We start from the raw sequence: 72,089 nt of genomic DNA on the forward strand, positions 1-72,089 counted from the left end.
AGCACACTGGTGGGCCTCAAAAGGCATCTCTTACATAAGACAAGCAAAAAGAGAAAGGTATGACACATTTAAAGTGCTAAAAAGAAAAAACATACATCCAAGAATACTCTATCCATCAAGGTAGTAATTCAGAATGGAAGGAGAGATAAACAACATACATCCAAGAATACTCTATCCATCAAGGTAGTAATTCAGAATGGAAGGAGAGATAAAGAGCTCCCCAGAAATCAAAAATTAAAGGAGTCTATCACCAAGAAACCAGTTGTACAAGAAATGCTAAAGGGACTTATTTAAACTGGAAAGTGATGAACACAAATAGGGATAAAACAATTATCAAAAAAAATTCTCCCAAAAAACTAAGCACTAAAATCACTGGTAAAAGTAAAAATATAGTAAAGGTAGCAGATAAACCACCTGTGAAGATAATATGAAGGTTGAAAGACAAAAGTACTAAAATTACCTATTTCAATGATAAGAGGGTAATGGATAGACACACACTAAACAAGAGACTATATATGATTTGAAAAATACAAAATGTGGGAGAAGGGGAGTGAAAAAGTAGAGCTTTTAGAAAGAGGTCAAGCTAAAGAGTCTATCAACACAATATAGACTGCTATGTACATAGAATATTATATAAGATCCCCATGGAAATCACAAATCAGAAACCTATAATAAGTAAGCAAATAAATAAGACAAAAGAAATCAAACATATTACTAAAGAAAGCCATCAAAACACAAGAGAAGAGAGCAAGAGGAAAAGAAAGGAAAAGGGAAGAACTACTAAAACGCCCAGAAAAAAAAGTAACAAAATGGCAATAAATACATATTTATCAATAACTACTTTAAATGTCAATGGACTAAATGCTCCAATCAAAAGGTGTAGGGTAGCCAATTGGATAAAGAAACAAAAGCTATATATATATGCTGCATACAAGAGACACACTTCAGACCTAGAGACACTTATAAACTGAAAATGAAAGGATGGGAAAAGATATTCCATGCAAATGGCAAAGAAAAAAAAAGCAAGGGTAGCAATAGTTATATCAGACAAAGTACACTTTAAAACAAAAACTGTAACAAGACACAAAGACAGGGACTACATAACGATAAAGGGAACAATCCAAAAGGAGATATAACACTTGTAAATATCTATGCATCCAACATAGGAGCACCTAAATATATAAAGAAATTATTAACATAAAAGGAGAAATAGACAGTAGCACAATAACAGTAGAGGACTTTAACACTACACTTACACCAATGGATAGATTGTTCAAACAGAAGACCAAAAAGGAAACACTGGCCTTAAATGACACATTTGACCAGATGGACTTAGAGGATATGTATAGAATATTCCATCCAAAAACCACAGATACACATTCTTTTCAAATTCACATAGAACATTCTCCAGGATTGATCACATATTAGGCCACAAAACAAGTCTCAAGAAATTTAAGAAGATTGAAATAATACCATGCATCTTTTCTGACCACAAAGATAAGTAACTAGGAATCAACTACATGAAGAAAATCAGAAAAAGCACAAAAACGTGCAGATTAAACAAAATGCTACTGAACAATGATTGGGTCAATGAGGAAATCAAAGGAGAAATAAAAAAATTCTTAGAGACAAATGAAAATTAAAATAACACAGGCCAAAATCTATGAGATGCAGTGAAAACAGTTCTAAGAGGGAAGTTTATAGCAATTCAGGTCTACCTGAATAAAGAAGAAAAACCCCAAATAAAGTCTAACAGCGCATCTAAAAGTACTGGAAAAAGATGAACAAACAAAGCCCCAAATCAGCAGAAGGAAGGAAATAATAAAAATCAGAGCAGAAATAAATGAAACAGAGACTTAAAAAAGTATAGAAAAAATTAATGAAACCAAGAGCTTGTTCTTTCAAAGTAAACAAAATTGGCAAATGCTTAGCTAGATTCACCAAGAAAAAAAAGAGAAAAGGCTCAAATAAATAAAACCAGAAATTAAAGAGGAGAAATTGTAACAGACACCTCAGAAATACAAAAGTTAATGAGAGAATACTATGAAAAGCTATACACCAACACACTGGATAAGCTAGAAGAAATGAATAAATTCTTAGAAACATACAACCTTCTAAAGTTGGACCAAGAAGAAGTATAGAATTTGAATAGACCAATAATCAGTAAGGAGATCAAAACAGCAATCAAAAATCTCCCAAAAAATAACAGTCCAGGACCAGATGGCTTCCCTGGTGAATTCTACCAAACATTCAAAGAAGACTTAATACCTATCCTTCTCAAACTCTTCCAAAAAATTGAAGAGGATGGGAGGCTTCCTAACTCATTCTATGAAGCCAAGATTACCCCGATACCAAAACCAGACAAGGACAACACAAAAAAAGAAAATTACACGTCGATATCACTGATGAACATCAATGTCAAAATCCTCAACAAAATAAGAGCAAATCGAATAAAACAATACATTAAAAACATTATACTTCCTGATCAAGTGGGTTTCATTCCAGAGATGTAGGGATGGTTCAACATCCAGAAATCCATCAACGTGATACACCACATTAAGAAAACAAAGAATAAAATTTCTTGATCATCTCAATAGATGCTGAGACAGGATCTGACAAGATACAGCATCCATTTATGAAAAAAATCTAAACAAAATGGGTATAGAAGGAAAATACCTTGCCATAATAAAGGCCATATATGAGAAATCCACAGAAAATATCACTCTCAATGGAGAAAAACTGAAAGCTATCCCTCTAAAACAGGAACCAGACAAGGATGCCCACTGTCACCACTCTTATTTAACATAGTATTGGAAGTCCTAGCCAAAGCAATCAGACAATAAAAAAAATAAAATGGATCCATGTTGAAAAAGAAGAAGTGAAACAGTCACTATTTGCTGATGACATGATTTTATATATAGAAAACCATAAAGAATCCGCTAAAAATCTTTTAGAAATAATAAATGAATACAGTCAAGTCACAGGATACAAAATCAACATACAAAAATTGGTTGTGTTTCCATACACTAAGAACGAAGTGGCAGCAAGAGAAATTAAGAATACAATACCATTTACAATTGCAACAAAAAGGATAAAATATCTAGGAATAAACTTAACCAAAGAAGTGAAAGATCTGTATGCCAAAAAATATAAAACATTGTTGAAACAAAACGAAGAAGCCACAAAGAAATGGAAAGATATTCTGCGCCCTTGGATTGGAAGAATTAACATAGTTAAAGTGTCCATACTTCCTACAGCAATCTACAGATTCAATGCAATCCCTATCAAAGTTCCAACAACATTTTTCACAGAAATAGAACAAATAATCCTAAAATTTATGTGGAACTACAAAAGACCCCAAATAGCCAAAGGATTCCTGAGAAAAAAGAACAAAGCTGGACGTGTCACTCTCCCTGATTTCAAAATATACTACAAAGCCATAGAAACCAAAACAGCATGGTACTGGCACAAAAACAGACACATAGATCAATGGAACAGAATCGATAGTCCAGAGACAAACCCACACATTTATGGACAGCTAATATTTGACAAGGGAGCCAAGAGCATTCAAGGGAGAAAGGAGAGTCTCTTCAATAAATAGTGTGGGAAAACTGGACAACCACAAGCCAAAGAATGAAAGTAGATTATCATCTTATACCATGCACAAAAATCAACTCAAAATGGATTAAATACTTGAATGTAACACCCGAAACCATGAAACCACTAGAAGAGAAGATAGGCAGTACGCATTTTGCCATTGGTCTTATCAGCATATTTTCAAGTACCATGTGTGACCAGGCAAGGGAAAAAAAGAAAAAATGAACAAATGGGACTACATCAAACTAAAAAACTTCTGCACAGCAAAGGAAACCATCAATAAAACTAAAAGACAACCTAACAATTGAGAGAAGATATTTGTAAACCATATATCAGATAAGGGATTAATATCCAAAATATATAAAGAACTCATACATTTCAACAACAAAAAACCAACAACCCAATTAAAAAATGGGCGAAAGATCTGAACAGAGATTTCTCCAAAGAAGATACACAGATGCCCAACAGACATATGAAAAGATATTCAACCTCATTAACTACCAGAGAAATGCAAATCAAAACTACAATGAGATATCACCTCACTCCCGTCAGAATGGCTTTAATTAACAAGACAGGAAACAACAAATGTTGGAGAGGATGTGGAGAGAAGGGAACACTTGTACACTGCTGGTGGGAGTGCAAACTGGTGCAGCCACTATGGAAAGCAGTATGGAGTATCCTCACAAAATTAAGAATAGATCTGCCATATAATCCAGCTATCGCACTGCTGGGTATTTATCCAAAGAACTTGAAAACACAAAGGCATAAAGATACTTGCACCCCTATGTTCATCGCAGTATTATTCACAATACCCAAGACTTGGAAGCAACCTAGGTGCCCATCAAGGGATGAATGGATAAAGAAGATGTGGTGGTGTATATACATAATAGAATACTAAACCTTAAGAAATAATGAAATCCGGCTATTTGTGACAACATGGATGGACCTTGAGGGTATTATGCTAAGTGAAATAAGTAAGAGGGAGACAGTCAAATACCGTATGATCTCACTCATAGGTGGAAGACAAAAACGACGACAAACACATAGCAACAGAGATTGGATTGGTGGTTACCATAGGGGAAGTGGGGAGAGGGGAGGGCAAAAAGTGTGATTAGGCTCACATGTGTGGTGATGGAGTTTTTTGGGTGGTGAATATGATGTAATCTACACAGAATTCAAAATATACTATGATGTACCTCTGAAAGCTATATAATGTTATAATCCAATGTTACTGCAATAAAAAATCAGTCAATAAATAATTAAAATAAAATAAATTATCAAATTGTATTGAATGTAAATTGGACTCAAAACTCCAATGAAAAGACAATCAGACTGAGTAAAAGTAAAACAAAAGAAAACAAATTTTTATACTCTTAGTGACACATGCCTAAATCATGAGGATGCAGAAATCTTGAAAGTCGAAGAATGATAAAAGATATAGATCATTTAAACTCCCGCCACAAGAAAGTACCCATATTAATATCAGAAAAGAATTTTAAAAATTAATCAGAAAGCATACCAGAGATTAAGAGTAAAAAAGATTTTCATATACCAGAATGGATTCAGCAGAAACATTTGCAATTCTAAATTAGTATGTACCTAAAAATATGGCTTCAAAACATATAAGGCATAAAATTAGCCAAATATAAGCATATAAAGACAAATCCACAATCTTAATGAGAAATTTATTTTCTCTTTTTTAGTACCTAATAAAAGAAACAATCAAAAATATTGCTGAAATATATGATTTAAGCAATACAGTCAATTTCACCTAATAAATGTACATAGATGTTTATGAACACACAAATATAAAATACACATTCTATTCAAGCACATGTGTAATATTTTAATTATGACTAGATCATAAAACTAGCTTCAAAAAATTGAAAAGATTGAAACCATAAATAGTACTTTCATTGATGAAAATTTAACTAAATTAGAAATAAATACAACATAAAGAAATATAGATGTTTCAAAATTAAAATGTATAGCTCTAAACCCTTAGGTCAAAGAAAATTAAACTTGGGCCAGGCTGGTGGCATAGTGGTTAATTTTGCGTGCTCTGCTTTAGTGGCCTGGGGTTCATGGGTTTGGATCCCAGGCACGGACCCAGAACTACTAGTCAAGCTGTGCTGTGGTGGCATCCCACATAAAATAAAGGAAGATTGTCACAGATGTTAGCTTAGTGACAATCTTCCTCACACAATACACACATACACACAAACACACAAAAGAAAATTAAACTGAATAATAAGAGAAATACCACACATGAAAAAGTGTGATACAACTAAACAGAATTTAGAGGGAAATTTATAACCTTATATGAATATATTACAACAGAAAAGAGGCTGAAAATCTCCAAAAGTTAAGGGAAAAACATAACAAAATTAAACACAAGAGTAGAATGAGGTACAAATAACCAATGTCTGAAATGAATAAGTGTGCATCACTTCAGGTCATGCAACCATTATAAAATAATATGGACAAATTTATGCCATTATTCAATGAATTAAAATATATATGAAATATAAAAATCCTTTGAAAATTGTAATCTATCAAGACTGACTTGTGAAAACTTCCAAACTTGAATTTGCTTATAATTATTCATTTGAATTAGTGATCAACAACATTTGCACACACACATCTACACATGCACACACTCATGCACACACAACACACACAATCTCTACTTTTCAGTGGCTTCCCTGACAAGTTCACCAAACATTCAAGGACAAAATATTTTCCACTTGCACACTCACCTCCAATTATAGGGGAGTAAATGAACACTCCCCAATTCATATTAGCTTCACCTTGCTTCACAATCTTAATACAAAAAATTTTTAAAGAAAAGTATATAAAAAGAAAACGAAAGTCCACTCTTACTTATAAACCTAAATGCAAAAATTCTAAAGAAATATTAGCAAAAGAAATTTAATTTTATAGAAAAAAGACAACATAGTATAAACAAATTCTGCTTATACCTGGTATTAACAGATTGGATTAAAAGTAGTAAATCAAAAAAAGGAAAGAAAGAAAGGAAGGAAAGAAGGATAGAAGAAAGAAAAGAAAAAGAAAGAAAGAAAAGATTCAGCAGCAATAAGCAGGCCTGCTAACAAGCCTGGGTACAGGTCATGTACTTTAAGAGGTGAAGCTGAGCTGATACGCAACTGTTGTGCTCTTATAAGGCTTTACTTGTTTAGAGAATTTGTGCATTTTGATTTATAAGTGCCGTTGCTGTATCAGTTGTTTATCATTTTGATGATTACCTCTGAGGGAGGAGGGATCCAATAAGGGGGATATCCAACTTAAAAAAGTAGTGAATCAAATAGTGTGATTCTCTACACAAACAAAATAAAAAGAACAATCTTAGGATCACCTGATAGATGCAGAAAATTTATGTTATAAAAACAAATATCCATTCATAATAAAACAACTTAACAATTTTGGAATAGAAAAATAACTTTTTTAATGTGATAAATCATATCGCAAAACATAAAACAGTTATATTATTTAATGGTGAAATGTTGAAAGCTTTCCATTTGAGACGCAGAGCAAGACAAGCATGTTTGACTGCAATACTTCAGCTTCACGTTGTGTCTTAGGATTGTGCCAGTGCAATAAAACAAGAAAGAACAATTGACCAAATGAGTGGATGAATAAATGAATGAATATTGAAAGGGAAGAAATTAGGCAATCATCTCTCTGATTGCTACTACAGAAAAAATTGTGAAATTCCTAAGGAGACACATTGGGTGCACTAACAACATCACCTACAGATAAGCTAATAGAATTAGTAAGTTTAACAAAACTATTTGATATTGGGACAATTCATAAATCATATTTACAGTCATGCATCGCTTAACGATGGTTATATGTTCTGAGAAATGCACCATTAGGTGATTATATTTTTATGCAATCATCATAGAGCATACGTATACAAACCTAGATGGTATAGCCAATCACATATCTAGACTATATGGTATAGCCTATTGCTCCTAGACTACAAAGCTGCACAGCGTGTTACTGTACTGAATACTATAGGCAATTGTAATACAATGGTAAGTATATTTCTATAGAACCAGATCTAAACATGGAAAAGGTACAGTAAAAATGTGGTATACAAGATAAAAAATGGCACACTTGTATAGGGCATTTACCACGAACAGAGCTTACAGGACTGGTACTTGCTCTGGGTGAGTCAGTGAGTGAATGTGAAGGCCTAGCACTTCACTGTACACTACTGTAGGCTTTATAAACACTGTACACTTAGGCTACACTAAATTTATAAAAAGAAATATTTCTTTCTTCAATGATAAATTAACCTTACCTTACTGTAACATTTTTACTTTATAAATTTTTTAAACTTTTTAACTCTTTTGTAATAAGCTTAAAACACAAACACATGTTATAGCTGTACAAAAACATTTTCTTTCTTTATATCCTCATTCTATAAGCTTTTTTCTATTCTCAATTTTTTTTTTACTTTGAACTATTTTGTTAAAAACTGAGACATGAGCATACACATTAACCTCGGCCTACACAGGGTCAGGATGATCAATGTCATTGTTTTCCACTTCTATACCTTGTCTCACTGTAAGCTCTTCAGGGGCAGTAATACGCGTGGAGCCGTCATCTCCTATGACAACGCATTCTTCTGGAATACTTCTGGGGACCTATGTGAGATTCTTCCTTAGGGGGTGCCATTCTTTTCAGAAATATGTCCATAATGTTTTGCTTGGCTTGTTTCTGTTTTTCATCATAGATTTGCCTGTAAGCTAATAATGCATCATGAACATTCCTCTCTATTAATGAAAACTTTTTGGTGTTGGGGTTCACATTTTCATATATTTTAAGGAGCTGGTTGTCTGTAAAAACTTCTGCTAAACTCTTCACTGTGAATTTTGCCTAGGATTCTTCTTCCTTTTCTTCTCTTGCAGTTTCCTTTTCTCTTGCCTCTTCTTCCTCTGCGCACACTTGCTCCAGTTCCAACGACTCCTGATTAGTCACTTCCTCAGGAATCAATTCTAGGATCCACACCCAGGTTAAAGTTCTTTGACATCTTGATTACAACCATGTTGATTTTTACAACCTTCTCATCCTTAGCAAATGCTCTGAAGTCATAGATGAACCTCTTGAGTCTTTTCTTCTGGATGCCATTTATACCTTCCTTTGCGACATCACCCAGAGATCAAGCAAGGTTCTTGATGCAGTCATAGATGTTGCAATTCTTCTAGAAGTGCATCAATAATTTCTCAATGTCTCAATTGCAGCAATAGCCTGGGCAAAGGTCCTTCTCAAGTAGCAGGCCATAAAAGCTGCTATTACTCCTTGATCCATTGGCTGGATCAAAGAGGTCATGTTTGATGGAAGAAACACTGCTTTGATATTGGGATGAATATTGCCAATAAAACAAGGATATCACAGAGCATTATCAGACAAATCTTGAAAGGTAAGTTATTCCCCAAACAGTACTTCTTCATTTTGCTGGCATAGCACTTTAGGAGGGCATCTTGGAAGAGAAGCTGGGTCATTCATAATTTCTTATTGCTACTCTACTACACTGGCAGTGTGTGCTTATTGATATGCTTGAAGGTCTTGGGGCTCTCACTCTGCCAGATCACAAAGGGTTTTGATTTGTAGCCTGCAGCATTGGCCCCAGGCAAGACTGTTATCTTGTCCTTGAAAGCATTGAAACCTGGCATTGACTTGGCCTCCTTAGGGCTGAAAGTCCTTTCAGGCATCTGTTTCCAGAATAGGAAGTTTTCATCCATATTGAGTATTTCTTCTGGCAACTAATTTTTCTCCACAATCAACTTATCTAGAGTTTCCAAAAATTCTTCAGCTGCCTTCACATCAGCACTCACAAACTCACCACTAACTTTCACATTATGTAATGAATAACAATTCTTGAATCATTTAAACCACCCAGAGCTAGCAGTAAATTCAATATCATAATCAGGTCCAGCTTTTTCTTTTGACATTGCAAACAAACTTTTTGCTTTGGCTGTGATTGTCATGGTGCTAAGAAGGATATGCTTCTGTGTCTGGTCTTCAGTTAAGATCATTAGAAGTTTCTCCATGTCTGACAGAGGACCTTCTCTAATTTTTGTTAGTCTCATTGCTTTTGATGAAGCAGGACCTTTAACAACTCTGTCACTTTGTTCTTGTTCTCCAAGAGTGTAGCTATGGTGGAATGGGACATGCCTGACTGATGAGCAATAACCCTCACTAATTTTCCATCTTCATAGTCCTTAATCATTTCATTTTTGTTTCCAGGTCAATCACTTGATGTGACCTCTTACTGACAACATCAGCAGTGGATTTTGTATGCTTAGGGGCCATAATGAACAAAACAAAATGAGACTAAATCGAGCACAAAAGAAAATGATGCAATCAAGAGATGTGGTAAACAGGAGATGTACGAGGCTGCTGCAAACATAATATGGCATACTGTTATACTGTAAACAGTTTTTTATATTAGCAGAAAGAGTACATTCTAAAATAATGAAGAACAGTAGTACAGTAACTACATAAACCAGTAACATAGTTGTTTATTACCATTATGAAAGATAATGTACTGTACATAATTGTATGTGGTATACTTTTATATGACTGGCAGCACAGTAGGTTTGTTTACACAGCATCACCCTAAATTCATGAGTAAGGCATTACACTATGTTATGGGAACTACGACGTCAGTAGGCGGTAGAAATTTTTCATCTCCATTATTATTTTATGGGACTACCACTGCATATGCAGACCATTGTTGACTGAAAAGTTATGTGGCATGTGCCTGTGTATACTTACAACAAAATTTAAAAATGAGAATATCAGAAATACAATTTTCGATAACTTGAAAATATCAAAAACATAATAATAAATTTTTTAAATGTGTATAAAATATGCAGAAAACTACTAAATGTTATTGAAAGAATTAAAGAAGACATAAGCAAAAGGAAAAATAGATGACATTCATGCATTGGAAGTTTGAGTATAGTCATGCATCACTTAATGACAAGGATACGTTTTGAGAAATGCATCAGTAGGTGATTTCATCATTGTGCAAACAGAGTGCACTTACACAAACAGATAATACAGCCTTCTGCACACCTAGGTTATATGATATTAATCTTATGGGATCACCACTGTATATGTGGTCCTTCATTGACACCTTGACATCATTATGTGGTGCATCACTGTATTATAATGAAGATAATTTTCTCCATATTGACCTAAAGATTCAATGTATTCTCACCTATTAGAAGTTTTGTGTTTGAATCTGATGAGCTGATTCCAAAACATATGTGAAAATAGTGAGGACCAAGAACAGCTAAGGTAATTTTAATGAAAAACTACGTGAGATAACTCAGTTTTTCCAATATCAAATCTCAATATAAAACTACAATAATTAAAATGGTTAGCTGATAAAGCAAGAAGAAACAAACCAACAAAACAGAATTTAGAATCCCCCAAAATATCCACAAATACATGAATATAGATTTATGAAAAACTGGCACTGTAGAGCATTGGAGAAAGGAGATGTTATTGAGCTGTAACTGACATATAACATTGTATAAGGTTAAGGTGTACAATACAATGATTTGATATATGTATATATTGCAAAATGATTACAGTAAGGTTAGCTAATATCCATCATCTCAAGTTACAAAAATTTTTTTTTCTTGTGACGAGAATTTTTAAGATGTAGTCTCTTAGCAACTTTCAAATATATAATACAGTATTATTAACTATAGTCACCATGCTGTGCATTAAATTTCCAGAACTTATTTCTCTTATAAGTGAAAGTTTGTACCCTTTGACCACCTTCACCCATTCCCTACTCCATCCTCTCTGGTAACCACCAATCTGTTCTCTGTTCCTGTGAGTTCTTCTTTGTATATACCCTCATGCATGGCATAATGACATTTCAGTCAACAACGGGCCACATATATAATGGTAGTCCCATAAGATTAGTATCATGTAGCCTAGGTATGTAGTAGGCTATAATGTATAGGTTTGTGTAAGTACTCTCTATGATATTCGTACAACAATGAAATCACGTAACGATACATTTCTCAGAATGTGTACCCATTGTTCAGAGACACATTGACACATAACTATACATACCACATTTTCTTTATCAATTCATCCATCAAGAAATTGATTTTTCCATGTTTTGGCTATTGTAAACAATGCTGAAATGAACCTAACTAGACACTTTTTCAAAGATGATATTCAAATGGCCAACAGGTACATGGAAAAATACTTAACATCACTAATCATCAGGGAAATGCAAATCAAAACCACAATGAGATATCACCTCATACCTGTTAGAATGGCTAATTATCAAAAAGACAAGAGATAAGTGTTGGCTAGGATGTAGAGAAAAGAGAACACTTATGCATTGTTGGTGGGAATGTAAGTTAGTACAGCCACTATGAAACCAGTATGGAAGTTCCTCAAAAATTAAAAATAGACCTACTATATGATTCAGCAATTTTACTTTGGGGTATATATCCAAAGGAAATGTTATCATTAGCTCAAAGAGAGATCTGTACCCCCCGTGTTTATTGTAGCATTATCTACAATAACCAAGACAGAAAGGATTATTTTCCATTAAATGGTGCTGTGGCATTGGAGATCTATGTGTAATGATAAATATAACATGATTTCTATCACATACCACACATAAATAGCAATTCAAAATTAGTTGTAGCTATCTAAGTCAAAGGAAAAATAATAAAGCTTAACCAATAATGTAAAAGGAGAGTTTTTGATGTATCAGTCGATAAATAGTTTTATAGAACACAAAAAACAATAGGTATAAATTTAAAGATTGATACATTTAGCTACATTGTTAAGAAATCTTTGTCAAACTACGCTATTAAGAATGGAAATGAAGTCATCGAATGGGAGAAGATATTTGCAATACAAGAAAAATTGTCAAATAGCTCATATTGAAATGTATAAAGACTTCCACATACATATGAAATCAGACAAACTAATTGAAAAAAATGTGTAAGAGACTTCAATAGTCACTTAACACAAGAAAGTATACAAAAGACTAATAAATTTCTAGCCAGGGAAATACAAAGGAAACCTTCATTGAGAGGTTACTGGTGGATACACACCAGAAAAGCTGAAATTCACATGACTCATAATGGCATGATTTAGAAAGAATGTGGAAAAAGAGAAACTCTCTCCCAGCTAGCAGGACAGTAAATTGGTGTAATTACTTTGGAAAACGATTTGTCTATACTTAATATGTTAAACAGATACAAATCCAATGGTCCAACAAATCTACAGGCATACAACCAACAGAAATGAAGGCAAGTGTGTACTAAGAGACATTCAATTTACTTTTCAGTACATAAATTATATTTCACAATTAAAAGGTTAAAACATAAGAAAAAAAATGCAAAGATTCCACAGTGTATCCAGGGTACATCCTTAGTAAAGGATCACTGTCACATTATGAATTTCCTGGGCCATAGGTTTGCTGGCATTTCATATCTCAGCAATCCTCCTGTTCCTCTCCAGTTATGTAGCAGTCTTTGTTTTTCTTTTGTTTTTGCAGGTGCGATTGGGGAATGACATTGACCCAGTTCTATGGTAAACACTGATTGCTTCTGACAAATCAAAGTCACACCTTAGTTAGAATCTGAACTAATCTAATCATGAGTAAGCCATTCAACAAACAGAATTTGTATAGCTAAAAGAATTGAATTAGAAATTGGAGTCTGATCCAATTAAACTGAACCATGAAGAGAGATTTATTGAGACTTTTGTGAAACAGCATTGCTCAATCATCTGAAAAATCTACCAGAAGTCATGAATTTGAAGCCTGGAGCTGTTACCACATATTTTCCTGAGTGTGAGAATCCAGACTTAGGTGAAAAAGAAATCTGTCGTACTTGAAGAGAGAGAGAAACTGGGTCTTTGCCAAGCGTAGCCACTAAATCAAAGCAAACCCAAAGCTTGCTCTACCTACGGACTTTGTAGTTTGGTGAGTGATTCAGTTCAATTTTTTTGTTATTTGCTTAAACTGATTTGCATTGGTTTTTTCTTTTGATTACTTGTAGCATTAAAAAGCCCTAATTGACAAACAGGAACCACAAAATTGCATATAATTAAGATACTATCATCTGATGTGATTGAAAGAATAAATAGAAGACTATTCTGAGTTAACTATGTATTTATGAGAAAGAACACTGCTCTGACATTTAAATCAGTCTGAGACCCAGCTGTGAGCAGAATTCGAGCAGAGTATGAAATGTGACCTAGGGTAAGGACATAACCCCTTTTGGTTTTAGTTTTTCATCTAGGAAATGAGGTTAAGATTAGAAATATATTTCATTGGGTTTTCAGGATGTGGCATTATAGTTCAGCACTTAAGAGCATAAACACAGAAGCTGAACAAAGTTAGATCTTAGTTCCAGCTGTAAAATGTGGATGATAATAATACTGAGGTTATAGGATTTTTTACAGAAATTAAAGGAGTTATTTTATGCAAAGTATTTTGTAAAGTATTGAGCACTTAGTATGTTCCCAAAAAAATCACTATTAATATTCATAGCATTATTGCCTCATGTATAGAATGAAGCAATTTGGCTTATATAGATTCCAAGGTTCTTTCTACCTCAAACTTTGTAATCAATGGTTCATGAAACCAGTCATTTGGAAAGACAAGGAAATTCCAAGAAAATTTCAGTATCTTATGTGAGTTTGTCAAATGGATGTATTTATATCTATTGGAGTAACAAAATTAAGAAAGAAATTCCTCTGCTGTCTGCATTCTCATTATTCGGTTGAAGGATATGAAATTACTATTTCTATTAGTCAAAATGGCCAAATAGATTGCTGACTTCCCCATTTACATTTAGAAGCAAGATTGCTAATTTGAGACTGACTGGGAAGAGATCACTGGTAACAGACAGTGCTGAAGTTAAGCTGGCCATTCTATAAACAGTTGATCCAACCAAAATACCACTGCCTTAAGCCCTCTGTCAAGGTTCCCCTGATACATTGAACTGTGCTTTGAATTCACTAACAAAAATCTATTGTAGCGTCATGTTTTAAATTAGACAATTATAGGAGCCATTTTCCCCACCTGTTTACTGTTATTTTTTGTAGTAATTAAGACGTAATTTTTATTGTTGTTTTACTGTCACAGGGAGTCATATAAAAGTTCTGGTCAGGAGGGAGTTCTTAACCATAAAGTTTTTATTTAAAAAGAAAGAAGAAAGAAGGCAAGAGATGCCCATTCTCCTAAACTATTTAATAAGCATCTTTTCTAATACGCTTCATAATTTTTTGCTGGGTATGATTTATCTATCTGTCTACCACTTCTTGACTATTTTATATAACTCTGTAGTTTTCAGATTATCAGTTACATTATGAATTTAATGAAATGATGATAGATTTTGACTTCTTGTGTGTGTGTGTGTGTGTGTGCGTGTGCTGAGGAAGATTTCCCCTGAGTTGACATCTGTGCCAATCTTCCTCTATTTTGTATGTGGGTCACTATCAGAACATTGTCGCCAATGAGTGGCGTAGGTCCACACCCAGCCTAGGTTTTGACTTCTATAACATGTTTCCTAAACCTAATCTGATCAACAAAATATGGACTCAGTTCAAGAGGGTCTAAGTTTTTCTAAATAATCACAGGTAAGAAAAGGCTGAAACATGGATCTCCAAAGTCTCAATATCATCTTAAATTTTGGCCATAGCATTCCAAGAAATTTGTTTCAACGCTCATAAATTTCCCTGTGGTGTTTGCTACTACGTTAATTTTGCTTTGATTTAAAAATTATAGAAAAATAAAATGCTAAAAATAAGTATAATAGTAATAAAATTTAAACACTGATCACTCAAAAATAAAAAAATACAGCCCCTATGATTTTTTAAAACAGGTCTTACTATTGAATAATGAAATCTCAAAATCTATCTTAACATTAAATATGCTCATATACATGGAAGAAGAAGAATGTATTTCATCATCTTGATGTTAGAATTGTTTCATGTTTAAGTCAAGATGTTTATTTATATACACAAAATACTTAACTATCAATTAATGATTAAATTGTGTGAAAAATGTTTGAAAGAATGACAGGCGGTTTCACTTTTCAATCAATCAGTATAAAATCATTTACACACAAGGAGGGGGAAGATAAGAAATTGTTCAGTGAATTTAAAATATGGAACGCAGAAAATTTAATGATCCAAGGCTCAAAAGATGGGATCATTTCTTTGTAGGAAAAGCATAGTCTCTTAGGAAATAGAACATGCAAGCCCCACAAGATCCGTTTCTTGAAGCATTCTATTCACGTAAGAAGTCTTAGTAGGTATTGTTCATTGAGTGGAGTGAATTTTTCTATTTCTCTCTGCAGTCTGTGCTTTCTCTCAAAGAAAATAATGCATTCCAGTAGGAACTGAGAAAGCAGCCTTAAATTTGTCTCCACATTGATGACTACCACTGCCTATCAGTCATTACTGATTCTTAACCATACATTGAAAAATTTAATATAAAGTGAGGTCCAAATGAATGTTAGATAGGCAAGAAGCTTCATAAATAAACAAAGCAATCTATATTTACTAGGATTTCACCTGAAATGTATGTAACAAACAACGGCAATGGAGTGAGTTTTACATATTTGAAGACTAGTAAAGTTCTGACTTATAGATTGTTTTTCTAATTTTCATTTTTAATATTAGTTATAGTCTTCTTCATGTATAAGTCTAGAGTGCAGGTTTTCTAAATTTTTTTATTTTTAAATATAGTCAAATCCCTTCATTATTTCCTTTTTTATTTCACACTTTGGGATCATTCTTAGAAAGTCATCCATAAATACATTACCTGATAGTACTTACTTCACATGAAATATTTCACCCTCCTAGATTTATTTTGATTAATAGTGTAAGGCAAATACCTAATTTTACTTTAAAAATTATTAGTCCGTTGTACATAACCATTTATTAAATTAATATATCATTTCTCCACTGATTTTATATAAAAATCTTTTTAGCAGAGACTCAATCCATTCATTAATGATGTTTATTTTCAGTGCTATGGTTATTAGACAGAGTGCTAAACTTAGGGAATACAGTGATAAGCAGCAGACAGATCACTTCCCTTGAACTTCAGCATATGGAGAGGGAAGACATGTTAGCCAAGTATCACACACAGAATATTGGAAGAGAGTGTATTAAAATGGCACCTGACCTAGATAGAATGTGAAGGAAGACTTCTCCAAAGAAATGCTACTGAAGTGCAATCTAGTCGATGAGTAGGATCAAATTAAATAAGCAAAGAGGCATGCTGGTGGTAAAAGGTTCCAGGCACAGGGCATCACCTATGGAAATGCCCAGTGTTTGGAGGCAGATGATCTAATGAAGCTATAGAAAGTTAGTGTGGCTAGAGTGAGAAAAGAAAGGGGTAGTGTGGTGGGGAGTAGGGCTGGAGAATGGGACAGGAGTCAGATCATACAGAGCCTTGTAGGACAACGTAATGAGTCTCTTCACAATGTAAAGTCAACTAGAAGCCATTGAAGTGTAATAATCATGGGTTAAATGATTAACAGTTTACTGAGGAAAAGTGATTCTAGCAGCAATATGAAGTGCAGACTGGAGGGTCGGCTGGACAGAGCTAGGTGCGAGATGATGATATATTGGACCAGGACGATGACATTGAAATAAATGCTAGTAAATGGATTCCAAAATGCTTCAGAATATAAAACATAATGACAGATTGGATAAAGGAAGTAAAAGTGTACATGCATAAACACTAGCTTTTAGATTTATATGCATGAATGAATAATGATGTCATTCACTGAGTGAACATTGTTTGAGAAGGTGGAATGTATAGACTGTGAGTCCAGGCTTAGTTGATTTTTAGGAGACTGAGTCATCTAAAATAGAAGTTACCAAATTTTGTCTGTAAAGGTCTGGATAGTAAATATTTTGGGTTTTATGTGAGACACATAGTCACTGTTACACATTCTTCTGTTTACTTACTTTTTCTATATCTACAATTCTTTAAACATACAAAAACCATTCTTAGCTCCTGGGATATAGAAAAAAGGGGGCAGGATTTGGGCTGTGGTTGCAAGCTATCAATATGAGTGTCTGGAGTGAAGACAAGGCCATCTGAGTTAGAAATGTGAATGTTTAGCTTTAGTTATCGTCAGTGAGTATTTATGCAGTAAGTGAAGCTATGGATATAGATGAATTGGCCTAGGGAGAAATTGTAGAATGAAGAGAGAAGAGAGACTGTGACTGAGCACTGAGGAACTCTGATACACAACTGTCTAGTAGAGAAAGAGAAGCTTCCAAAGAACACTGAAATGACTATCAGAGAAGTGGTAAGAATGCGATGTCATGGAACTCAATGAGAGTCAATGGAGATTGTTTTTAAGATGGGAAAAACTCAAAAACCTTAAATGCTGATGAGACAGATTAAACTGATAAAAATCTTAATTCAATACTGGAAAGATATTTGATAATGAATGTTTTCTGATAAAGTAGAAGGAGATATAACAATTGGACTTTATTTATAGGAGATACACATCCCCTATTACAGTAAAAAAAAAAAAAGGAGCGGGGAGGAGTGCAGATGGAGGTAGGTTTGCAGATGTGGTAGCAGCTAGTTCCTATCTGGAGAATGTTACTTGACGAGAGTGAATGGACAGGTAAGGAGTGGGTATAGTAGGTTTAAGAAAAAAGATAGAGGAAATTAGTAGACTTGCTTGGTAGTTTAAGGGCCTATAAATTCATAAATTCATGGAAGTACTTTTTATTTCTCTGAGATTTTCTAGAAGTGTTTAGTGCTCTGATATAGGGCAAATATCAAGTAAAAACAAATGAGCAAAATGATATATGCACTTATCCCTTGACTTATCATGCTCCCAAATAAACATTAGCAAAAATATAAAATGATGTATGCATAAAATTATTAGTATGGGCATTGTTTTAGATAGAAAGTATCTATGTAAGAATAGGAAGACCTGTTCTCTCTTCTCTCCCAACCCAATCATCTGGGTTTTCCTCTGTTTGTAATTTCATGCTGTAAATAATGTAATAAGTATATTCTGTTTTATAACTTACTGAATTCTTCAATACTTTTTCCAATAGGTTCAACCAAATAATCTGAATTTAAGATAACTGATTGTGCCAATATTTTTCATTGTACAAAATGTAGAAGGATTGTAGCCATAATTTTAAAAAGTAACCCTATGTCTTCCAGATGTACATAGGTTGAGGGGACTCTTCCAAACATCAGGCTAATTAATCATTTTTTATTGTTACTAAATGCATTCATTTGTTCCTGGTCATATTCAACTGTTACTCTTTCTTGCATCTTGCATGAATGTAGGAATTTCTTTCCCTTCAGCCTATGTGGGTAGTAATTCTCATCTTCTTCCCTCTCCACCTTCACTACTGTGGCCACTGTGGGATAAGCAATTAAGCTATAACTCTTGTTTGTGTTCTTTCTGAACCTGGGAGATTTCTTTATTAGTGTGTATGTGTGTGTGTCTAGAAAGAGACAGAAACAGAGTCAAACAGAGACCAAGAGAATGAAAAGGAAATACACTTTCTAGGACCCAAAGTCAAAATTTGAAGCAACAAGAATATTTAGATTTGGGGCTTAAAATATAAACAGAATATATCCACACAAATGACAACTAATCAATAATTCCATGATGATGTAAGTCTATATTTTATTTGTATGGATATGTGTTTCACACTATATAGTTATATTAAAACATCAGTGTACAATACAATCTGAATATTAAAATTGCATTTTTAGAAAGTTTTGTGTATGGACATCTCATAGAAAATAATTAAAATCTATACATTATCATATCACTTTGTTTTGAGTACGCTTATAAGTAGCATTGCTTTCTTCTAACTAGCTTCTTGTAATATTTGATTTACTTTCCAGTGAACATGAATTATTTTTAAAATCAGAGATGAAATAAAAGCATTTCTTTAAGACTAGAATGCAGACATATTTAAATTATTGATGTAAAAGGAAAACTCCAAATTAATTTCTGACTGCAGCATACCTAGTATCTAACAATTCAAAGTATGCTTTCTTCACTTGTAAAACACTAATGCAAAACTGCAGTTCTCCTTACACTTAGCCCAAAAGTCCCCAAAGATATTTTCAAAAATAAAAGGTAGGAAAAGAATGCCTGGATTCATTTTTTTTTTTTAATTTTCTGAGCATTCGAACAAAGCAACATGACAAAAATAAGAGACGCATCCATTGAAAACAGGAGAACAAATTTTTCATTGTACATGATATGGTTGTATAGACAAATACCAAAAAAGTAAAATAAATAATAATAGAACAGGGACTGGCCCTGTGGCCCAGTGGTTAAGTTCACGTGCTCCCCCTTGGTGGCCTAGAGTTTCACTGGCTCAGATCCTGGGCCTGGACATGGCACCGCTCATCAGGCCATGCTGAGACGGAATCCCACATAGCACAACCAGAAGGACCCACAACTAAAATATACAGCTATGTGCTGAGGGAATTTGGGGAGAAAAAGCAGAAAAAAAAAAGATTGACAGCAGTTAGCTCAGGTGCCAATCTTTAAAATGAAAAAATAAAACAAGTAAGAGTCCACTAAGATGGTAAATTGTAGAATAGATATGCGAAAATCAACTGTTTTTCTTTATATTAGCAAATATTTTTTAAAGTTAGTAAAAATTCATCTGTAGTTCATGCTAAATTTTGAAATTGAAATAGTGTATTTTCCCCACATGATTAATTATATCCATAAAAATATTTAAAATCCACATTTCCCACTAAATAATATTCAGCTACTGAATATACGAAAATGTCTTTCAAGTAAAGAATTTGTTATTTGGCTGACCCCAACAAGTACTGCTCTCTTAAGGAATGGCAGAACAGCACTTCAACATGGCAGAGAAGCGAGCGGGGGCCAGCACCCCTCCCAGTTATTATCCTCGTGTTAACTGACTCAGTTTGCATGGAACCCCTGCTTACATGTGAGCAAATCCACAGGAAATCACACTTTTCACATGCACGACTTTAACTAGTTGTTTTTCCCCCATGAGGCACCAATATATTTTAACATATATATGCCAAAGGAAATAGAAGAATAATATTTGCCAACTTTTAATAATGAGGTACTTGTTTTAAGAGAGGAAGACTTGCAGATTTACTAAATAGCTTACTTTAAATAAAAGCATGCACAGGAGTTGAGCTTAAAACAATTGCAGATAAAAGTATTTAATTCAAAATTCAGATATTTCATTTTTGCTTCTGTTTTAGTGGTGATTACATAGAGCTTGTGAAAATTACGTTATCCACTTCAAATGGTCTTAGAATATATTATCAACAAATATTCTAAAAAATAAATTTGCAAATAAATGATTCATATAGCCTGAAATAAGATGAAGAAAGCAGGAAGGGCTGCATATGTGACACATCATAACCTGTTTCAAAGTTTTGCATGCTCCCTACCCTAGCTGGATATGCTGGCGCAGAAAAAAATAGTGCAGAAGAAAAAAGTCACTACCATTCAAGAAATAATTACAAGTAAAATATCTTCAGTGTATTCTTTTAGTTTCATATTATTGTTTCTCTGTTCTGGAATGTCAGAAAAAAATATTACTGCTATCATAAATGAAGCTATATGAGATACTTTCCAAAGTCGTAGAGACTGAATAACGCTAGGGTTATCTAATGAATACCATAAGTGTTTTAAATGGGCCAATTTAATTTGTCCAATGACACAAGAATGCTGTTATCCATGAAAGACCTTGTAATTAAGCTGAGGACTGTTTTAGTCCATTAGCACAATATGTATCACAGAACTAGAGTGAACTAAAGCCTTCCAGTCCCGTGTGCTGCCATGGGTAATAAGACTTCTTTTTGTCTACAATTTATATGCTTTATTTCCATTTAAATAATCAGACAGCACTATTGGATATAATATATTTGGTTTTTGCTGCTTTGTATTTTCAGTGAATCCTGGAACACTGTAAATACAAAATGGGCGGTCCTATAGAATTGTTGGCAGGAATCCAAATAATGATCTTTCTGTCATGAAAAAATAAAATCACGTCAGCAAGATTTCTCATCATGTGACTCTGGAAATCAATATCTAGCAATGTTTTCATAAACATCACAAAATTTCTTATGTACCTACTTTGAAATAAATGTGGTTACAGGGCCATGTTTTATGGATTTCAGATAAAGTATAGACTATTCACATTGAGTTTTTATTCTACTTAACTAATTTTGAAAAGAAGTTTTCTTATGAGTTTTATTTTACAACATCTTCCTAATTTTAAATTAATAAAGTGGAAGATTAAAGAATATAAAGAAGAAATTAATCTTTCATAATTATGCTGTATTTTTAATCTGCGCATAAAGTTAGACACATATTTGATCCTATTGTGCAGAAGAAGATTATAGCTTGTTTTTTAAACTTAAACTAATAGTATACACATTAAGTATGACATTAAAAACAACTACCTATACGTATTTCTTGAGGGAAATATTTTTATTTATAAAAATTTATTATATTAATTTTAGAAATTACTTAAATGTAGAAAGAAATATTAAAAAATTAGCCCAACTCATGCTACTCACAAATACCCCCAACTAAACTGTGATGTGTATTTCAGACGGTTATAATATATATCTGAATGTGACTACGGTGCATGAATGTGTGAATATACTTTACATTAATGATGTGCTAATAAAAAAGTTGAAACATCTCTTCCAGAGGTTATATTAATATGTCATAATATATTCACCAATTCTTATAGGAAGCTTCAGATCTATATAGATATGAAAAGTGTGGAAATAAATATTTTCATCTACAAACCTTTGTTCAGAATCAAGGTTACTTTCTTAAAATAAACTCACAGGAATAAGGAAAGGAAAAATATAAAATAAAAATCACTGTTGGCCCAGAAATAGATTACTATTACAGTAAAATAACTGCATTAGGATGTTCTGCATGTTTCCTGCAATTCCAATTATTTGGCCCTCTGGATGTACCAAGAGTTACTAAACCACGAATATCTACAGGAGTACAGTAAGATGAATTCCTAGAAGTGGCCTGTGAGAATTTTTGTTTTTGTACCTTGCCATACAACTTGTGGGAAAATTTGACAAGTCTTCAAGGCCATTAGTCATGTATGAAAACCCTTTGTCTTCATACCTCTATCAATGATGGATATCATTGCTATATTCGCAATATATAATGGCCTTTAAATAGAATTTCATTGTTATTTTATTTTCCTTTAGTTACAATGAAATTTGAATATTTATTTAAAAAAAATTTTATCAGCCAAATGGGCTTCTTTAGTACATCACTTGCTCATGTTTTTGCCCGTGTTTTTATTGCAGGTGCTTGTCTTTCTCTAAACGACTTGTAAGATTTTCATTAAGGATGCAATACTTGGGATATGTGTTGCATTCACTCTTGAGATGGTCACATGACTTTATGTTGTCACATAACAATTGCTAATGGTAATTTTTGACGTATGATGTATGGTTTCACTTTTGATATTCTTAGGGAAGTCTCTTTTGTTTCAAGAGAAGTATTTATCAACATCTTTACTATTTATGCTTCATTGTTATTTGCTTTTAGCTCATTTTCTATATTTTGAAACATGGAGTGGCTTAACTATTTTTATTTATTCTTTTCCAAAAAGCCTTTGAAAATAGGACTACTGTTTGAATAACCCATTTTCTCTCTTCATAAACACCATATTTATGATGTAATAAAGAATAACATTCATTTAAATCAATTTTTCTGCATTTAAGGATACTTTCAAACACAGGAAAATAATAACTGATATTTTCTTCAGCTCACCAATGGTTTGATTAAAAAGAGGAGATAAATATACAGATCTGGCATCTTAACATACATTGTGAGATGAGGCTCTCTACTGATCTCAGACGCCACCATAATTAATGAATAATGAAAAGTTATTTCCTTACCGATTTTGCCCAGTGTGGAAACTAGAATCTTTGATTCTACTTATCAATTAAGATATGTCTTGTCCAATATTTATCTATATATACTGACATATGGAGGGCTCCTTATCTCATAATTTTATAAAAACAAGTAGAGACTGACTGAACACACATTCTGTGATGAAAACTCCAGAAGATTTGTTATAAAAACTCATACAATGAACGGTACAGGATTTAAAGTGTATTGAAATGCGTGTCTTCAGTTCCTTCTCATTAAAGACCTAATGAGATTTCTTTATCACAGTAGCTAGAATCTTGCTCAGTCTGAATTTCTTTCCTAGTTTCTCATGGTGAAACTTGGATATAAATTTCCTTTCTCATGACTCTCATTTACAATGTCAGGCAATTCCTAGTTTTTCTTCACGACCAAGGAAGTGTTTAGACAATGACACACCACTCTGTCTTTAAGAATACAGTGCAAGAGACTGCCTTCTCTTTGGCAGTTGTGTTTTATCCATGGGCTCGGCAACCCAGTGTGGCAATGAGGGAGGTGAGAAGGTGGTTAGCCCTCTTTTTACAAAACTAGTCACTTCCTGTTTGTTGTCTCAGGCAAAACTAGCTCCCTTGTGACTTTGCATTGACATACTTTGTATGTTTGTGGCATCATAAAATATCCACCAGTCAACAACTTGGCTAACATTTTATACATTTGAATGCCAGTTTTTATCTTTTCTAGCAAATATGCCAATTCTATTATTTAAATCTGAGCAGTTGGTTTATAAAAGTATAGCTTCTGCCAGAACCCAGCACTGCCCTGAACCATTTTGAATAACAATGAATCCTCAGGGGTCAGTATTGCTCTGTGTTCACTGACAGCTCACATTATTAAAGAAAATGTTTTTTTTTTTTCCTTTCTGTCAAATCAAAATGTGTCTCTACATTTTCTCAAGCAATTGCTTATTTCGAATATCTGTCAGATTTGCCATTGCTATTAGATTAAGGTCAAAGTTGACAACTGAACAGACATTGATAACATTTCCCAATAACCAAAGGGGACAATCCTGATAACCTATTTTCACGTTGGAAACTTAGTTCTTACTTGATTCTACTTAACCACCTAAATATTGTACTAAGTAAGAACATATCTGCTAAAGGTATGGAAAAGCAAGTTTGACATTTAACAGAGACTATGTTCTTTAAAAACATTCTATCTACCATGATTGTATTCTTAAAGTATCATTACAAATTCAAGCTAAGTGTCTAGAAATATTTAATAGAAGTGAATCTAACAGAGAGGCAGTAGTTTCTAAAATATTTATTGTAAGCACACATCTGTTGGTTACACATGACTAGCTAATCCCATCTTGGGACTGATTATGTAAAAATACTTGCACCATATGTCATTATCCTAGAATATTTGCATGGGCAAGTTCATTAACATTTTCACATGTCCTTTTCAAACAATGAAATAATTTTCTTTGTAGAATTAAGAGCAATGCTATTAAAAAATACGTATAAGTTGTGATGAATATAGCATTTGTGGATAATGCACTGATGTCCACACTTATAGTTATTCAGCTGAAACTTGTTCAAAGTCACCTCTAAGATGCTACAATTGATTTTCATGCAAATTTCATATGATAAGATTTAATAGCAAAAGGGAAATGTTTCACAAATTAAAGAAAGAAATTCATTTCCAAGTGCTTCAACATATCTCTTGATTAAATTACTTTCAATAGGATGACTTTATTTTGAAGGTCAAAGGACTTCCAACAAAGAAAATAGAGGGCTCTCTGACCCTCTCAAAAAAGATAACTATAAAGTGCACACATTTATTACTAGAAAAACTCTAAATCATTTGAGACCATAATATACTGTATTTTTACTTTCTTAGTAATATCTCATATATACTTGTAAACATGTTTCCAAAAATAACCTTTAAAAGCTCTATTTTTCTTGACTTTATTTTTAAGAAATGAAAATACTTAAATAATGTTACTCAAATTTCACTTCTATATTTGTTGGATGCATTTGTGTTATTTGTATCTGAGACAAAATATCTGTACTCAACACTAAATATAATCCCAGTTCAAAATAAGTCTAAAAAGGAGCTCATCCACAATAACTTCTCTTCTAAAGCTTCCCAAAGGCTGCTGAGTTCACAATGGTTCATAGTAGACAGCATTTTCTACATTATGTTCTCTCTCTTTGACTGAATACCATGAGAATCCCTGGATTGCAAAGAACTCAGTAAGTAGAACTCTGTCAAAAGAAATATTCTGCTGGGCAGTATGTATTTGAAGTAACTCTAGTCAGAGCTGAAAGACTTGAATTTTCTTGCATTCTTAAAATTACAAACAGAATTTATTTTTATTTTCCACTGCTCTAAGTCTTGCATGCCTTCAGGCATTGTATGGGGATTCAGAAGAATAATGAAATTAGATGATTTTATACTGCATGACATACTAGTTGTGGTAATCAGTGACAAAAAAATATCTTTAGATTTAATTAGTGGGCACTTGTATATCAGGTTTCTTTTTTTTAGTCTAAAATTACTTTAAAGTTTAGTTTCTCCAATTTTGCTCTATATTGTAAACACTTAGGAGAAAAATTTATTATAGCCTCTCACATATTAAAACTAATTACATAAATTCATATATCATGAAAACTAGCACTATTTGTATGGAGACAAGTCCTTATTTGAGAGAGAAATTATATTCACAAAATTAATTTGTTGCTTTAAAAAATCATTGAAAACTGTTTTACTGTTAATAACAAAAGTTCTCTATTGTAATGATAGGCATTACATTGAAAGAAATCAGCTTCTCTCTGAAAACTAATGATGCTCAAGATGTCAGTATGTATAGGTACTACTCAGGAACCTAGAAGAGATTGTAAGAAAATAGAGTTTGAGCTTTTTCTTTTTTAGTCTGTAAACACTTTTTGCATTTGACACAAAATTCATATAGCATAAAATTAACCATTTTAAAGTATACAATTCCTTGGCATTTAGTGTATTCACAATGCTGTGAAACCATCACCTCTTTCTAACTTCTGTGGTTTTTATCACCAAAGAAGAACACTTTGTACCCATTGAATAATCATACCCCACTTTTCTCTCCCCGCATTTCCAGGCAATCTACAGTAAGCTTTCTGTCTTCATGGATTTGCTTATTCTGGATATTTCAGATAAAAAGAATCATTTAAGGGGCCAGCCTAGTGGTGACCTGGTTAAGTTCACACATTCTGCTTCAGAGACCAGGGGTTTGCAGGTTCAGATCCTAGGTGCAGACTTATGCACCGCTTATCAAGCCATGCTGTGGTAGGCATCCCACATATAAAGTAGAGGAAGATGGGCACAGATATGAGTTCAGGGCCAGTCTTCCTCAGCAAAAAGTGGGGGATTTATGGTAGATGTTAGCTCAGGGCTAATCTTCCTCAAAGAAAAATAGTAGTGAAAGAAAAAAAGGATCATTCAATATGGGTCCTTTTGTGTATAGCATCTTTCACTTACCTTATTGTTTTTGAGGATCATTCAAGTTGTAGCATGTATTAATACATCATTCTTTTTACAGCTGAATAATATTCCACTGTATTTATATACCACAATTTATCTATTCATATGTTGATGGCTATCTAGGACATCTGAAACATCGACTTTTTGGCTGTTATAAAGAATGCTGTTCTAACCATTTGTGTATAAGTTGTATATTGCCATAAATATTCATTTCTTTTGTGTATATACCCAGGAGTGGAATTACTGAGTTATATGGTAATGCTCCACATCCTGGCCAACACTTGTTATTTTACATGGTTTTGATTATAGCCATCCCAGAGGGTATGAAGTGGTATCTCACTGGAGGTTTGAATTGCATTTTCTTAATCACTAATGATGCTAAACATCTTTTCAGGTGCTTGTTGGTCATTTGAATATCTTCTTTAGAGAAGTGTCTGTTCAAGTAATTGGTCCCTTTTTAAATTGAATTGTCTTTTTGTTGTTGAGTTGCAAGTGTTCTTTAATTATTAGAGATACTAAACCTTTATTAGGTATGTGATTTGCAAATATTTTCTCCCATTCTGTAGATAGCCTTTTTACTCTCCTGATAATATTTGTGATGCCAACAGCTTTTAGTTTCTATGTAGTCTAATTTATCTGTTTTTTTCTTTTATTACTTATGCATTTGGTGTCAAATGTATGAATCCATTGACAAACCCGAGATCAAAAAGATTTACCCCTATGTTTTCTTCTAAGAATTTTATAGTTTAGGCTGTTATATTTAGATTTTTGATCCATTTTGAGTTAATTTTTGTATATGGAGTGAGGTTAAGGGTTTGACTTCATTCTTTTGTATTCTTTGCCTCATTGGATAGTCTTGACACTCTTATCAAAAATAAATGGGCCATAGATATTTGGGTTTATTTCTGAACTCTCAATTCTATTCCATTGATCTATAGGTCTATCCTTATGCTGGTACACACTATTTTGATTATTGTAGGTTTGTAATAAGTTTTTAAATCAGAAAATGTGAATCCTCCAACTTTATATTTTTCAATATTATTTTGTCTGTTTGGGACGCCTTGTGATCTCAAATGAATGAGCTGCTTATTAGTACAAAAGAGACTGACATTCAAATAGAACATTTGAGGACGGGATTCTGTGCTGCTTCTTATCTGGATAAGATGCCATCTTCATATTTTGAATTTAAAGATTATTGGTATTTTGGGTTGTAGCTATACTAAAAATGTTTTTATGGAATCCAATTTGAGGACACATTCCAAATAGTCTGCTTATTTATTTTCAAATCATGGCCATTTGATTGTATTGTTAGTGGTAATGGAAGATTTATTATGTTTATTTTAAAACCTTAAAGACTGTGCAGTAAACACTGGACTAGAATTATATATGGTGAAGAATAGGTGCTACGACAATGTCTTAGCAAGAAATTAGCAATGCCCTGGCAAATTCTGAGTGCCACATTAAACGTGCAGGAATACTCCTTGGCATGTAGTTTTCTTCTGAAATCCTTGATTGTAAATTGAATTCCTTCTCAAAGTGCCTAGACTGCTGGATCCATGAGGCAGTAAAGAATAGGAATACATTGAGGACATTTTTCATATCTTGTCTTCATAGCCCCTTATCCTGGATTCACACCATTGAAATGGTGTGGAAAAACCATGTGAGTTTCAAGTTTTTTTGATAAGAACAAATGAGTCTGTATAAGACAGAAAAGAAAATAGTCATATATAAGGAAAGAGATTGTAGTTCAGAGAATCAAATCACTTTAAGAAATTACATCAGATTTCCACTTATAACAATTTCTTCAAACAAAAAGAAATTTTTAGAAAACTTTGCCAAAATAGAGAAGAACAGATGATTATGAAAATGAAACAATCCAAGAACAAGAAAATTACACAATGGCTATGTATAAAACTAAGTATGGTGAATGGACATCAGGCTGAATGCTAAAGAAACATTAATCAGAGGAAAATTTTAAAACTCAAAAACATCAAAAGAAGGGGCCAGCCCCATGGCCAAGTGGTTAAGTTTGGCATGCTCTGCTTTGGCAACCCAGGTTTCATTCCCAGGCATGGATCTATACCATTTGTTGGTGGAAATTTTGTGAAAGTGACCCGCATACAAAATAGAGGAGAATTGGCACAGATGTCAGCTCACAGTGAATCTTCCTCAATCAAAAAGAGGAAGATTGGCAACAGATGTTAGCTCAGGGTGAATCTTCCTCAAAAACGAAAAGCAAAAGCAAAAAATAATAAATTTATGAGAGGATAGGTAAGACATAAATCAAGAAGTTCTAATCTGTGTAAAATATAAGTATAAATTAAAAGGAAGGAAAATAATAATGAAAATGATAAAAACTTTACAGCGCAGGAGGAAGCTATAAATTTGCAAAATGAAAGAGACTAGTCAATATTAATAAAAGAATACTGATCACAACACACAAGTTGGTGAACACTTTCAATTTCAGGAGCAAAGAAAAATCTTATAAACCACATAATCAGAGAGTATAGTATCTGTTTTGTTCACCACTGTACTGCCAGAACAACATAGTACCTGTCAATAGTAAGTGCCTAATAAATATAAATATTTGTTAAATGAATATATGAATGCATAAAGTTCAATTTATTATGGACATTATGCCTAACATAAATCACACTAAAATCCATATACAGAGATTTGAGAATTGTTTTGATTCTATTATTATAAAACAAGATAAATATTACTTGAGGAAAATGGGCATCAGAAATCAAAGCTATGATAAACTTGAGACATACTAGCTGAAGAATCTTTCTGAGGCAAAAAGGTAAAAAAAAATCGTCCGCAAAAAGTTACAAATAAGAGTCATGTCAGCATCATGGCAGAGTGAGCTCTCCCCTTAAACTCTCCCCTCTAAGATACAACGAAAAGGACATTCATACACCAACAGAGGACACTCACACAACACAAAGGACATCTGAGAGGCCCACACAGCCATATGTCTGAAGGTGGAGGTGCTGGACCTCCAGGAGGAAGTGTAAGGAGTTAAGGGGAATCTTTTCTTCCTCCCAAATGGCAGTGACCCTAGGACTGTGCATGGCTCTGAGAGGAAAGGAGGAAGGGATGGTCCTCCATAGGAACACCATTGCTCTCTGATTTCCCTCATAGCTGATGGGAAGGCCAAACACAGAGATTATTAAGCTATTGCAGGGGTCTCTTTATCAAGGTAGCACCCCAGGAGAGCAGATAGTGAGCACCCAGCAAAAATGCCCCCAGGATGGTGCAAGCAGAAGAAAGCACCACTCCCCATGCTCAGCAATCCAGGTCACCCCATCAGCCAGAGTGCCACACAGACAGAAAAGCAGGCAGCAGCTGGGGGTATTGCACAGGTGGAAGAAAACGCCCCTCCTCCTGCCTGGCACTCCAGTCAGCCGATTGGTCAGAGCATTGCACAGACAGAAAAGCAGTCAGTTGCTGGAGTGAGGCAGCAGCAGATTGCACTGAGCTCCTGACTCCCACTGAGTGGCAGCAGGTGGAAGCTGAAAATAGATACTATCACCATGCAGAAGCACAAATATATACTCTTAAGCAGTATGAAAAAAAAACATCAAATCTCCAGACCAGTAGGAAAATCCTAACGAGTACCCAGAAATTAATCCTGAAGAAGCAGAAATTTATAATCTAAATGACAGAGAATGCAAAATAGCTATCATAAAAAAATTCAATAAGTTACAAGAAAATACAGAAAGACAGTTCAATGAAATAATGAACTCCTTCACAAAAGAGATTGCAATTATAAAGAAGAACCAATCAGAATGTTGGAGATGAAAAACACAATGGATGAAATAAAGAAAAATAAGGACACCCTAAAAAATAGAGCAGATTTTTGGGGGGTCAGAGTTGGCAATTTAGAGGACAGAAATATAGAAATGCATCATATGGAGGAGGAGGGAGAACCAAGACTAAAGAGAAGAGAAGAAATTCTCTGAGAATATCTGACTCAAGTAGGAAGTGCAACATAAGGATTATAGGTATTCCAGAGGGAGAAGAGAAAGAGAAGGGAGCAGAAAGCTTGTTCAAAGAAATAATAGCTGAGAACTTCCCAAACCCAGGGAAGGAGCTGGGAATACAAGCAAAAGAAGTCAATAGATTTCCTAACTATATCAATGTAAAAAGACCTTCTCCAAGGAATATAGTAGTAAAGCCAGCCAAAATGAATGACAAAAAAAAAAGTATGGGAAGAAAGATAGAAGAAAATAACTTATGAAGGAATCCCTATCAGGCTTTCAGTGAATTTCCCAGCAGAAACCTCACAGGCTAGAAGAGAGTGGAATGATAGATTCAAAATTCTAAAAGACAAAACCTTTCAGCCAAGAATACTCTATCCAGCAAAAACATCCTTCAGGTATGATAGAGACATAAAATTTTTCCCAGATAAACAAAAGCTAAGGTAGCTCATTGCCATAAGACCCCAACTACAAAAAATCCTCAAGAAGGCTGTCATAGCTGAGAAAAGAATAGGAAAGGGGCCACAAAGCCCTCAGCAAGGAGATAAATAGGTAGACAAAATCATAAAATTTCAGCTCTTTATCAGAACAGGTTAGCAAATATTTAATTATAACATTAAAGGTAGAGGGAAGGAAAACCTCAAAAATAAATATAATCTCATTATTTAAGCACAAACTCACAACACAAGATGGAATAAGATATGACAATCATAACTTAGGAGAGGAAGAACAAAGGGATGGAATTGGCTTAGTCTAAGAAAATAAGAGGTTATCAGAAAACGGACTATCTCATCTATGAGATTATTTATACAAACTGAATGGTAATCACTAAACAAATAAGTAGAACAGAGACACAAATGATGAATAAGGAGAATAAGAAAATCATCATAGAAAACTACCTAACTGAATTGGTAGTTCGAAATACATGGGATGAGAAACAAAGGAAATGCAGAAGAACCAGATAACAAGTGATAAAATGGTAGCATTAAGCCCTCATATATCAATAATCACTCTAAATGTAAATGGATTGAATTCTCCAATCAAAAGACACAGAGTGGTGAGATGGATTAAAAAACAAGACCCAGCAATATGTTGCCTTCAGGAAACACATCTCAGCTCCAAAGACAAACACAGGCCCAGAGCAAAGGGATGGAAGATAATACTCCAAGCTAATGGCAAACAAAAGAAAACAGGTGTTGCCATACTTATATCAGACAAGTAGACTGCAAGATAAAATAGGTAAAGAGAGACAAAGAGGTGCAGTATATTATAATAAAAAGGACACTACACCAAGAAGACATAACACATAAATATTTATGCACCCAACGCAGGAGCACCAAAGTACATAAAACAACTATTAACAAACCTAAAAGGAGATAGTAACAACAGCACAAAAATAGTAAGAGGACCTCAACACTCCATGTACATCAGTGGATAAATCATCCAGACAGAAAATCAACAAGGAAATAGTGGAATGAAATGAAAAACTAAACCAGATGGTCTTAATAGATATATATAGAACACTCCATCCCAAAACAGAAGAATACACATTCTTCCCAGGTGAGCACACAACATTCTCAAAGATAGACTATATGTTGGGAAACAAGGCAAGCCTCAATAAATTTAAGAAGATTGAAATCATACCAAGCATCTTTTCCAACCATAATGATATGAAACTAGAAACCAACTACAAGAAAAAAGCTGGGAAAGGGACAAAGATGTGGAGACTAAACAATATGCTACTGAACAACCAATGGATCATTGAAGAAATTAAAAGAGAAATCAAAAAATAAGTGGAGACAACTCATATGGGATGGAGCAAAAGTCATCCTAAGAGGGAAATTCATAGCAATGTAGGCCCACCTTAACACAAAAGAAAAATCTCAAATAAGCAATCCTAAACTACATCTAAATGAATTAGAAAAAGAAGAACAAACAAAGCCCAAACTCAGCAGAAGGAGAGAAATATTAAAAATTACAGCAGAAATAAATGAAATTGAAACAAAAAAGATAGTAGATAAAGGATCAATGAAGAAAAGAGCTGATTCTTTGAGAAGATAAAAAAATTGATGAACCCTTAGCCAGACTCACTAAGAAAAAATAGAGAAGGTTCAAATAGATAAAATTAGAAATGAAAGTGGAAAAATTACAATGGATATCACAGAAATACAAAAGATTCTAAGAGAATACTGTGAAAAACTACATGCCAACAAATTCGACAGTCTAGAAGAAATGGATAAATTCTTAAATTCTTACAATGTTGCAAAATTGAATCAAGCAGAAATAGAGAATCTGAATAGAGCAATCACAGGTAAAGAGATTGAACCAGTAAGCAAAAACTACCAAAAATTAAAAGTTGAGGACCAGATGGCTTCACTGGAGAATTTGACCAAACATTTAAAGAAGATTTATTATCTATCCCTCTCAAACTATACCAAAAAATTAGGAAGACAGAACACTTCCTAACACATTCTATGAGGCCAGCATCACCCTGATACCAAAGCAAGACAAGGACAACACAAAGAAGGAAAATTACAGGCCAATATTGCTGATGAACATAGATGCAAAAAACCTCAACAAAATATTGGCAAACCGCATACAGAAATACATTAAAAAGATCATGTAACATGATCAAGAAGGATTTATACCAGGCACGTAGGGTTGGTTCAACACTTGCAAATCAATGTGATACACCACATTAATAAAATGGGGAATAAAAACTACATGATAATCTCAACAGATGCAGAGAAAGCATTTGATAAGATCCAACATCAATTTATAATAAAAACTCTCAATAAAATGGATAGAAAAGGAAAGTACCTCAACATAATAAAGGCCATATATGACAAACCCATAGCCAACATCATACTCAGTGGGGAAAAACTGAATGTCATCCCTCTGAGAACAGGAATAAGACAAGTGTGCCCACTCTCACTACTCCTATTCAATATAGTACTGGAGGTATTGGCCAGAGCAATTCGGCAAGAAAAAGACATAAAAAGGATCCAAATTGGAAAGGAAGAAGTAAAACTGTCACTATTTGCAGATGATATGATTTTATATGTATAAAACCCTAAAGAATCCATTGGAAAACTATTAGAAATAATCAACAACTACAGCGAAGTTTCCAGGTACAATATCAACTTACAGAAATCAGTTGCATTTCTCTACTCTAATAACAAACCAACAGAAAGGGAACTCAAGAATACAATCCCATTTACAATCGCAAAAAAAGAATAAAATATCTAGGAATAAATTTAACCTAGGAGGTGAAAGTCCTATACAATGAAAACTATAAGACATTATTGAAAGAAATTGATGATGACATAAAGAAATGGAAAGATATTCCATGCATATGTATTGGAAGAATAAACATAGTTAAAATGTCCATGCTACCTTATAGGAATCTACAGATTCAATGTAATCCCAATCAGATCACCAATGACATTCTTCATGGAAATAGAACAAAGAATACTAAAACTCATATGGGGCAACCAAGACTCCAAATTGCTAAAGCAATCCTGAGACAAAAGAACAAACCTGGAGGCACCACAACCCCTGACTTCAAAATATTCTACAAAGCTATAGTAACCAAAACAGTATGGTACTGGCACAAAACAGGCACACAAATCAATGGAACAGAATTGAAAGCCTAGAAATAAAGCCTCACATCTATGGATAGCTAATCTTTGACAAAGAAGTTAAGAACTTATAATGGAGAAAGGAAAGTCTCTTTAACAAATGGTGTTGGGAAAACTGGACAGCCACATGCAAAGCAATGAACGTAGACCATTATCTTTCACCATACAAAAAATAAAACCTCAAAATGGATCAAAGACATGAAGGTAAGACCTGAAACCACAAAACTTCATGAAGAAAATAAAGGCACTATACTCTTTGCCTTCAGTGTTAAAAGGATCCTTTTGAATACCATGTCTACTCAGACAAGGAAAACAAAAGAAAAGATAAACAAGTAGGACTTCATCAGACTAAAAACCTTCTGCAAGGCAAAGGAAACAATGAACAAAACTAAAGGACAACCCACAAACTGGGAGAAAATGTTTGCAAATCATACATCTGACAGGGGGTTAATCTCCATAATATATAAAGAATTCACACAGCTGAGCAACAAAAAAACCAAATAACCTGATCAAAAAATGGACAAAGGATATGAACAGACATTTTTCCAAAGAAGATATACAGATGGCCAATAGGCACATAAAAAGATGTTCAACATCACTAATCATTGCAGAAATGCAAATCAAACCTACACTTAGACATCACCTTACACACACTAGAATAGCTATAATCACTAAGACAAAAAATAACAACTATTGGAAAGGTTGTGGAGAAAAGGGAACCCTCATACACCAGTTTTGGAATGCAAACTGGTGCAGCCACTATGGAACACTATGGAGATTTCTCAAAATATTAAAAATAGAAATACCATATGACCCAGCTATCCCACTACTAGGTATTTATCCAAAGAACTTAAAATCAGCAATACAGAGAGACTTATGCACCCCTATGTTCATTGTGGCATTATTCACAATTGCCGAGACATGGAAGCAACCCAAGTACCCATCAACTGATGATTGGATAATGATGATGTGGTATATATATATATATATGTGTGTGTGTGTGTGTGTGTGTGTGTGTATGTATATATACACACAATGGAATACTACTCAGCCATATAAAAGACAAAATCATCCTATTTGCAACAACATGGATGGATCTTGAGAGTATGATCTTAAGGGACATAAACCAGACACAGAAAAACTAACACTGTATGATTTGACTCATATGTGGAAGATGAACAACATACAGACAAAGAAAGCAGTTTAGTGGTTACCAGGGGGAAGGGGGTTGGGGGTTGGGCAAGAGGGGTGAAGGGGTACATTTATATGGTGATTTACAAATAATAATGTACAACTGCAATTTCACAATGTTATAAACTATTATGACCTCAATAAAAAAACTGTTACAAATAGAGATAAAATACCACATGGAGAGAAATATCAAAGTGAAGAGTGACCAAGTGATGAAAGCTTAGAATGAGAGATGTTTTGATTAAACAAGCTAAGAATTGAATTAAGAGCATGAATTGAAGTAAAATGGTTGTACAGTGGAGTATAGTTATAAAGGGCAAAAAACAGCAAGTAACTTGGAACAAATTTTCCATATTAACGTTAAAGTAATATTAGGGGAAAAATGGTTGTTTCGATAAGGGTCTGATTATTTGGCCTCATTCATAGCTCTCTTGTGTCCTTTAATCTAGAGTAGCTCCTACATCTTTCCTTGTCTTTAATAACTTGACATTTTTGAAGAATCCAGGCCAGTTCCTATGTGGAATATGCTTCTGTTTTCAGGTTTATCTAATTTCCTCATGATTAGGCTCAGGTTGTGCATTTCTGATAGGAATAACACAGAAGCAGTGTGTGTTTCTCTCAGTGTTTCCTATCAGGAAGCACATTCCTCCCATTTCTGGTCACATTAGCTTTGATCTCTTTGGTTAGGGTGATGTTTGTCAGAGTTCTCCACTGTAAAGTGATTAATAAGTATATTGCAATTAATAGGTATTTTGTGGGTCAATACTTTGAAGCTATATAAATAGGTTGTTATTCATTCAATTTTTATCCACCAGTTTTAACATTCATTAAGTGTCCCTACCTGAATCAACTATTCCCCATGAAGGATAAAGGAGAAGAAGGAAAGGCCAACATAAAGCTTGGCCCTGGATACTCTGGGTGCTGCTTCAGGGCTGCCTAGCCTGAAGAAGGAAGATGGAGGGAGGAGAAAGGAAGAAAGATGAAGCTAAAATTAGTGTGTACTGATTTTACAATAAAAACATAAGTAATTGTTAAATAATTTATGTTATTTGGGGCATATTCCTTCCAGGACCTGTCATATTCTACAGTAGAGATAGAAATTCATGCATTGGCAAGGAGGACAGAGCTTACTCTGGCCATGGAAATAAGATAATATATTTAAGTAAAAATAAGTAGAGCGTTAGTGTCTGAGGAGAGGAAAGTTATGAAAATTCTTATGTAATGATCTCTGTTTTCTCCTCAGTAGAAGTGACATTTATTTGCAGAATATGAGATGGAGCAAGAAGAAATTTAGGCCTGAAAAGAATGACCAACTGTGGACTGAACAATTGCTGAGAGTCAAGTGGCTTGGGAAGCGGACTCTGCAATGGAGATTTGCCTGCACCATAGTGGAAAGAGGATTGGCAGAGGGATAGGAAGCTGCAACACAGTCACAAGAAAGGCCTCAGCCATTCCACAGGGGTGCTGGAGCTGGATGCTTGCCCATTTAGGGTGTCCCAATTGGGGTGAGGGGCCTAGGCCTTTATCCCCTCCCCCCCCCACTGCCCTGTCACTGGAAGCAGACTGCCTCCGGGAAAGTGGTGTGACCCTGGCTATGGCAACTTTTTTCACAGAAGATTAACAACCTGGAGGGGAAACACAGAACTAAGTTCCTAGCTGTCAACACTCCAGATTGCTGGAGCCATGGATCTCAGTCCTGGAGAGGAGTGGGAAGGATCTGAGGGGCATGGCCCAGGATCATTGCACAAGGACACAAACACTCTTTAAATCCAGATGGATGTGTAGATACAAGGGCAGAACCTGCAGCAAGAGTTCGGTGTACACAGATCTACCAGAAACAGGTCCTGTCTATCACATATTTGTCAGCTTCAGCGAATTTGAGATCTAGACTTCTGTTAATGGTAATCAATGATACAAGCAGAATATTGCTTTAAACGCTTGTTTACAAAGTGCTGGAACCTGAATTTGCTATGTTTCTTATAAATTAATTTATTTATGGCAAGGGGGGAAAGATGTGAATAGAAAAATCACAGATGAGAACATTTTTTTAATACTCAGAGGAATGTGCAGGTAGGAAACTGGTGCCGGGAGAGTAGAATAATTACAATCTTCCTGTCAATTGGCTTAAGGGGTAAAACATCATCTTCCTGCTTTATGAGTAAACAAAATTTGAACATTTAAGGCCTCATCAGAGAGATCTGTCACTGAGAAACATTCATTTCTTTGCTGCCTACAGGGCAATCTGTCGCCATTGAGGGCCATTGACTATTAAATGCTTAGATGAATAAGTGCTTATGACGTCTGCAATTTCTAGTTAGAAAATGAGACAAAGATTAAAACAACATTTTGAGACAAGGCTTTTTATGGTTTCTGTTTATAAATCTTTAGGTAGCTCTGTTGAAATTAAATACTGCATCAATGCTTAAACTTCTGACCATTCTTTCTCATTTTGTTACATTTTGAAGAGGAGAATACATTTTAATATGTTGTAATGTGTCTACACAGACAAAATAAACTACAGGTTGAGTATTTAGTGAACACTGACCAATGTGTAACTCAGAAATTCACCAAGTTTATCGTCTTCTGACCTCTTCTGACTGTTAAAAATCATTTAAGACACCAAATAGCTTTTGTTGATGTGGGTTTTATCTATCATTACTTACTGTTTTAGAAAAGGAAATAGATATTTTCAAAATATTTATAACTTATTGAAAAATAATTATAAAAGTATTATTGTTTACCATTGAAAGCATATTTTTAAAGAAAAATAAGCACATTTTCAAAAACAAAAGTATGTATAATGAGTACAGTGGCATTGATTCACATTTTGCAAAATTTTTTAATGTGTGGCGTAGAAGTCAGCTGGATTCTCACATGAGCCTCACATTCCATCATTTGCCATATGGTGCTTTGGTTGAAACATATGAGGAAAACTTAGCCCCATACAGATATATATTGGAAAAGGAACATTTTGTAATTAAATTTTTTATTTTGAAGTCATTGTAGATGCACATGCAGATGTTAGAAATAGTAGGGGAGATCTTGTGTACCCTTTACCCAGTTTTCCCCAACAGTAACATTTTTCAAAGCTGTAGGACACTTTCACAGGCAACATATTGACTCTAATGCAGTCAAGATCCAGACATTGCCATCACCCCAAACATCCCCCCGTTGCCCTTTTACAGTCGCATCCACTTTCCTCATTAACTGCTAGGACAATTAATTCTCTTCTCCCTTTTTACAATTGTCATTTTAAGAATAAGATATAAATGGAATGTGAGATTGGCTATTTTCACTCAGCATAATCCTCTGGAGATTCATCCAGACTGTTGTGAGTATCAATAAGTTTTTTCCTTTTATTTGTGACTATTACATATGGTAAAGATTACCATAATTTGCTTTGAAGGACATTTGGATTGTTTCCAGTTTTTGGCTATTATGAACAAAACTGCTAGAAATGGTAGAGTACAGGTTTTAGTGTCAACAAAACTTTTCCTTTCTCTCAGATTAAGTCATATGGTAGATATACGTTTGGTTTTTTAGAAACTGCCAAACTATTTTCTAGAGTGCCATTTTACATTCTCAGTGGTCATATGTGAGTAACCCACTTTTTGTTAATCCTCATTGGCATTTCTTATTGCCACTATTTTTTTATTTTAGCCATGCTGGAGGGTTGTAGGAATATCTCAATGTGGTTTTAATTTGTATTTCCCTAATCGCTAATGATGTTGACATCATTTCTCATGCTTATACGCAATTTCTATATCCTTTCATTGAAATGTCTCTTCATGTATTTTGCCTATTTTCCAATCAAATTGTTTTATCTTTTACTGTTGAGTTTAGGGAGTTCTTTATATATTCTAGATACCAGTCCTCTGTTGGATATGTGATATGCAAATATTTTGTTTCATTCTGTAATTGTCTTTTATACTCTAAACATGGTTTTTGACAGAGCAAAAAGTTTTCATTTTGATGAAATCTAACTTCTCAATTTTCTTTTTATGGATCACACTTTGGTGTTAAGTCTAAGAACTGTTATTTAGAACAAGACTTTCTTATCTTGAAGACTTTCTTCAAAATTTTTGGCTAATAGTGTTATAGTTTTATATCTTATGTTTAAGCCTGTGATCCATTGTGAGTTAATTATTTATAATAATCTTGTATATTAATTTTTGTATAATTTCATATGTGATTTAGATCGAGGTTCTTTTTTTTTGTCTGTGGATGTCCAAAGACTCCAGCACCATTTGTTGAAAAAGTTAACTTGTCCCCATTGAATTGCTGTTGCATCTTTATCAGACTTGGTTCTGTATATTTCTTGGGTCTATTCCTGTGTACTCACTTCTGTTTCATTGATCTGTATATCTTTCCGTCAACCAATAGCACATTGTCTTGATTACTATAGCTAGATAATATATCTTCAACTTGGGTAGACTGACTCTTCCCATTTTATTCTACTTTTTTCAAAATTGTTTTAGCTATTCTAGTTCCTTCTTCTTTCAATATAAATTTCATAATAAACTTGTCTCCACTTACCAAAATTATTGCTGATATTTGGATAGGAATTGCGTTAAACTTGTGTATCAATTATTGGTGAATTAACAACTTTGCTACATAAATCTTCCAATACATGATCGTAGGATGTTTATCCATTTATTTAGCTATTTTGTTATTTATTTCATCAATGTTTTGTAGTTTCCAGCATATAACTCAAGTACAAGTTTTGTTAGATTTACACAAATTACATTTTACCCCATTGTAAATTATATTAAATTTTTAATCTCAAGAATCTATTCACTGCTACTCTCTAGAAATGTTGTTGATCTTGTATCCTGTGATCTTGCTGAACTCAATTATTAGTTTTGGGAGTTATTTTGTAGATTCCTTAGTATTTCCTATGTATACAATAATGTCACTGGCACAGAGGGGCGATTTTATTTCTTCCTTTCCAAACTGTATGACTGTTTTTCTTGTCTTATTGCTCTAGCTAACCTCTGCTCTTGACTTCACTAGGCCCTCTCTGGCACCAGTTCAGTGGGGAGATTGAGAGGCATCTCATCACCACCTGGCAAGGGTGAAAGTCTGTTCTTCCGCCGAGCCTCTGTTATCTGGGTGAGGGTGGGGCCACAGTTTTGTCTGAGTGTTTGTCTAGAGTAGAGCTATTTTTATTTAAAAGTTTTATCTTGCTAGGCTGCCCTTTTCCCTGACCGTTGGCTAGAAAGAGCAGGCTTTCAGGGGCTTTTGAGTCTCTGCTAGTTGCCAGCACCCAGAGGGAGAAAGAACATCCAGGGACTACCCTTGTGCCATTCCTTGGGTTCCAAGGTCTCTGATCAGTCTCAAACTTTCAGAATATTCTTAGGCTTGTTTTAGATAGACTCCAGGGTTTTTATGAGTACTTAGCAAGAAAGAGTAGGGAAAAGTATGTCTATCTCATCTTCCCAGAAATGGAAGTCTCAAAGTCAAGGGTATTTTGAAGATATTGTCCTAAAAATATATATATTTTAAATTTTCTTATTATTTTTTATCAAAGATGAGACCAAATTAAAATAAATAATCTATTTGGCAAATACCTTGATGATATTATCTTGCGTGAGTTAATGACAATGATGAACGTTCTTTATCATCAATACTATTATAATATATTTTAAGACCAAAACATGTAAGTAAGTGCTTACCTAAAGACTAAAAATCGACAAAATGTATTTTTTCCTAAATATTGTTTTTTGCACCATTAGATATGAAAATGTTTGATAATTCAAATTTATCCAACAGATTCACATATGATTTTTATAGATAAAGCCAGTCAGACATAAAAACATATAATAATCAAAATAGGACTTGGTTATTTGAGAGTTTGTGTAAATCAATAATAGACTTCTAGGTCAGTCTTTTAGGTATATCTTAATTCTTACTCAGCAATGCCATTGAATGCCTTATAATATAAACCTGATGTTATCATGAAGCTACATCACTTTAAAAAAATTGCAATATTTGCAAATGTTATAACTTATTCAACACATATCTTTTAATAAAATTATGATTTGAATGTGTGTGAAAAGATAAGAAAATGCTTCTGGATGAAAAACGGCAAATTCATGTCAGGGAAGAGATCAATCTTGAACCAAATTCTCTGAAGAATTAACATAAGCAGAGATGCAGTAGGTTATATTAATATGACTGGAATTTGAATTTTGAATTCTGACTCATATCCTTCTGATAGGACCTTTAGTTTTATTCTGAAGTAACCTACTAGTATGTATTTTATTATCCCAAATCTTTGAGTTCTGAGTCCTACGTTTTACTTCTTATCCACATTACAAATGACAAAACAAATTTCTTCCTGGAATTTTCTTCTTGGCCAGGTTTACCGAAGAAAGAAGAGGAATGATATAATAATCAACAGAAGTTACTGTTCCTACAATGTAATTATAAAAGTCTCTGTATTTATGTCCACATAAAGAAGGAAATCTTATAAATGTGCCCTAAGGTAGCTTTAAAATAAGGAATATTTTATAGTTTTCAGTGTGTAAGTTTTTCAATTCTTTTGTTAAGTTTACTCCTACATATTTTATTCTTTTTGTTGAAATTATAAATGGGATTGTATTCTTAATTTCTCTTTCTGCTACTTCATTCTTAGTGTATAGAAACACAACTGATTTTTGTATGTTAATTCTGTATCTTACAACTTGTGTGTATTCATTTATTATTTCTAAAAGTTTGTTGAAAGAAATTGAAGAAGACACAAAGAAATGGAAAGATATCCCATGCTCTTGGATTGGAAGAATTAACATAGTTAAAAAGTCCATACTTCCTAAAGCAATCTACAGATTCAATGTAATCCCTATCAAAGTTCTAATAACATTTTTCACAGAAATAGAACAAAGAATCCTAAAATTCATATGGAACAACAAAAGACCCTGAATAGCCAAAGGAATCCTGAGAAAAAAGAACAAACCTGGAGGTATAACACCCTCTTATTTCAAAATATACCGCAAAGCTATAGTAACCAAAACAGCATGATACTGGCACTAAAAGAGACACACAGATAAATGGAACAGAATCGAGAGCCCAGAAATAAACCCACACATCTATGGACAGCTAGTTTTCAACAAGGGAGCCAAGAGCATACAATGGAGAAAGAAGAGTCTCTTCAATAAATGCTGTTGGGAAAACTGGACAGCCACATGAAAGAGAATGAAACTAGACTGTTTTCTCACACCATACACACAAATTAACTCAAAATGGATTAATGACTTGAATGCAAGTCCTGGAACCATTAAACTTCTAGAAGAAAGCATAGGCAGTACGCTGTCTGACATCAGTCTTAACAGCATATTTTCCAGTACCATGTCTGAACTGGCAAGGGAAACAATAGAAAAAATAAACAAATGGGACTACGTCAGATCTAAAAGCTTCTGCACAGCAAAGGAAACCATCAATAAAATGAAAAAACAACCTCAAAATTGGAATAAGATATTTGCAAATCATATACCTGATAAGGGGGTAATATCCAAAATATATAAAGAACTCATACATCTCAACAACAAAAAAACTAACAACTCAATTAAAAAATGGGCAAAAATTCTGAACGTTTCTCCAGAGAAGATATACAGATGGCCAAGAGGCACATGAAAAGATGTTCAACATCATTAACTATCAGATAAATACAAATCAAAATTGCAATGAGATATCACCTCACTCCCGTCAGAATGGCTATAATTAATAAGACAGGAAACAATAAGTGTTGGAGAGGATGTGGAGAGAAGGGAATCCTCATATACTGCTGGTGGGAGTGCAAACTACTGAAGCCATTATGGAAAACCGTATGGAGATTCTTCAAAAAATTAAAAATAGAAATGCCGTATGATCCAACTATTCCACTTCCGGGTATTTATTCAAAGAACATGAAAACAATGCATAAAGATGCATGCACCCCCACATTCATCACAGCATTATTTACAATATCTAAGACTTGGAAGCAACCTAGGTACCTGTCAAGGGAGGAATGGATAAAGAAGATGTAGTATATATACAATGGAATCTTACTCAGCCATAAGAAACAATGAAATCTTGCCATTTGTGACAAGATGGAAGTACCTGGAAGGCATTATCCTAAGTGAAATAAGTCACAGTGAGAAAGTCAAATACCATATCATCTCACTCATAAGTAGAAGATAAAAGCAATGACAAACAAACAAATAGAAACAGAGATTGATTAGTGGTTACCAGAGGGAAAGCGGGGAGGGAGGAGGATGAAAGGGGTGTTTAGGTATATGTGTGTGGTGATGGATTGTAATTAGTTTTTGGGTGGTGAACATGATGTAATATACACAGAAGTTGAAATATATAACCATGTACACCTGAAATTTATGTAATGTTATAAACAATGTTACCACAATAAAAAAGAAAAAGAAATTAAAAATAAATTAATTAAATTAAATAGAGAAAAATAATAGAGAAATCTGAGACAGTCAGAGAGCTGCAAGGAAAATAGAGAAAGGGAAAGAGAGAAAAGCATAAGTGGAAAGACTTAAAAGGAGGGAGAGGGGACTAGACAGTGGAAGTGTTCACAGGCGCAAACCTGGAACTAAACAGAATCAAGGCCCAGGGCAACTGAGAGTTAAGAAGCAAAACAGAAGAGAAAATGGTGTCTAGGAGGAAAGGATACAAATTCAAAGGGCAAACACCATATCTTCATTTTCACCAGAGAGCAACAGGCTTGCAAAATAATTTTCTCTCTGCGGTAACTTTCTCCTGGAATCCTGAAGTTACAGTTCCCCCTCACCCTTCCTAGGAGAACCAACTCCTCCTGGCCAGTTGCTTCAGAGGACTCCTCTGCTCCTTCTGCTCAAGCCCCCACATCACACTCTCCAGAGAGAATTTCTTACCCTGAGGGGCCATGGACAAAATTCAGTATAATTCAGGTTGTTCATCAACCTGGTTGCAGAAAATCATTACACTTTTATTTTCACTAATCAGAAAAGGCTGACTGAGGACCTGAACTTTCTCCAAGGAGGCAGCCACAACGTCCTGCCCCCAGGGCCTAACCCCACTGTCAGTGGATACCACCCCCACCCTGCAGTAAGAGGAGAAAACAATCAAAACTGCTGTGAACAGAAGGGGCAGAGCAAAATGGCGGGGTGAGCTGACCCGGGATTCTCTCCCCTCCAAAATACAACAAAGGAATGGAAAAACTGAATTTCAGAGAATAAATCTAATGCCAACATGTTAGAGACCTACAATACCAAGAAGGCGGAGACCATAAACCTTACTTACAGCCTCGGAGACACTGGAACCGTAGGAGAGAACATCGCTCCCTCCCCTAGAGTCTGCGATCCTTGCTGAGTAGCTCGGGAAGAAGCGGGGGAGGGGCCGCGCGACCAGGGGATCATCCAGGACTCCTGCCACTGGTTCAGTGGAAACCCGCTGATGGGGGGAAAGCTTCCATCCGCGGGGACCCCATAAACCCAGGGCCTCAGGAGACCAGAGAACAGAACTAATCTGAATCCAGATCGGCGCTCAAGAACAGCAGCCCCTCCCTCCCAGTAAAGCCACTGGGTGCAGCCATCTTGCCCGAAGGTGGAGAGCTCATAACACGCAGCTCTCAACCCCCATCTAGTGGCGACAGGCTGTAACTGCAACTGAATCCTACCACCATATGAAAAAACCGCTACTCTACCATCCAGCAATTTATAAAAGCCCCAGACCAGAAGGAAAACAATAAAAACATAGAATTAAGTCCTGAGGACTTGGAATTAGGTAAACTAAGTGATAATGAGTTCAGAGCAGCTATAATCAAAAAACTCAATGAGGTAGAGAGAAAGATAGAGAAACAAGCCGAGTTCTGGAGTTACTTCACAAAAGAGATTGAAATCATAAAGAAGAATCAAACAGAATTACTAGAGATGAAAAACACAATGGACCAGATAAAACAGAATACAGATTCCCTGAATGCCCGTGTAGACACTATAGAAGAGAAAATTAACATAATTGAAGATAGACAGGCTGAGTGGCTCCAGACAGAGGAAGAAAGAGAACTAAGAATTAAAAGAAAGGAGGAAAATCTCCGAGAGATAGTGGATTCAATGAGGAGTAAGAACATAAGGATCATAGGGAATTCCCGAGAACGTGGAAAAGGAAAATGGAGCAGAAAGTGTGCTTAACGAAATTATTGAAGAGAACTTCCCAAATCTAGGGATTGACGGAGAAATGTGTGTAGAGGAAGCTTTCAGATCTCCTAGATTTGCCAATGTAAAAAGACCTACTGCAAGGCACATACTAGTAAAATTGGCAAGAAGCAAAGATAAGGAAAGAATACTCAGGGAAGTAAGAAAAAAGAAGAGAATAACCTATAAAGGAGCCCCTATCAGACTGTCAGCGGATTTCTCTATGGAAACCTTACAAGCTAGGAGAGAATGGAGTGACATATTCAAAGCTTTAAAAGATAAAAATCTTCAGCCAAGAATACTCTATCCAGCAAGAATTTCCTTCAGATATGAGGGAGAAATTAAATCTTTTCCAGACAAGCAAAAGTTAAGGGAATTTGTAACTAAAAGCCCTCCACTACAAGAAATCCTCAAGAAGGCTCTCATACCTGACAAAAGAAAAAAGGCAGAAAGGGGTCACAATCCACAGACTAGGAAGACTGATGGATAGAACCAGAACAGGATAGCAAATATTCAATTATAGCATTAGGGTAAAGGTAAGGAAACTACCAAAGCAAGGATGATCCTATCACTCTAACTACAAATTCATAACACGAGTTGCAATAAGAAATAAAAATAATTATTTAGGAGGGCAAGAGCAAAGGGTCTAAATCAGTATTGGTCAAGCAAGTAAGAGACCACCAGAGAATAGACTATATTATACACGAGGTTCTAAATACAAACTTCAAGGTAGACACTAAAATAAAATACAGAACAGAGGCACAAATCATAAATAAGGAAAAATCTAAGAAACCCAGCATAAGAAATTGCAGTATTAAATGGGTAGTCTAAAGCACACAGGAAAAGAAATGCAGGAAAACAAGATAATGAGTGACAGATTGACAGCATTAAGTCCACATGCATCAACAATCACTCTCAATGTAAACGGATTGACCTCTCCAATAAAAAGACACAGAGTGGCAAAATGGATTAAAGAACAAGATCCAACAATTTGTTGCCTCCAAGAAACACACCTCAGCCCCAAGGACAAACACAGGCTCAGGGTGAAGGGGTGGAGGACAATACTTCAAGCTAATAGCAAGGAAAAAAAGGCAGGTTTTGCAATTCTTATATCAGACCAAGTGGACTTCAAAATAAGACAGGTAAAGAGAGACACAGAGGGACAATATATAATGATCAAAGGGACAGTTCATCAAGAAGAAATAATGCTTATAAATATCTATGCACCCAACACAGGAGCACCAAGACTCATAAAGCAACTATTAAGACCTAAAGGAAGATGTTAAAAACAACACAATAATAGTAGGGGACCTCAACACCCCACTCACATCAATGGACAGATCATCCAGACAGAAAATCAACAAGGAAATAGTGGAGCTAAATGAAAAACTAAAACAATTGGACTTAATAGACATATATACATCACTTCATCCTAAAACAGCAGATTACACATTCTTCTCAAGTGCACATGGAACATTTTCAAGGATAGACCATATGCTGGGAAACAAGGCAAGCCTCTACAAATTTAAAAAAATTGAAATAATAACAAGCATCTTCTCTGATATAGTGCTATAAGGCTAGAAATTAATTACAAGAAAAAAGCTGAGAAAGGCACAAAGATATGGAGACTAAACAACACACTACTGAACAAGCAATGGATCATTGAAGAAATTAAAGAAGAAATAAAAAAATACCTGGAAACAAGTGAAAATGATAGCATGCCATACCAACTCATATGGGATACAGCAAAAGCTGTATTAAGAGGAAAATTCATCGCAATACAGGCACATCTTAACAAACAAGAAAAATCCCAAATAAGCAATCTTAAAGTACACCTAACTGAACTAGAGAAAAAAGAACAAATAAAGCCCAAAGTCAGCAGACGGAGAGAAATAATAAAAATTAGAACAGAAATAAATACTATGGAAACAAAAAAGGCAGTAGAAAGGATCAATGAAACAAAGAGCTGGTTTTTGAGAAGATAAATAAAATTGACAAACCACTAGCCAGACTTACAAAGGAAAAAAGGGAGAAAGTTCAAATAAACAAAATCAGAAATGAAAGAGGAGAAATAACAACAGGCTCTGCAGAAATACAACGGATTATAAGAGAATACTACGAAAAACTATACGCCAACATAATGGATAACCTAGAGGAAATGGATAAATTCTTGGACTCCTACAATCTCCCAAAGCTCACTCAAGAAGAGGCAGACAATTTGAACAGACCAATCACAAGGAAAGAGATTGAAACAGCAATCAAAAACATCCCAAAGAATAAAACCCCAGGACCAGATGGCTTTCCTGGGGAATTCTACCAAACTTTCAGAGAGGATTTAATACCTATCCTTTTCAAGCTATTCCAAACAATTAGGGAAGATGGAACACTTCCTAACACATTCTATGAGGCCAACATCACGCTGATACCAAAACCTGACAAGGACACCACAAAAAAAGAGAACTACAGGCCAATATCACTGATGAACATAGATGCAAAAGTTCTAAACAAAATTTTGGCAACCAGAATTCAGCAATTCATCAAAAGGATCATACATCATGATCAGGTGGGATTCATACCAGGGACACAGGGATGGTTCAACATCTGCAAATCAATCAACGTGATACACCACATCAACAAACTGAGGAATAAAAACCACATGATCATCTCAATAGATGCAGAGAAGGCATTTGACAAGATCCAACAGCCATTTATGATAAAAACTCTGAACAAAATGGGCACAGAAGGAAACTACCTTAACATAATAAAGGCCATATATGACAAACCCATAGCCAACATCATACTCAATGGGCAAAAACTGAACACTATTCCCCTGAAAACAGGAACGAGACAAGGATGCCCTCTATCACCACTCTTATTTAACATAGTACTGGAGGTCCTGGCCAGAGTAATCAGGCAAGAAAAAGGAATAAAAGGAATCCAAATAGGGAGGCAAGAAGTGAAACTCTCGCTGTTTGCAGATGACATGATCTTATATATAGAAAACCCCAAAGAATCCATTGGAAAACTCTTAGAAGTAATCAACAACTACAGCAAAGTTGCAGGGTACAAAATCAATTTGCATAAATCAGTAGCATTTCTATATTCTAATAATGAACTAACAGAAAAAGAACTCAAGAACACAATACCATTCACAATTGCAACAAAAAGAATAAAATACCTCAGGGTAAATTTAACTAAGGAAGTGAAAGACCTATATAATGAAAAGTACAAGGCCTTTCTGAGAGAACTGGATGACGACATAAGGAGATGGAAAGACATTCCATGCACATGGATTGGAAGAATAAACATAGTTAAAATGTCCATACTACCTAAAGCAATCTACAGATTCAATGCTATCCTAATCAGAATCCCAAGAACATTCTTCACAGAAATTGAACAAAGAATCCTAAAATTCATAGGGGGAAACAAAAGACCACGAATTGCTAAAGCAATCCTGAGCAAGTAAAACAAAGCTGGCTGAATCACAATCCCCGAGTTCAAAACATACTACAAAGCTACAGTGATCAAAACAGCATGGTACTGGTACAAAAACAGGTCCACAGATCAATGGAACAGAAATGAAAGCCCAGAGATAAAAACCACACATCTATGGACAGCTAATCTTCGACAAAGGAGCAGAGGGCCTACAATGGAGAAAAGAAAGTCTCTTCAACAAATGGTGCTGGGAAAACTGGACAGCTACATGCAAAAGATTGAAAATTGACCATTCTTTTTCACCACACACCAAAATAAACTCAAAATGGATCAAAGACCTAAAGATTAGGCCGGAAACAATAAGTCTTCTAGAAGAGAACATAGGCAGTGCACTCTTTGACATCAGTTTCAAAAGAATCTTTTCAGACACTATAACTCCTCAGTTGAGGGAAACAATAGAAAGAATAAACAAATGGGACTTCATCAGACTAAAGAGCTTCTTCAAGGCAAGGGAAAACAGGATTGAAACAAAAAAACAGCTCACTAATTGGGAAAAAATATTTACAAGCCACTTATCCGACAAAGGGTTAATCTCCATAATATACAAAGAACTCACATGGCTTAACAACAAAAAAACAAACAACCCGATCAAAAAATGGGCAGAGGACATGAACAGACATTTCTCAAAAGAAGATATAAATATGGCCAATAGACACATGAAAAGATGTTCATCATCGCTAATCATCAGGGAAATGCAAATCAAAACTACACTAAGATATCACCTTACACCCATTAGACTGGCAAAAACATCCAAAACCAAGAGCGACAAATGTTGGAGAGGTTGTGGAGAAAAAGGAACCCTCATACACTGTTGGTGGGAATGCAAACTGGTACAGCCACTATGGAAAACAGTATGGAGATTTCTCAAAAAAGTTAAAAATAGAAATACCCTATGACCCAGCCATCCCATTACTGGGTATCTATCCTAAGAACCTGAAATCAGAAATCTCAAGAGTCCCTTGCACCCCTATGTTCATCGCAGCATTATTTACAATAGCCAAGACGTGGAACCAACCTACATGCCCAGAAACTGATGATTGGATAAAGATGATATGGTATATATACACAACGGAATACTACTCAGCCATAAAAAAAGAAAAAATTGGCCCATTCGCAGCAACGTGGATGGACCTCGAGGGTATTATGTTAAGCAAAATAAGCCAGTCAGAGAAAGACGAACTCTATATGACTCCACTCATAGGTGGAAGTTAACATATTGACAAGGAGATCTGATCGGTGGTTACCAGGGAAAAGGGGGGGTGGGGGGAGGGCACAAAGGGGGAGGTGGTGTACCCACAACATGACTAACAATAATGTACAACTGAAATCTCACAAGGTTGTAATCTATCATAACATTAATAAAAAAAAACAATTAAAAAAAAAACACTAAAATCCAAATTGGAAGTAGTTGCTCACAGAGGATCAAATCAGCCTTGTGACAAAACACATGGGAATCAAGTTTCATAATAAAACAAGACACAGAGAAGACAAGTGAGGGAAAAGACAGAAGAGATGAAATCTGTGGGAGAAAGAGAAACATGAACAAATATACAAAAACAATAGTTCAATTTATATCTGAAGCAGATAGGCTGCCCTCCCCACAACTTCTGGTCAAGTTAGATACAGAGAAGCTTATTTTCTGAGAGAATTTGGATAAAAATGAGCTGAAGTGTGGTAGGTACAGGGAGAAGACCCCCAGAAGGGCAGCACAGAGGGGTTGTGAAACATACTGTGAAGTTAAGTTCCTTCCATGATCAGGTGTGAGGCCTTGGCTTCCTTTTTCTCTGTGTCCTTGTTCCCTCATTTGTAAAAGGGACACAATATTGTCCATCTCACAGAATTAAACGTTACCTCTATTGAGCACACATAACAGTGCCTAACATACAGTAAGCAGTAAGTGAATATCAGCTCTTACAAGTTGGGGACATCAGTGCTCCATTTCAAAGGTAAAATACATAGTTGGGACCTCCTAATTTAGGATTCATTGCCATCAATGTTAAAATCAGTAAGCAATCCAGCTGGACTTTGGTCTAAACTATTCCCTATGCATTAGGTTCTGGTATTGTTTGGGGGACTGTCTTTACAGCAATGGCAATGCTTATTATTATCATTTTCATAAATATTTTAATGCGCATTCAGAGAAAGTAAATTAAAAATATATTGTCTGCTGCTAGGCTAATCCAGACCTTCTAAGTCAAGTTTTAACAAAGCATTGAGTGGAGAAACTTGTCCTCATCATATTATCATCTGAGTCCTCATTTAAATTCCTTCCCAGAATGCCTTTATCCACACTCCTCTCCTCCCATCAACAAAAAGTCTTGCTCTGGAATGCGGTAGTTCATCAGTTAAGTCAAGTCCTTTCCACATGATTTCCAGTTGAGGGCATCACCCTTCAGCACCAAGGAATGGCATAAAGGAAATAAGCATCTTTAGGCTGGAACATCTTGAACAGGACACAGGTAAATGAACACTGACTGGTGAATAACCTTGTTGGTCAGTATAGCTGAATGTGCGTCTACTCTCAAATTCCACATGTTGGTATCTTTCAGGATCAAATCTCTTTTTGTGAATACATTGGCTTCTGTTCAGATCTTAGCACTGATTACTTCTTACAATCTATTGCCAACAATTTATCAAAGTACTGGTTAACATAAACCTTTATGATTACTCATAAAATTACTGAGGCTCAATATTTATTTAGCCATCTTACTGTGGCCATGAATTCCACAAGGTGACTATTGGTTGGATAAAGAATTATTTATTTTACTGTGTTCTAAATTTACTACCCTCTTAATTTCCCTTAGTGTTTCTATGACAAACTTTATACTCAGGCATTTGGAAAGTCACACTCGTTCATCATGTTGCTCATAACTCATTTGCAATCTGAATAACATTCACGCTCTCCCCAATTTTGGGAATGTTTCCCTAGACCTTAACAGGTTTAAATGCCAAATTTTAAAAACAGAATTATGATATTTCATCACCTCATGAGGTTGAACTGTTCCTGTTTCACAAGTGCTTTAGATATTGTGGCTCTTTTTGCCAATTTTTGCACATTTTGTCTGAACACTAACGCATAAGATGATTCAAATAATCGTTCGATTAAATGTAAAATTATGCTTAAAATAATCAAAGTAAACAGATTTGCACTGCATTTCAAAAAATTATATCTATATAATTTATGTAAGCTCTTCTCATCTTGGCTTCATTATAAAAAATTATCTTGACTTAGTAGAGAATAAAAAGTTATACTCTAAAATTTGCACGGTGGCTATTTCTTGGGAGTAATTTTTTCTCAATTACTTTCAAATATTCCTCTGTCTTCTTCATTCCTATAATTTTTACTATTAAATTAAAATATTTATAAAGAAATAATGTTTTAAATAAAAATTTTCAGTTTTATGAAAATGCTACATTGTACAAATTAATATCCATTTATATTTCCCTATCTGAAGATACTGTTCATGTCACTGTCCTTATTTTTCATACCTTTTTTAAACAGCTTTGTTGAGATATAATTTACATATTTATGTCTATAATCCAATTGATTTTAGTGTATTCACAGAGCTCCATCATCATCACCACATCAATTTGAGAATATTTTCATTACCCCCAAAAGAAATCCCATAGCCATTAGTAATCACTCCCCATTCTCCAAACTCCCAAAGAGAAAGAAGGAGATGGGATGATGGAAGCAGATCTTGCAATGATGCAAGGAAGGGCTGTGCATCAAGGAAAATGGGCAGCATATAGGATTTTTAAAAGACAAGGAAATGAATTTTCCACAAGAGCCTCCAGAAAGGAATGGAGGCCTGTTGACACCTGGAATTTAGCTGACTGAGATCCATGGCAGATTTCTGACTTAGAGCACTGAAGGGAAGAAATTTATTTTAAGACACAAAATTTGTTACAACAGCAATAGAAAACTACCACACTAGTGTATAGAAACAAAATTGATTTCTGTGTATTGATCTTGTATGTCACAATCTTGCTGTACACACTTATTTATTAGTTTTTAGTGAATTCCTTAGGATTTTCTATATACAAGATCATATCATCTTCAAATAGACAAAGCTTTACTCCTCCTTTCCAACATGACCACCTTTTACTTCTCTTTCTCGACTAATTATCCTAAAACCTCTAGTACAATTTTGAAGTGTCAAGAGCAGAGATCTTTGTCTTGTTCCTAATCTTTGAGACCAGCACTCAGTCTTTCAGCATTAAGTGTGATGTTACCTGTGGGTTTTTCATAGATATTCCTTAAAGGTTAAGACGTTCCATTCGATACCTAGTTTGTTGCATGTTTTTATCTTGAAAGAGTGTTAGATTTTGTCAAATACTTTTTCTGTGTCTAGTGGGAGAATCATGTGATTTTGCCCTGTGTTTTAAGGGTAACTTGGATTTGTTTTAACCAGATATCATAAGATATGCAGACCAAAAATGACTGTTATGAAGGAATGAGTTTGCTCACAGTTCCCTAGACACAGGAGGCATGGCATGCTGTTCAGGGTCACATAGGGAAGCACCAGGGTTGGTCAGGAGGCAGAGAGAGTGGAGGAAAAACATGTGCAAGAATCTTTGTTGTAGTTTCTGCACAAAGAAACACGTGACACAGAGTAAGCAGATATAGGATTGGCTAATTTGAATAATTTCATTGGGTTCTAGGACAAAGGAACTGTCTCTAATTGTCCGATACCTGGATCTGGGGTAATTAGGGCAAGGAAATAGTAGCCCTGAGTGTGAGAACCAGATAGAGAAGGTGGTTGAGGTGAAGACTCTGGATTAGTTGATTGGTTTGCACATGAATGGTGCTCTTGTAGGTAAGTTGTTTGCTATCTCTAGGAATTGGCTAACACTGGGAGGGGCAGTCCTTCCAGGGTCAGTAAGGCCCCAGATATCAAAACATCAGAAAACAGAAGAATAAAAAGACATGCTTAAAACGCTCTGTATTCTATTGGAATGGTATATTGCATGAATTGATATTTGATTATTAAACCAAAGTTGTATTTCTGGGATAAATTCCACTTGATCCTGATGAATAATCCCTACATGTTGCTGGATTTTATTTGCTAGTATTTTGGTAAGGATTTTTGTGTCTATATTTATAAAAGATATTGGTCTACAGCTTTCCTTCTTTTTTTTCCTTTTTTTGTTATCAGGGTAATGATGACCTCATAGAATGAAATGGAAAGTTTCCCTACTCTCCTTTTTTTTCCACAAGAGATTGTGAAGAATTGGTGTTAATTCAATACCAAACACTTAAAATTTGATAGAATTCACCCATGGAGTCATGTGAGTCTAGTCTTTTCTTTGTGAAAAAATTTTAAATTGCCAATTTACTCTCTTTGCTTGTTATAGGCCTATTCAGATTTTTTGTTTGTTCTTGAGTCAATTTCAGTAGTTTGTGTCTTTTTAGACATTTTCCCCTTCTGAAATCTTTTGAGTCAATTTTTGTTTTTATTTATTTATTTTTTTGCTGAGGAAGATTCACCCTGAGCTACCATCTATTGCCAATCTTCCTCTATTTTTTGTATGTGGGTCACTGCCACAGCATGGCCACTGACATGTAGTGTAGGTCCACTCCCGAACCTGGGCCACCAAAGGAGAGCATGCCAAACTTAATGACTAGGCCACCAGGGCTGACCCCTTGAGTCAAATTTTAAAAGCATAATTTTATGTAAATTTTCAAATTTATTAATACAGTTGTGTAAATATTTCTGTACTAAGTTTTCTCTAGTTTATATTTGGTATTATGTCTCCTTTCAGTAAAACACAGTGAAAGACCAGGCAGAGGGGAACATTCAGCAAGGGGTTTTTTCAGAACAGACATGCAAATATTTATTAGGTTGTTCAACGTGAAATCGCCTTTTATAAAACTCAAAAATGGTCAAATATTGCTAATTTCTTATAGTTCTACCTTATTAGTTACCAAAAAATATTTCAGTATTGATCTGTTCAAAACTAAACTAAACTTGGTTGACCTTTCTTTTCCTATTGGTTGTTCTACTCCCTACATTAATCTGCTAATGCATAAAACACCTAAGCAAAAACAAAATCTTAGACACCTTGAGCCTCTTCCTGTTTTACCTTCTTCCGTACGAAGTCAGTCTTTAGTTACTGTAGACCCTTACATGTTAGTACAGCTTCACTTCTTATATCTACTCCTCTGTGTCCCCACAACATAGTTTTGGTTGAAGTCTACATTTTTTCTTACTTGGATTACTGCTCCTAGTCATTCCCTCTTCCCCCTCCTGAAATCCCTCCTCTACTATGCAAAGAGAGAGACTTTTTTTTCCCTGAATATAAAACATGTTTTCCTCTGCTTTAAAAACCTTTTACTGACTCAGTATGAAATCCAAACTGACTTGTAATAGCTTGAATTCCTCTTCAATGCCTTCCCACACCCCTTTCTGTTCTCTAAATTCCAGTGATGACAAGTTACTTCCAGTGACTCATTCCTCTATGATACCCATGCTTGTTCCATTTGGCTGTATGCTTTGGCAGCCCAGTGAACACATGCTCATATTTTAATTTTCAACTCAAATATCTACAACTGTACATAAGCTCTTCTGCCATCCATCCTGCCTTCCTATTAAAATTTACCAATTAGCTACATATCTTCACCCAACCCTGTACAAATCCTATCATAAATATTATAACACACTGTTTATAGAAAGCTATGAGGACACATGCAAATGCACACACACGTACACACAATTTGTATTCCTCTATGAGATTCCAAGTTCTTTGTAGGCAGCAACATGTCTTATTGGTACAATTATCTTAGTGTTTATTTTTTATTGGGGCTCACTTGGTAAGAACTGCAAAAAAAAGGAAAAGATAGATCTGTATATATTATGATGAGATGGAAGCAATTTTTAACAAACTAAAAGCTTCAACAAACAAATGTATCTTAATTTCAATATGGATTTCTTAGAACACTGTAGAAGAAGCAGAGGATTAGGCAGAAGCCCTGTAGGGAGGAAAGGAGTGGTGAGCGTGAAGGGCACAGGAATAAATAGATGAGAATCAATGAATAAAGTTGTTAATCAAGGCACAGCTTTCACCAACAAGAATGAAATAAGCTAGGATTTGAAGAGGATGTATGTTTATTTTATATTTAATGTTTTTTGTTCGTTTACATTTAATCTAAATAAAATTCCTATAGTATGACTAGAATTTTCTATCTAGGTCTATTGTGTAGTAATTAATAATAACTCAGAGACTTTTTTAATATTAATGAGACTGGTTAGTCATGTGATATCTTAAAGCAGAAATTTTTGAAAAGCTTTAAATATCACTTTTCCATATTTCTAAATTACAAAGACTTAGAATATCATGAGAAAACTACATGCATGAAGATGAGTGACTTTCCCAAAGTCAGTTATTACATAAGAAGAGAAACCAAGTGTGTCTCATTCCAAATTCTGTATTACCTCCCCTGCATTGTCTTGCCCCTCCATGGCTAAGTGGGGTAGATATATTCATTTGTTACATAAGGAAGGTTATTAGGCATAGATGAACTTCTGTTGAAGTAACCATCAAGTTTGTAACATATTACAAATATCTAGTCCACGTTAGATTAATCCTCAGATGGTTGAGGGGTTTGAATTGGTATGGAGCTATTGATACTGCTTCTCCAGGCAGATGAGTCGGTGGACATGAAGGAGCGCTTCAAAGACATGATTAGAGTGTGGGATCAATCCCAGAGGCCTCCCAAAAACTCCCTGGTATTCTAAGCTATGATTCTTTCCATTTGTTGAGTAGAGAACTAGAGATTAAGCACTCTCCTTAGACTGTGAACTATCTTTTCTCTGTTCCATGGGAATATTTTTGTCTCCAAATGAATTTAGGCAGGTTATACTGGAGTGGTGCAAATTTCGCAATAGTTTATGGCATGGTGAGAAGGACATTGTCTTTGACGTCAAGAGCTAAGTGGTCTGGGTTCCACAAAGTGGTAGCTATAGATCCTTGGGCCTTTTAAATTCTCTCTCTTGGTTTGGCTTCTTCATCTCTAAAACAACAAGTAATTAATTCCTACTTTACTTATTTTTCAGGACAGTTGTGAAGATTAAATGAGAAGTTATTCGTGTCTTGTAAACTATAGAAGTCTGTCCAATATTAGGCACTATTATGTAAATAGCTGAATAAAAGGAAGACTAGATTTTCAGTAAAGACAAAGTCAATCACTCAGCATGAAGAACATGCAGCTATAAAAGATTATAGTAGAAAAGAAGATGCCAAATATTTTCTCTAGATTAGATGTAGATTGTATTTTTATACCCCACTTAAATACCACTTCATCCTCCCATATTTTAAATAAACTGTTTCATTTTAAAAATAATTGTTCTTTGAAGAGATTGTGAAAGATACAAAAACTTTTACATATGAAAATAAAAAGCACCTTTATGTAAATGCTGACTTAGAATGCTGAGGTTATCTATAATTTATATGAATTTTTTTACACGTACATACTGAATAGCTCTTTTTCTGGAGTTTTAAACATGTTTACATGCTTTCAAAATCATACGTAAACATTCATTTAATAGCTACATAAAATTCTTACAGTGCATATTTTGCTTCTCTTCTTGTACGTTTTGTTTAATACCAATCCTCTCTCATCTTAGCCAGCAGCAAACAATATCAGACAACTTAGCTGACCTTAGCCTGTTGTTTTTCATCTCAGCCTGTTATCTCCTTATGGCTCTTTGTTATTAATTGATGGAGAAATATATTGCTATAAGTACCCAACTCCTGCCTGGATTCCCTGTAGACATAGATAGGAGATTGAGGCCAGTAGAAAAATGCCCCCACTCACACACACACACAGACACACACACGCACATATACACATACACACACCTGTTCATCCTGGAAGGGCAGCACTGCAGATCCACACCCTGTTCTCCCTAGGGATCCAGGCTAAGACCACTCACTTCACTGGTCTCTCCAGGTGTCCAAAGGCTCTGAGATACCCAGGTGCTTCAGTGGGTGGGTCTACTTCTCCCTGCCCCCTCCTCTATCCCTGGACTTGGACTTCCTTTGGACATGGGAAGTTTAATGTGATGGAAAGGCTGGACTTGGGACTTTGGTCATCCCAAAAGCAGGAGGGCATGGCTGTCTGGTTTATGAATCTTCAAGCAAGAGGCTGGAGGCAGTGAGAACTAAATCCCGCCTATTTCCAGGACTAAAAATTTGCTTTATGAAATGCCTGTGCCTTAGCTAATTATGTTTTTGCTTTTTCCTCACTGGCCCTGTGATTGGTGGAAATCCTTCTCAGATTCTGGAAGTGAGTATGCTGGTAATATTTACGTTCTCTGTTGTTGTGACTTTGCTGTTTTTTCTATCCCTTCACAAGGTGGGAAAACACTTTGAGAAGCCATAGCTAACCACATACGTTTTATCCTGGAAGTTTAAATCATTTTGTTTATGTGTGGCGAAAAAAAATATGCAGTTTGTCTGGGAGAGAGGTTAAACTGTTTGCTTACGATAGTGTAATTTTTAAAGATATAGCAGCAACATGAATAATTTCTTATAATTACTTTCACCATGTCACAACTAATTTGGCTCAATGATGATGTACTAGTTTGCTAGGGCTGCCATCACACAGTGCCATAGATTGGGTGGCTTAAACAACAGAAGCTTATTTTCCCCAGGTTCTGGAGGTTAGAAGTCGAAGATCAAGGTATCAGCAAGGTTGAGTTTTCCTGAGGCCTCTTTTCTTGGCTTGTAGATGGCCTTCCTCTTCTTCTGTCTACACGCGGTCTTTCCTCTGTGAATAGCTGTGTTCTAATCTACTCTTCTCATAAAGATATCAGTTGTATTGGACTAGATGCCATGCCAATGACCTCAGTTAAACTTAATTACCTCTTTAAAACCTTTCCAAATATGGTTGCATTCTGAGGGACTGAGGATTAAGGCTTCAGCATATAAATTTGAAGAGGACACAATTCAGCCCGTAAGAGATGTTAAGAGCAATCCAGAACGATTTTTCAAGAATTGATTAATATGATACTATTGCATTTTATTGAAAAGATAATTATCTTTTTTAAATTGCTACTAATTTATTTTAAATGTAAATTCATACATCAGACTGAAATTGTTGTTAGTTCACATAATATTTAAGCTACGCATTCAAACATTATGCTTCAAGTTCCTATCAAGAGCATGAGCATTCATTATCAAGTCAAAATAAAAATGAATTGGTACCAGAAAAAAAAAATCTTTCAGTGGATTTTATAAAAGTTGCTTTAAAATTTAGCAGTGAGGACAATTAAAAGAACTAGCATCTACATTCAGATTCCAATTCCATTGTCTGTTTGAAACGTGGACAGATAAAATGCCTTCAAGAAAATGTTTGTAATTATTGTACTAATGTGCTTCATATTCTGCATGTTCAGGGAATGCAACAAAATCTTAAGTAATAGTGTTTCAAAACCAAAGCTATTGTTCCATCATTATCAGCATTCTAATGGTCCCTTGCCAACAATATACTGGGACATTTTAAAAAGCTTTGCAAACAGTAGTAAGAAATGAATGCTTCTTATCATTGTTCAAAGAAAACCCACAGAAAAGAATTTAAATATCTTAAGTAAAATATGTTAATAATCCTGACTTCTATAATAACTCTCTTTATTGCAAGAGTTTATTAAAAACAAATGCATATGGTCATTTAGAAGGAACAAGAAAAGTTATCTTTGGAATTTGAAAATAAAATATACCCTTTAAAGTCATATAACAATATTTTGTCCTGTGCTTTTTTATTCTAAATTCTTTAGTATTTATAAAATAAATTTTATATGTCATATTTCATGTTTATTAGAGTTGGTTATTTTCATATTAAACTATAAAATTTTGTGCCTTATTTCTTTTATTTTTATAGTTTAAAAAAATTTAATCTTGAACTTTTTATCTTATAATTAGAAGTTTGTACATTTTACCACATTCACCCATTTCCTCCACAGAATGTCCACCTCTGCCAACTACCAGTCTGTTCCCTGTTTCTATGAGTTCCATTATTTTAGATTCCAGATACAAGTGAGATGATACATTATTTTTCTGTGTCTGACATATTTTACTTAGCATAATGTCCTCGAGATCCATTGTCACAAATACAACATTTCCTGCTTTTTCATGGCTGAATAATATTACATTGTGTATGTATATATACAAATATGTGGTATATATATATATGTATGGATATGTACATCACATTGTCTTTATGCATTCATCCATTGATGGACACTGGGTTGTTTCTATCTTGGCTATTGTAGATAATGTTGCAGTGAACGTGGGGGTGCAGATATCTCTTCAAGATAGTGATTTTTGTCTACTTTTGGTAAATACTCAGAGGTGGAATTGCTGAATCATACAGTAATTCTATTTCTAGTTTTTTGAGGAAACTCTATACTATTTTCCATAGTGGCTGCACCAATTTGCATTCCCACCAACAGTGCATGAGTGTTCCCTTTCCTTATTTTTTACTTCACAAATTATTCTAACAACCTATATGCCATTATATCAAGCAGTTTAGAAACATTTCAAAATACATAAACATTTAAGGTTAAAGGTTAAAATGTATTTATTTCTGCTAAACAGTGCTTTGTAACACAGAGTGAAGTGAAAAGTTGAAATTTATCCTATTTCCTATTACTATCGTCTATTGTTCAGTCCTGATATTAATTTTTGGCACTGACAATTTGAAATATTTTGTTTTATATATGCCTTGATGTTAACAAAATAGTTGTATATGCTATTTTTCATTAAGATTTCCGCTTCCCATCCATCTGCATCCTTCTTTGTTGTGGTGGTTGGAGGACTGAAGAGAAATGAAGTATTGTGACAGCAGCAGACTTCCAAATAGCATTAATTGAAAACAGAATAGTAAAATTTGACTAAATGTTTTCAAAGAAGAAATGAAGCCATGTTCCCTTACATTCTATATCACTTAACATTTGATCAGGTCAGAAAACACATAACTATAAACCTCCAATATCTTAACTGTACTTTTTTTTCTTTTTTTTTTGGTGACGAATATTGGTCCTGAGCTAACATCTGTGCCAATCTTCCTCTATTTTGTATGTGGGTTGCAGCCACAGCATGGCTTGAGTGATGTAGGTCCGAGTCTGGGATGAGAACCTGCAAACCCAGGCAGCCGAAGCAGAGCATGTGAACTTAACTGCTACACCACTGAGCTGGTCCCATTAATTGTACTTCTTTTTATTTTCTCAAACCAACTTTCCACCTTCATCCCCTCATATCTGAATTACCACATCTACCTTGTAACTGGCCTCTTGTCTGGTTTCTTTTACATTCAAACTAGACATTCATCAAACTTCCTAACATAGGTTTTCTTTATTTCACCCTTCTCTTCCCTGCTGAAAAATTTATACAACCCCATCTCCCACTAAATTTTTTTTACTAATACGGACAAGCAAAAAAAATTGTAAAAGCTGTGATCCAAACTTAGGTCTAGTGTTTCTCAACTCTAAGTAATGGATGGGTGATTTTGCATTGAAAAAACCTAAATTGTTGTGGATCATATGTATCAACTGAGTCATCCTTATTTTCATGCTCCTTAATTTGATGATGTTGTTGAATACACATGATATAAATTGAGTGTGAATTTCTCATGCCTGAAATTTCTATGCAACTATAAAGCCAAAATAAATCTTTGAAGTAAATGCAAACAAAATGAAAATAATATTAAATCAATAAAGCAAAGATGCTTAAAACCACTGCTAGTATTCACATTCTCCTTAAGATGCTTGGAAATGAAATATGATATTTCAAGGAAAAGGAAGATGCATAAAAATTTTAATTTAAAAGAGAAAACTATTGTTAAAAATAACTGATTTGACCATTGGCCTGAAAAAACCAAATAGCGAGTTATTTAAAATAATAAAAATACAGCAAGGGGCAGGTCAAAGGGAAACCTTGAAAAAAAATGGTCTCCGCTATAGATCAATAAAGACTCACTTGAAAATACAACATAAGAAAAAAATCCCATGCATAATGGGAACAAATATTATAATTTACATGGAAGTTAACTTGAAATATACCAGATCTTGTGGAGGAAATTGTTTTAAAGGAATAGTGTGTGTAAAAAATTATCTGAATAAATAGAAACATATTGCATGTTCATAGATAGAAAAAAGAATATGCAAATACTCACTTCTCCCTGAATTAAACTGCAGATTCAATGCAACAGCAATCAAGACATCAATAGAATTTTCAGTGGAAGTGGAAAACTGATTCTAAATTTATAGAGAAGAATAAATATGCAAAAATATCACATGCATGCATATAGATAAAATGTGTGTGAGTAAAATGTAAATAACAGTGAAACAGATTATTTACATAGTAAATAAATATAGGATCTCAGGGGTAGGGAAGGTCATTCTTAAATAGAAAAAAATAACCATAATGGAAAATAATTAGTAATTTAACTAAATTAAGAGGTTTAAGTAACAAAGGACTTCACAAATTCAAAATAAGTGAAACATTTTGAGATATATATTTAAAATATATAATAGGAAAATGGTAAATATTCAGATTATATAAAGAATTTCTATAAATTAATACAAAAAATTGAGCTATAAAAGATGAGAAGATTTATAACTAAAAAATGGTTAATTCATATATAAAATGATATGAACTTCACTAGAAATTAGAGACAGAGAAATTAAAACAACAATGAAATATTATTTTTCATTGATAAAAACAGGACAGCTTAAAGTTTGATAATATTGCTTTGATTTATGAAAGAGTAAATCGGTGAGCCTCTCTGAAGAGCAATTTGGAAGTATGAATGAATTTTCCCCCACAATTTTGGTTCTAGATATCCATCCTACAGATGGTCATACAACACACAAAGGAGAAAAAAGAATAACATCCATTGAAGAGTTTTAATAGCAAAAATCAGAAACAACCTACACATATCTGTTAACATGAGAATGGCTTCAGAAACTGTGGCATATTCATACTTTGAAATACTTTCCCACAGTTGAAAAAGAAGATAGATTCATATAAATTCTCTTCTATAACTCACCAAGGTACATCATAAAACAAACAAAATAATATAACACAAGATACAAAACATACTTTCAAAAGACCCTTAAACGCATATATTTTGTACAAGGAGACATATGCATAGAAATATGTCTGAAAATATCACATGAAATTGGTATGTATCATCCACTCCAGAGAAGAAATACAGCACTGGAATAGTGTTGGAAGATGGAAGAGAATTAAAGATCTTTTGTAGTGTTTTGTGTTTGTTTACGTTTGCTTATTTGTTTAAGCATTAATTATGCAATTAAAAATTAATTTAAAAATAAAAGTTTGTAACATGAATTTAACTTCACACATTTTTTGGGGGGGTGGAAACCAAATTTAGCTCCTGTACTGTTTTATTTTTAGTGTTACCTCAAGGTTAAGTGTAAAATCCTTGACTTTGGAATGTAGAGAGTTGGTAATACAGAGATATATTGGTGATGACACACACTAGCTAATGCAAGCAGGCAAGTTCTGCAACAAGGTACATGTGGAGTGAGCTAATGGGAGAGGCAGGAGGGAAAGGTTCTAGAGACACACAACCTTGTTATGGAGAGGCAGGCCCTCACTGCCACGTTGCTGGTGTGTCAGCAAACTGCCCTAGCAACATCTCTTCCTCCGGTCAGCATAAAGTTTTTGCCTCATCCTCTGCGTGTCATGGTTCACAGAAAACCCTATTCCACACTCTCTATGAGATGCAGTGAGATTGATGCTTTGTCGGTATTTAGTGATGATCGGCCAAGCTTTCATGCGGAAACTCACTAAGGAACAGTGAGTTGCAGCAGCCAGGAGCCTTCTCACAGATCATTATCAGGGCATCCCTCTGTCTGTTTTCTTTCAAACACAAGCAACTTGTTGATATTATTTTACATAATTAATAACATAATGAAAAGTATGTCATTCCCAATAAGTAAATTATAAAATAGCTGAAGTTTAAAAAATGTGTGAAACATATAAATACTATTGAAATTCCCTGACAACTAAAAGAATATTTTGGTAGAGTCACATAACATAGGTGTATTGGTGAAATTAATCAATATTAAGAAGCTATTGACTATCCCCAAATACATATAAGTAAAAAGTCATTCTTGCAGCTGGCCCTGCAGTGTAGTGGTTAAGTTCAGCATGCTATGCTTCAGCACCACTGGTTCAGGGTTCAGATTCTAGGTATGGACCATTTGTCATCCATGCTGTGGCAGCGACCCACATACAAACTAGAGGAAGATTGGCACAGATGTTAGCTGAGGACTAATCTTCCTCAAGCAAAAAAATTGGAAGATTGGGAGCTGGCCCTGAGACCGAGTGGTTAAGTTTGTGTGCTCTGCTTCGGTGGCCCAGGGTTTTACTGGTTCGGATCTTGGGTGCGGACACAGCACTGCTCATCAGGCCATGTTGAGGTGGCATCCCACAAGACACAACTAGAAGGACCCACAACTAAAATATACAACTATGTACTGGGGGGATTTGGGGAGAAAAAATCAATTAAAAAAAAGGAGAAGAAGAACATTGGCAACAGGTGTTAGCTCAGGTGCCAATCTTTCAAGAAAAAAACTTGGAAGATTGGCAACAGATGTTAGCTTAGGGTGAATCTTCGTCAGCAAAAAAGAAAAAAGTCATTCTTATAAATATTTCATTAACTTCTTCCATTTTCAGAAATAATTTTCTTTCTTGTGCTTTTTGGAAGTTTCTCAGCATTTTGCACATCAAAGCTATCTAGGTTTTGGATTGAACACTTCACTTCCGCTGGTATCCTTGCCCCTCATTTTCCATGCCACGCCCATCTCAATCAGCTGCTTGCAAATATTGTGTATCTACACATTTGCTCTCATCCCTGCTTCTACAAATCTGTGATATCATCAGGTTCAGGGAGGCTCCTGTAACTTGTCAGCTATTTAAGATATGAAGGTCACTGATTTTGCCTCACAGGGTATTCCACTTGCACATGGAAACTGTGCTCTGTCTACTCACCCATAATCAAGAGAGTTATACCCTCTCTTAGCATTTTCCCTAATTTAGTCTATTTCCAAAGCACTTGGCTGGCTTTTACTATAGATGGAACTTTGCTTATAGCTGTTTCCTAGTTTCAAAGAAGAAAGAGTTTTCTGATTCTTGTGCTCAGTACAGCATGCGATTAGTTTGAGGGCAGAAAAATGAGCATAATTAGTATTTGCCTCCGTTATTATCTGGATAATCCATTATATTTTTTTGTAAACATAACCCAGCTGTTATGTATACATGTAAATATATATAATCCATGTTACGTATATAATATGAGAAAATTAAAGAAAAATCCCAATTTCTATAAATTGCAATATTTTGGCAAAAATACTGTAATTGAGATCACGTGTTTGTTTTGAGATACACATACCTTATGTGTTATGCAAATAAAAATAACCATCTATTCAAATGTAACTGTGGAATATGATAAGTATATGTACTAAGGGAAAATTACGAAACAAAAGACAACAGTTATCTAGAATAGAGAAATGTGCTTGATTAATTCTGATTTCCTAAACTATTTTGTTGATTATTTACAACTGTGACTGATACGTTAATTTCTGAATTTTTTAAGCAAATTTTCTAAGGTGATGCAATGTGCTTTATACATAATTTGTCATATAATTATGCCAATTTCTCTGTAAAAGTCAAAATAATTCTTCAACTAAGAGCTGCCAAACTTAATTGAATCTAACAATAATAATAATAAAATTAAACTATTATACACCCTAAGATCTTAACCTGTTACCTGTTATGGAAACATTTGCAGAACTTAGTGATGACTAGCATTGCTGCAAATCAAGAACTATGTACTCAAAGACATTCAAAGTTTGCCATTTATTGGAAAATTAGAATGAATACAATCCAAAATCAATTTTTCCCTCTAATTGTAAAAAATTTAATGAATTCTTATGATACAAAATTCAGAATCAAACTTGTTCTAGAACACACAATGTAACAGGTAATCTATGCACTGTAGAAAGCACCATTTCATAGTGCAGCGAGCTCTATGACATTACATGAAAAATTGAACTTCCCCAGGGGACACTCAGGACATACTGTCTTTCACCCTGAAGTTGAAAATTCTAGCCTTAACTTTGACTATGAAACTTGGGCTATATCTTTGGACCAACCACAGTTGTTAGGGTCCTGGTAGCTTAAATTTAAGTTGATCTGGGCCTTCGAGCAAGTTATTCAAGATTTCCAGAGTAGGGTCTTACTCTCAAGGAAAGCCCTTTCTTACTACAGAGAACTCTGAATCTTAGATTTTTCTGTGATCCAAATGAGGTCTCACCTGTGAATACCGTGGTATCTTGAAGCCAGACCACAATGTCTGGGATAATTTTGTGGCATGGTTGTTATTCTACTCTCTAAACAAGGTTAGAGTGGTTTGTAGACCTCTATGACTTATTGGAATTTCTAAGATTCTTTTCTTGTTTCTCTTCTGTTCTATTTAACTTTTTTTCTCATTTTATTTTTTCTTTAAACTTTAAACTTGTTAATGGTATGTGGTCTCATTGGTGATTTGGAGAATAAATTCATTACTGACCTCTGCTTTATAATGAAGAGAGAAAAATCACAGAAATCTGAGTTCTCTTGATTTCTTGCTTTAAAAGTTAAAAACACATGCAGGCCTGAATGTAAAAGAGCTAATTTAGTCAATTCAATTACTTCATAATGCAAGTGCAACATATCATTAATGCTATTTCCTCCCATTTGGTTAATGGATTATCTAATTGGTTTAATATAAAAAAGTAAAACAGAATTAGATGCAGATGTTGAAGGATTTTATTGAGAATGTGAGGCAGAAAAGAAACAACACAAAATTCTGTAATGACAAAGCTAAGGCATGAAGTAAGCTTAATGCATTTTAGATTTAATTTTAACAGAATTAAGTCATGACATTTATATAAATCGTTTGCAATGCTGTTGCTGACTTACCGTGTGCTCATCTTAAATCCATCTTTACCTTAAATCCATCTTTACCCGAAGCACAGTAATTTAAGCAAATCAAGTCCCAAATAATTTGACTACATATTGTGTCAAATTGGATGCCCTTGCCCCATTTCTCTTGTTCCCTTGATCCATCACCAAATTAATGCTCAGTTTTGAAAATTAGACTCTTGAAAAGACTTCCCCCACTTGCCAGCACTATTGGGATATTCCACTCGCCCTCCCTCCCTCCTTCTCACCTGTTCTTCCGTAGTTCCTTCATTTTGAAAATGAAAATAGCTACCTATGCAGGTAAATTTTAAGCTTTCAGAATCTAAAGTGGAAAGAAAAAAATCATTTCTATAGTCTGACAAACCAAGAGAACTTCTCTCAAAACTTTGGACCTAAAATGTAATCTTTTTCATTTATTCTGCTTTGTTTGTTTTATTTTTCTTTCACTTTGTTTTATGGGAACAAAGAATACAGCAGGTGGTTTTCTGGGTCCTTATATATCGACTATGTCCTTTACCCTCTCATGTTAGTCTTTTTATGACTTAAATATATTCATTGCATAAAGAATGTAACTCTGGCCTTTTTTCTAAATTATTTTTTCAAGCAAATACCTTCTCTTTAAACAAAATAGTTATACACATCTTAATTTTTCTCTTATTTTAAATCTTAGATATATTTTGTACTTTTTCTTTCCCCATATCCCAGTTTTTGGTAGACTAAAATTTATTTTTAAGTTAATTTTTGTGTTTTGTATGTTATTTCCCTAATGGACAACCTTCATATTTTACAAATAGTTATCAATCTATATTTTTCTAACAATTTCAAGAATTATTTAGTTGCTACAAAGTAGGGAAATATAGAATTACTTCCTTCCTCATTTCATGGTTCACAGTTCGTTGAGATCATCTGATGTTTTGATTCTAGATTGTTGCTTGCGTTTATGTCAGTAGTTTGTACACCATGTCTCTTTCACTTTATTTTTATTGGCGAAAAAAAATTCAAAGGTAAACAACCTGTAATGTTTTGCAAAACTTGTGTAGAAGTGAAATATTACATTCCTCTTATAACCCATTTTTTAGTTTTCTTTTCAGTTTATAAGCCTTCTGTTTCCTTCAGATTTCACTGTTTCACCCCATGCTGACAAATGGGGCTTTGTCCAGAGCCCTGACACCACAGGCTCTTCTAATTAGTGCTGCTTGTGAGAGAAACTCAGAACAAATAGAGAAGGATAGAGACTGGTTGATTCTTGTGGATGAAATAGAACTTTAAATAATGAAAGCTTGTTGAAGAAATAATTTAATAGACTTAGAAAATGAAGCATTACACACAAGACTATAATCTTATTTTCTATATGTGGTAACCATAAAATACTTATCCTTGAATTTCCACTGGAAGGTAAACTTAATCTCTGAGGAATTTTTTCCCCTAGTTAGTCATAATGATAATGTTCAGATTTGTAAATTTATGTATATAATTTTAGAAGATATATAAACATCCATTCCTCTATTTTAGTTAAAAAAATCATATTTTCTTATCTTCCTTTTTGCTAAAAGAGGAATAAACTAATGCTATCTTGTTTTAAAACAATGAGTATGTATGATTATTGTCACATCACCTGTGACATATTGGAAATGAACAGCTTCAGACACATCTATTCTTCTGGAACATTGTGTGTATCAGGAATAATATTAAAGTATCTGTGATATTACTGGCTTTTTATTGGCCTTTGACTCCATAGAAAGTAATTCTAACTCATCTCTGTACATATGGAATCTGTACCGTGGGAGCAGTCTGTGGAGAAGCCAGTCAAACACTTCTGCTCATATAAAGGATTGCTGGGCTTCTGGTATTATTTTCTTTTCTTTATAATTTGTTTCTAAATTATCTGAGAAGGAACCGAAGGCCCACTGCACTGTGGAAAGATAGAAGCTATCCGCAAATTTTATGTGCAAACGACAGGTGAGTCTAGGAATTATACACATTTACTCTTTTGTTCACAGGCTTTTTTCCTATTCTGTGGCACGTTTTAAATGACAGTATTTTAAGAGAGAAGATTGAAGTGAGCTGAGTAGGAGGAAAAACAAATGACCAACTACTTCTCTGGTTTCTGGACTCCTGGGACACCTCTGTCGAAGGAGAAAAGCCTGCCCACTCGTCCCACCTAACTCTCTGGTTCTACACTGGTGTCGAAGGCCAAAGCCCCAGTGTGCTTTAAGAAATGTTCATTTTCTGGTCTTTGTCTTGTGTACATGTAATTTCTTTCTGGTTATGAAAAGGATAAAAATCATATGTGCTTGAGTTGTAGATGCTTTCTTAATATCACTCCTCCCTCTAATCTTTTATAAAAAGCAACCCTATAAACAAATGTGCTCTGTGATTCCATCGGCTATACAATGTATAATCTCCAACTCAGCTGACATACACTCCTCAAAGAGACACTTTTAAAAGAAACACAATTCCTCTGCACTTGCACTATAGTCTAAAATGTTCTTTTTCACATATTTCCTAAAGAAACCAAAGCAAGTAAATAGTTTGAACAAATCACACTGACCCTCTGTATAATTAATTTAATGGAAATGAACTGTGACTTGTTGCCAGCAGCCTATATTCGTAATTTTTAAAAGAAACCACCCCATAAAAATATACTTATGTAAATGGTAAATATTTATACTAATTATAAATTATTTTATATATTACACATAATTATAAAATATTAATCCTCCTCATTTGGGAGGATTACCATCCGAAGAAGCACTGCTGAATTTCTGTCCCTGACAATACAAATAACATCACCAGAAAGGTCGCCCTTTTGCAATTACTCACTAAGAAGTTTAGAACCAAATTAACTCCTCAAATTAGCTAGTTGGCAGATCAATGAGTTATGCATTTTGAGCTCATTTAGGCCTCATTTCTAAACTCACTGTACCTTGTCATTTTTAGTGTTCAGTAGAGGGTGATGAAATGACCAATTTCTTGATAAAATTGTTATTACATGTGTATGTGTGTGGGGGACATGTTGTATCAATATTCTTAAAAATGTTCATCTACTTTGACTCAATAATTTAATGTCCAAGAATATACCTAAAGGTGTAATTAAATATACATATGTTGATTTATGAGCCATAATTTATTATGTATTATTTTTAAAAGTTAAAGTTATAAAATAACATCAGAATCCAATAATAGGAGAATTGTTCATTAAATTCTGTGCTAATAGTACAAAAGGTGTTATTATAATACATTTAAGGTGAAGGAAAAGTGCTCATGGAACTATTTTTTCCTCAATGGAAAAAAAGAGTATATTAAAATGATCATTTTATAGGACAAAAGAAAAAGAAAATTATACGAAATATTTAGAAGACAACTGGGTTTTTGTTTTGTTTTGTTTGCGATTGTCCTTCCAGTGAGCAAAGAGTAAAAGAATAAAAACAAACATTTGGCAATCGTCTCATGCATTGAATGATTGCATTGTTACAGAAGAGGCAGATAATCTATTTATGAGTGTTGAGTATATTTTACAAAATGCTCGCTTGCTAAAACATTTTCTGGGAAATCTACAAAAATTCAAAATATAAAATCAATCATAATTAGGAAAATTACCAAGAAGTAAAGATATAGGATCCAACATTACCATTTACACAACTCACCAGGCAAAGCAAATAAACTAAAATATTCTGTCTTTGGATGGGAGATTTGTGATGTTAGTAAAAATATAGTAAGAATAAGAATCTCTTCACTTTAAGTCTCTCAACTAGAGAAAGGTGACTTCTTGCATATAAATTAATTCCTGTGAAGGTAAGCAGGTATAGGCAGATTCAATAGGCCCCAGGCTTTCCCTTACACACTGGAAGCCACGCCCATTCTAGGTTACTGAGCTTTGTTCATATGCCCCAATCTGGGAAACCTTCTCTCAACATGCAGAAGGCTGTACAGAAGAATATGTGGAGGAAAAAATGATATAATGCACCACACTCTATACCACAGTCTTTATGGAGAACAGCTAACCAACCAACCAACAGGCAGACAAAACACTTGATATGTTTCCTGTAAAACAAATGACTACAATCCACTCGTATAAATTAAAAAGCATTTTGAAAATAAAGTCTTGTCTTCAGTTTCTATACCAAATGGTCCATAAAGGAATAATTAAAGATAGAAATATAATAAAAATGCAAACCTCTGTGAATTTATATAGTAGTGGTGTCAGCAAGACAGTGGAGCAGGAATCCTATTCTTTATATGTGGCACATTTTTTTTTCTTTTTGAGGAAGATTAGGCCTGAGCTAACTGTTGCCAATCCTCCTCTTTTTGCTGAGGAAGATTGGCCCTGAGCTGACATCCATGCCCATCTTCCTCTAATTTATACGTGGGACGCCTGCCACAGCATGGCTTTTGCCAAGCGGTGCTATGTCCTCACCCAGGATCCGAACCAGTGAACCTCGGGCTGCCAAGAAGCAGAACGTCCGAACCTAACTGATGCACCACCAGGCCGGCCCCTGTGGCATATGTTTTTAAAACGCAGTTTAGAAAGAATGAAAT

General features: G+C 34.6%; 1 long non-coding RNA gene across 1 annotated transcript; it reads left to right on the forward strand.

Annotated features, from left to right (window-relative positions):
* Positions 1-13,413: 13,413 nt before the first annotated feature.
* On the forward strand, positions 13,414-42,502 carry LOC138923724 (uncharacterized). Its single transcript, XR_011437768.1, has 2 exons — positions 13,414-13,603; positions 37,139-42,502. It is a non-coding gene; the product is annotated as an uncharacterized lncRNA (long non-coding RNA).
* Positions 42,503-72,089: the final 29,587 nt, after the last annotated feature.

This window comes from Equus caballus, chromosome 4, assembly GCF_041296265.1.
Source record: "Equus caballus isolate H_3958 breed thoroughbred chromosome 4, TB-T2T, whole genome shotgun sequence".
Taxonomy (NCBI): Eukaryota; Metazoa; Chordata; class Mammalia; order Perissodactyla; family Equidae; genus Equus; species Equus caballus.